The following is a 72,089-nucleotide window of genomic DNA, read 5'->3' as shown; positions in this document are numbered from 1 at the left end:
AAAGCTTAACTCTCTTTTGCAGGGAAGGGTCTCCAGCCGAAAATCAAATTCGTCTGAAGCTATTGCTGGGGACCTTAAACATCTTGTAGGGCGCAAGATCAAATGCCCAAATGGTCTTATTATGTATTTTGTTCCTGAGTCGCTTGCTACTTGCCCTATCAGTCCTAACCTCGATCTAAGCTTTCATAATCCACTTGCTCGTCAAATGTTTATGTTTCACAATTATCTTCGTGAAGCCTATCCCCCTAACTGCACTATTGGGTATGACACCAGCTGCTTTAGAATGGATTATTGATAGTGGATGTACTAATCACATGACTGGGAAGCGAAGTCTTCTCATGGACTCAACTTTACGTCCATCTGACAAGAGTCACATCACATTTGCTGATGCTGGTAAAAGCAAGGTATTGGGTCTAGGTAGAGTTGCAATCTCAAGGGATCAACACATGAATAAAGTGATGCTTGTTGAATCCCTTGGTTTCAACTTAATGTCTGTCTCAATGCTTTGCGATTTAAACATGATTGTGATATTTGGAAAATACCGTTGCCTTGTTCTAATGGAATCTGACAAGTCTTTAGTCTTTGAAGGGTATCGGAAAGATGATTTGTACGTGGTAGATTTCTCAGCAGGACCACAGCTTGCCGTATGTCTTCTGGCAAAAGCTTCTGAATGCTGGCTCTGGCATCGGAGGCTAGGGCATGCTGGCATGATGAACTTACACACTCTTGCAAAGAAGAAGCATGTCATAGGCATCGAGGGCGTCAAGTTCAAGAAGGATCACTTATGCGGTGCCTGTGAAGCAGGAAAGATGACGAGGGCCAAGCATCCCTTGAAGACAATCATGACAACGACTCAACCTTTCGAACTGCTCCACATGGACCTTTTCGGTCCCACTCACTACTCAACTCTTACTACTACTGCTTGTCTCTATGGCTTTGTCATTGTTGATGATTATTCAAGATATACTTGGGTGCATATAATCCTCTACAAGACTGAAGTGCATGATGTCTTCACACGCTTCGCCAATCGAGCCATGAACAACTATGGCGTCAAGATCAAGCACATCAGAAGTGACAATGGCACTGAATTCAAGAACACTGGCCTAGACACTTATCTTGATACCTTGGGCATCACTCATGAATTCTCAGCTCCGTACACGCCGCAGTAGAATGGCATCGTGGAACGCAAGAACAGAACACTTATTGAGATGGCCCAGACGATGCTCGATGAATACAAGACTCCAAGGAAGTTCTAGCCTGAAGCCATTGATACTGCATGCCATATCATCAACCGTGTTTATCTTCACAAGCTTCTGAACAAGACATCCTATGAGCTCCTTACTGGCAAGAAGCCAAATGTCAATTAATTCAGAGTATTTGGTGCCAGGTGCTGGATCAAGGATCCACATCACACTTCAAAATTTGCACCGAAAGCACATGAAGGTTTTATGCTTGGATATGGAAAGGATTCGCACTCCTACAGAGTCTTCAACCTCTTTCACTATAAAGTGGTTGAAACTGTGGATGTGCGGTTCGATGAGACTAACGTCTCGCAAAGAGAGCACCTGCCAAATGTGCTAGATGAAGCACCATCCAGTGAAACCATCAAACTCATGGGAACTGGAGAAATCATACCGTCTGAAGATCAGCCTGAAGAGGAACTCATCATCTCTGCACCTGATCAACCTGAAGACAATGCTCAGCCTGAAAACAATCCTTCTAACGATGACAATGATCAGCAAGAGCAAAATCTTCGTCCTGTTCATCCTCGTGTTGCAAATGAAGTACAGATTGAGAGAATAATTGATATCATCAGTGCACCAGGTCCACTCACTCGTTCAAGGGCAACACAGCTAGCAAATTTTTGTGGGCACTTCACATTCGTCTCAATATCCGAACCCAAGAAAGTTGATGAAGCCTTCATGGAACCTGAATGGATTCAAGCTATGCAAGAAGAGCTTCAATAGTTTGAGTTGAATAATGTATGGGAACTGGTTAAGCGTCCTGATCCTCGTAAGCACAATATAATAGGCACGAAATGGATATCGCAACAAGCAAAATGAGCATGGTCAAGTTGTCAGAAACAAAGCTCGTCTCGTTGCTCAAGGATACACTCAAGTTGAAGGAATTGACTTCGATGAAACATTTGCTCCTGTGGCTAGGCTTGAAGCTATACGCATACTGCTGGCCTATGCAAATCATCATAACATTCTTCTGTATCAAATGGATGTGAAGAGCGCTTTTCTCAATGGCAAGATTGAAGAAGAAGTGTATGTTGCACAACCGCCTGGCTTTGAAAATCCAAAACATCCTGACATGGTCTACAAACTCAACAAGGCACTGTATGGCCTTAAACAAGCCCCTCGAGCTTGGCATGACACACTCAAAGTCTTCCCGAAGAGCAAAGGCTTCAAACCTGGTTCCCTGGATCCCACTCTCTTCACGAAGACATATGATGGTGAATTGTTTCTGTGCCAAATATATGTGGATGACATTATCTTCGGCTACACTAACCAGAAATACAGTGAAGAGTTTGGATATATGATGCAAGAGCAATATCATATGTCCATGATGGGTGAGCTGAAGTTCTTCATTGGCCTGCAAATACGTCAGCAATGCAACGGCATCTTCATATCTCAAGAGAAATACCTCAAAGATTGCCTGAAGAAATTTGGAATGCAAGACTACAAAGGGTACACGACGCCAATGCCAGCCAAACACCATCTGGGTCCCGACGACAATGGTAAAGAGTTTGATCAAAAGGTATAGCGCTCCATGATTGGTTCTTTGCTTTATTTATGTGCATCTAGGCCAGATATCATGCTTAGTGTTTGCATGTGTGCCCGGTTCCAAGCGGCACCAAAGGAATCGCATCACTTAGCTGTGAAGCGGATTCTTAGATATTTGGCTCACACCCCAACACTAGGATTATGGTATCCAAAGGGCTCAGAGTTTGATCTAGTTGGATTCTCGGATGCTGATTATGCTGGTGATAAGGTGGATCGCAAGTCTACATCAGGCACGTGTCATTTTCTGGGACGATCACTTGTATGTTGGTCTTCAAAGAAGCAGAACTGTGTATCTCTCTCCACTGCTGAATCTAAATACATTGCTGCTGGATCTTGCTGCGCTCAGCTTCTATGGATGAAACAAACACTCAAAGACTATGGCATTCATCTGAAGCAAGTGCCACTCTACTGCGACAACGAGAGCTCCATCAAGATTGCCAACAACCCAGTTCAGCACTCGAAGACAAAGCACATTGAATTTCGTCATCACTTTCTCAGAGATCATGTTATGAAGGAAGATATTGATATCATACACGTCAACACTGAAGAGAAATTGGCAGATATCTTCACAAAGCCCTTGGATGAGAAGAGGTTTTGCAAGTTACGGTGTGAGCTAAATATCTTGGAATCCTCAAATGTCCTGTGATCAGGCACACTTCCTAAAACTTGTGCATGTTGATGACTTAGATGTGCAACACACGAAGTAACGTATATGTCCAATCAATGAAGACTTGCATTCTGAGTGTGAATACATTAACGTGGAATTTGACTTCAGAGCGCCACGAAAGTTGTGTGCCGTGTCTGGGTCTAATACTTCCTATATGATGGGTAACGCCACCACAAAATTCTTCCCTAAGAAGTGTTTCTCACATGGCGTTATATTTGCAAAGTCTTCGCTTTCTGTTTGTCTTCAATGTTAACATCTCCGCATGTTTATCTTCAACATACTGATTTGGTTTCTGTCCTCTACAGCATTCACTTATAGCCATGGCTTCTTGCTGAATCTTTTGAACTAAGTGAATGTGATCGGACCCAAACCCCTCTATGCTTCTTTCCTAAGTCTATCTATCCAAATCATATGCATTCTATTGACACTGTCAAAATGTCTTCTCTGCATCCTTGTCAGCGGAAGACACAGAGACAAACATTAATCCGCTTTTAATGCTAAATCCTTTCACCTGAAACTCGGAGAAGTGGGAACGACCACCCGACAATCCAGGCGTGCGTGGGAACGTGGAACAACCTCCGATGTGTTGCATGATAGCCACGTGTCCTTCAGATGTGAACCGCCAGGGGCACCTGTGTAATAACACTGTGTCATCCCTGTCCCTATATATACACGCCTCACCCTAGTCATTATCCTTTCTTCCACTCCCGCACAAACCCTAGCGCCACCGCTAGCCCTCGACAACGCCGGCGATGAAGCGCTTCGCTGCCGCGACCTCACCGACGCCATCTTCACGCCGACCGCGGACATCGTCTTCTCCGCCGTCGACGTAGGTGTCCTCCGTCGCCAAGTTAGGGCACAGAAGATTCGAACTGCTCGGCCTCCTCTCCCACTCCGTCTAGCAGTTCCTTGTGTGGTAAATAAAACCTCCTTTTTATGGTCCCTTTGATCCGATAGATTCATCCTTTTCTACCACAAGCAGTTTCTATTCACACAAGTTGGATCTACTTCATACTACATCTCATATTATGCCTAGTATGTTCACTTATGCTTCATAAAGTAGTTAGATTCCTCACTTGTACTTATTCGTGGATTCGTACAAATCTGGAACCAACTCTCTATCTATGAGTGAATGTCTTCGCACTATGAGGTCAATGTCTTCTAAACTGATTTATCTTCAAAATCTTCTGAGAATGCATATGACCTCTTCCCCTTCCCTCGCACCTTAATGCTGTCACAGGTACATGTCCATGGGAGAATCCCTTGGTTCTCATAGTCTGCATTCATTTGCAGAATTCTTACAGCATCATATAGATTCCCATGAAGCCAGTTCTTGTCTGACCAGTAGACGGAAGACTTTGACAGTTTTGAAGCCTTTCAGTCTAAACTTCATGGCACCAGAAAAATCTGCAAGGAAGGGTGGCAGGCAGCGTCGTGGCAACACCTCAAGAGATTTGCCTCCAGACCTCTATGAGTTGTACAAGACAGATCCGGAGGAGGACTACAATCAATGGAAAACTCGAATCCAATGGATTCGAAGATATTGGGCAGAACAGTGGTTCAAGTACAGGTTCGTGACCCAAGAGTATGCTGAGAAGAATGCCATCAAGCGACCGTGGGGAGACATCCTATAAAAAAATCTTCAACCCAGGTCCAGAGCTGAAGCCATTGAACAGGGCTTCTATCCCTGTATGGTCCGCGGACCTCAGCCTGCAGATGTAGACCCATCGTCACTGCTATGGTGTCGTGATGACAATCTGTTCAAGCGCAACCTTCAGTTTGCCAGGAACCCGGCCAAAGAAAACAAGAAGTCACGGGGCTTAGACTTCAACCCGGGTCCCTCTGCTCCTTGTGCCGATGGCTCACGCGAAGCTGAACCCAATCTTGTTGGGCCCTTCTACAACCTGGAAGGTCTCATCACTCATATTATGGTTCAAGGGGCAGTTGTGGATCAACATGCAGACGATGCTGAATCTGACAAAGCGCCTGTGCCACCGAAGCCAAAGAAGCTGAAGAAGCCTAAAGCTTCAAAGCCTGCCCCTGCACCAAAGGTCTCACGGGCGAAGTCTCTGGCCACTGCACCTCCTGAACACAGTGTGCAGTCTGAAGATCTGTCACACATCTCCAAGCCCTCCAAACTGAAGATGCCCATGCAACCCACCAGCCAAGCACTGACCCCTGCTGCTGTTCTGCGAAATGAGAATGACGCCATTGATCTGTCCAGCGACGACGATCTTGGCGATGACGCTCTTGAGCAGTTGATCAAGAGCAAGCAAGAGGCAGAAATCTTCAATGACCTTCCTCTCTTTGATATTGAAATCATCAACACATTCATTGACGAGTGGTTTGACAGCCCAAATGTTAGCTTTGGTGATCTTCAGCTTCCCGTTGGCCTCAGCGTCGCCTTCCACGGAGCCATTGCTGCTGAGCTGGTTCTAGCTCAGAAGGTTGTTGAGCTGAAGCATAAGATAGATTATGAAAAGGCTCAGTTCAAGAAGCATATGGCCAAGCTCAATGTTGAAGACATTCAGAACTTCCAGACCATGATGCATGAGCTTAAGGAAGCATTCCGAACCAAGCGCGAAGAAGCCAAAGGTTCTCATGAGCGTATGAAGGATCTTGCTGCTAAATGTGTCCAAAGATACAATGAAGCTGAAAAGCGCAAGGCCTTGGGGAGACCAGGCATCGACCCCAGAATGGCGGCCAAGAAGAAGAAGAAGCCAGCTGTGGCAAAACCCGAAGCACCAAGGCAGGAAGTACATCCAATTGTCTTCCCAGCCAGTATGACAGGCTTGAAGCCTAAGGTCCCCGTAGTGGCTTCAGAACTAAAGAAAACAAAGGCAGCTGAAGCTGAAGCCAGAAAGTGCAAAACCAAGGGCACCATTGATGATGCTTCTCCAACTAAGAAATGCAAAACCAAGAAGAGAGATCGGACTGCTCCCACAGAGCCGCTTGAGGTCAAGCCAATCTCAGTGGCTCGTCCTGCGTCTGAAAATCAAGAACGCCAAGTGATAGTTCATGAGCCTGCTTCTCGAGAGGCTCCTGAAGCTGAAGACAATCCAGCTGTTGACCCCACCGCAGCTGAAGACATTGGTCCTCACGACAATGTTGAAGATGATGAAGTCCTTCCTCAGATCGAGCACCAATTGGTATCATCGCCTATGCTCACGCACAGCGAACTCATCAGCATTGATCGTCCTCTGACACCAACTGCTCAGGATGCATCGTGGGCTAATCACCCACAACAACAAGACACCCCCAGTTCTACCCAACCGCAAGCTACCTCACCAGTGCAAGATGACGATGACTTTGAGGCCTAGCACACTCCATCTCCGCAAGCGTCGCCGTCATTACGCAGGCTTCGCAAAGGACCAAGGCCCCAAGTCCCTCCCACTATGCATGTATCTAAGTCTGAAGCCAAAATGGCTGAAGATATTCCGGCTGCATCAGCCGATGAAGAAGAAGAACCAAGAGTTGAAGTAGACAGAGTTTCTACACCCCCGTCCCACCAAGATGTTGTTCTCGAGGAGAACGTGTCCGACCCTCCAGCTCCTAAAGTGGAGGTTACCAATCATGACGCAGCCACCAACATCACCGCTGAAGCCAATGACGTTGTCATGGCTGAAGCAATTCCTGCGCCTGAAGCCACTGCTGAAGCACCTGCAGTGCAAGCACCTGAAGTCAATGTGGCCCCTGAAGCCCATGACGACAATGCCAATGCTCCTGTTCCCCCTCCAAGACCTCATACCATTGAGCTGGCATTTGATCGTGGTCAGCCTGTTATGGTCCGCTGGCCCGTTCTGGTTCCTCCACCTGCTGCGGGTCCACAATTTGAGTATCATGTCGAGCACAGACCTCAAGTCCAAAAGATCAAGCCAAGACTTCCACGATTCCCAGGCACTGCAACTTCACCTGGGGTCTTCAATGTGAATGGCTTCATGGCACATAACACCTTCTTTAATAGCGCCAAGAACCCTTATACCAGACCTCGCATTTCATCAGATCGGTTCTGGAGCTATCAGCAGCGCAGCTACTATTCCTGTGTCCTATACAATCAAGGGCGCATATTTCAACATATGCGCCTTGACTCTGAAGCTATAGCTGGCCTGCCCTGTCTTGAAGAAGCGTTGGATTGCTTCAGAGATGCTGGACTACTGCAGTTTGTCACCGATAAGGAACACTGGAATGAAGAGCTTCTGCTACAGTTCTATGTAACTCTTCACATTCGAGGTTACAACAGGGATCCAAAGACTTGGGTCCTTGAGTGGATAACAAGCAATGTCCATCATGAAGCCAAAGCTCTTGATATCATTGAGCTCACAGGACTGCTCACTCCTGTTGAATACTATGAACCAGGTTGTCAACAACACCAGAATGCCTTAGAAAGCATTTTTCAGCAGCCAAAACCCAACATGAGTTAAATGTTGAGCATGATGAAGCCTCTGCCTCATGACACTGAATACCCATCTGAGTTCTTTGTTGAAGACCTAGAGTACCTGCCGCGCACCATTTACCATATCATCAGGAAGACTCTATGGCCTGTCAAAGGACACTCATCTGCAGCGAAGCTTGAAGGAGCAATGAAGACTTTGGTTTTCTATATCTTCAATGGCATCAGCTTCAATGCTCAAGACTTCTTCATTAGGCAGTTGGCTACATCTGGCTCCGACATTTTTGGGTTGAAGTTCTACGCTCCATGGGTCATGCGTCTTATCAAGCGTCACTCTGCCTTCAACTATCAGCCGTCTGCGCGCAATCATCTTATATTCTTGCCAGAGGTTGATCTGTTAGTTGAAGCTATTTACCCAGAGCCGGCTAAGGATCTCATTTATCTTCACAATGTTGATCACCAAAGCTTCACCCAGCCTATTGAAGGAGTTCCAGCCGTTTCTCGTGTTTATCCTCTTGCTGGCAACACACATGCCCCTCGCGCTCAAACTGACGCCACTGGTAGCACCATTGCGCAAAGGCCTTGAAGGCAATCTCGTGTCCTAAATGACCGAGAGCTTCTCGTCGCGCTACACCAGAAACAGGACAAACATCACGACTGGCTTAAGCGTCAGATGCAAAGCCTCTTGGTGGATGTCAATCGCATTCGCAATCTTGCCACCAAGAATGCCTTTGTTACTCATGAAACCTGTCGGAGGTCTTGTAAGAGTTTGACATTGCTTAGTGCTGAAGCTGATCTGCAGGACGATGGCTTCACCGAAAGATTCAAGTTTGACTCGACTCCTCCAAGGAATGCTCACTTGCGTCAGACTCCCTCACTTGAAGACTCTGACTACTCGTCCTTAGCTGCGACAGTGAATGCCAGAGTCATCGATGACCAAGATGGTGCAACTTCACCTCCTCCAACTTCAGCGCGTGTCGACACTGCACCAAGTTCTTCTGCACCACCGGACCTCAACGACGACCCTTCTGCCTCGCCTGCACCTCATGGGAACGAGTAGGTGCTCTATGTCTTCAAACCTTTTTGGTCCTTACTGACAAAAGGGGGAGAAGCATATGAGTTGATAGTCTTCAAGCAGGTCCATATGGGTGGTTGCTTTGCTTTTTGCTACTTTTGCCAAGTGTTTACAACTCTTGCTTTTCGATACATTTGGTTCTTTGAGTTGTAACACTTAAACTCGATGGGCGTCTGCTACTTATTTGCTATTCTGTGATGCGATGATAAATTCCGCATGTGCGATGATAAATTCCGCACTTAGGTCATTTTGCAGACGTCCATTTTCCATTATGCATGTCATTATCTTCGTTACATCATATCATGCATGATGAATTGTCATCATAGGTTGAAGAGGATCTCCACAAGTACAACCTGCCATGTGCATTTGCATTCCAAGAGCAAAGTACTTATATGCACATCTTCAGGGGGAGCCTTTGCAACTTATGAAGACAATATCCTATCCTTTACAATTTCACATAATTTATTCCCCGTTGAAAACTTCAACCAGTCTGTCATCAATCACCAAAAAGGGGGAGATTGTAAGTGCATCTAGTGCCACCCCTAGTTGGTTTTGGAGTATTGACGACAAACCTGGTTGAGGGACTAATGTGTTTGTGAGAATTGCAGGATAACACAGGTAGAAGTCCCTCATTGATTCGGTTTCCCTACCAGAGATGACCCCTAAAAATGTATGAAGACATTGAAGTCAAAAGTGGTATGTGAAGACATTCACATTGAAGACTATGACAAGAGAAGACATCGCATGAAGACTATGGAGCGCGAAGACTTAGTTGTTTCGTCGTTCTTTTTCTTCTTTGTTGAGTCATAGGAACCACCGTACTATTAAGTGGGGTCCAACAGAACCAATCAGAATGACTAAAGTGATGCTTAACCAAAATCCTATGTCTTCGAGTGAAGACTATGAGAGCAAATCTTATTCAGAGTTGGATAAGTCAGCTTTGCTTGTATCCCAAGTGAAGTTGTCGTGTGTGTTTGAAATCTGACTGTTGGAACACGTGTCGGTTCCTTAGTGACCCAGGGTCATTTCGGACAAATCAGGTCGGGTTGCCTAGTGGCTATAAATAGCCCACCCCCTACAACCATAAACGGTTGGCTGCTCAGAGTTAGTGTACGGCTTTTGTCGTTTGAGAGCAACCCACCTCAAAGCCTTTGAGAGAGAATTCCTTGCGAGGACAAAGCCCTAAACAACCAGAGCCAAAGAGTGTTAGGCATCACTTAAGTCTTCCTGTCTGTGTGATCTGAAGACTTATTACACTTGAGGGCTGTGTATCCTCCAGCCGGTTAGGCGCCATGTTCTGAGCACCCAAAAGTCATTGTGGATTGCCGGTGAACGAAGTCTGTGAAGGTTTGGAAGTATACCTTGAAGACTTACTAGAGTGATTGGGTAAGGACTGGGTGTCCTTAGCTCAAGGGGAATAAGGTGAAGACATGGTCTTCTGAGTTGAATCTCAGCCTCCCTAACCAGACGTACAATTGTCACAGCAACTGGAACTGGTCCAACAAATCATTGTCTTCAACGAGTCACTGGTTCTATCCTTCCCATCTCTTTATTTACAATTGGTCCTTGTGAAGTCATTTCTTGTTTGCATTATCCTTTGTCTTCACTGAGTGATTGCTTGTTCTGATTGGCTTCATACTATCTTCCTACATGATATATACTGCCTAGATGTTACTAGTCGTTGTGCTTTCACTTCATTGAATACTTGACTATGGCTTGCTTAGTGTAGTCTACCTTCCGCTGCATGATAATAGGTTTATTTCTATCATTTGTCTTTGAAACTTCCATGTTTTGAAGAATTCCATAAAAATCGCCTATTCACCCCCCCCCCCTCTAGTCGATCACTAGCACTTTCAACTTGGCTCATGATGCCACTGTTGGGAATGTTGCATGGAAAACAAAAAAATCTACGCACACGCAAAGATCTATCCATGGAGATGCATAGCAATGAGGGGGAGTGTGTGTCTACCGACCCTTGTAGACTGTAAGCGGAAGCATTTGACAATGCGGTTGATGTAGTCGAACTTCTTCTAGCTCTGACCGATCAAGTACCGAACGAATGGCACCTCCGAGTTCTGCACACATTCAGCTCGGTGACGTCCCTCGCCTTCTTGATCCAGCAAGGTGTTGAGGTAGTAGATGAGTTCCATCGGCACGACGACGTGGTGATGGTGATGGTGAAGTGATCCGCGCAGGGCTTCATCTAAGCACTACGAAGATATGACTGTGGGAGTAAACGGTGGAGGGGGCACCACACACGGCTAACAATTGATGTTGTGTGTTCTAGGCGCCCCCTCCCCACATATATATAGGTGGGAGGGGAAGGGGAGCCGCCAGGGTGCGCCCCAAGTAGGCCGAATCCTACTTGGGGTCTTCCCCAATTCGGCCCCCCTTACCATAATTGGCGGAAGAAAAATGGAAGGGGAAAGAAGAGAAGGAAGGGGGGCTGAACCACCTTTTCTCCTTCTCCTATTCAGCCACCTACCATAGGGGGGGCGCGCCACCTATGTGGGTTGGTGTGCTCCCCGCTCATGGCCCATATGGCCCATATATCTGTTGGGAAACGTAGCATGCAATTTCAAAAAAACTCCTAGGCTCACACAAGAACTCTCTAGGAAATTCATAGCAACGAGGAGGAGAGTATGTCTACGTACCCTCTTAGACCGAAAGCATAAGCGTTTGACAACGCGGTTGATGTAGTCGAACTTCTTCTAGCTCCGACCGATCAAGTACCGAACGTACGGCACCTCCGAGTTCTGCACACGTTCAGCGCGATGACGTCCCTCGCCTTCTTGATCCAGCAAGGTGTCGAGGAATTATATGAGTTCCGTCAGCACGACGGCGTGGTGACAGTGATGGTGAAGTGATTCTTGCAGGGCTTTGCCTAAGCACTGCAAAACTATGACCGGGGGTGTAAATTGTGGAGGGGGCGCCACACACGGCTAATGATTGTTGTTGTGTGTTCTAGGCGCCCCCTCCCCACACATATATATAGGTGGGAGGGGAGAAGAGGCAGCCATGGGGCGCCCCATGTAGGATCCGAATCCTACTTGGGGTTTCCCAAGTGGCGCCCCCTTCCTTATTTTACCGGAGAGGAAAAGGGAAGAGGGAAGGGAGGAAGGAAAGGGGGGGCCGAACCCCCTCTTCCTTCTCCCAATCGGCCTCCTGCCATAGGGGGTGCGCCACCCCTTGTGGTCTGGTGTGCTCCCCTCTCATGGCCCATTATCCCCCCGGGGGTTCCGGTAACCCCCCCCCCCCCCCCCCCGTACTCCAATAAATACCCGATACACTCCGGAACACTTCCGGTGTCCGAATACTATAATCCTATATATCAATCTTTACCTCTCGACCATTTCGAGACTCCTCGCCATGCCCGTGATCTCATCCGGGACTCCAAACAACATTCGGTCACCAAATCACATAACTCATATAATACTAAATCGTCATCGAACATTAAGCGTGCGGATCCTATGGGTCCGAGAACTATGTAGACATGACCGAGACACCTCTCCGGTCAATAACCAATAACGGAACCTGGATGCTCATATTGGCTCCTACATATTCTATGAAGATCTTTATCGGTCGAACCGTTATGACAACATACGTAATTCCCTTTGTCCATCAGTATGTTACTTGCCCAAGATTCGATCGTCCGTATCTACATACCTAGTTCAATCTCATTACTGGCAAGTCTCTTTACTTGTTCCATAATACATCACCTCGTGACCAACTCCTTAGTCATTTGCTTGCAAGCTTATGATGTGTATTATCGAGAGGGCCCAGAGATACCTCTCTGATACTCATAGTGACAAATCCTAATCTCGATCTATGCCAACTCAACAAACACCTTCGGAGATACCTGTAGAGCATCTTTATAATCACCCAGTTACGTTGTGAAGTTTGATAGCACACAAGGCATTCCTATGTTATCCGGGAGTTGCATAATCTCATAGTCAAAGGAATATGTATTTGACATGAAGAAAGCAATAGCAATAAAATTGAACGACCATTATGCTAAGCTAACGAATGGGTCTTGTCGATCACATCATTCTCCTAATGATGTGATCCCGTTATCAAATGACAACTGATGTCAATGGTTAGGAAACCTTAACCATCTTTGATCAATGAGCTAGTCTAGTAGCGGCTCACTAGGGACACGGTGTTTGTTTATGTATTCATACATGTATTAAGGTTTCCGATCAATACAATTCTATCATGAATTATAAACCTTTATCATGGATAAGGAAATATAAAATAATAACTTTATTATTGCCTCTAGGGCATATTTCCTTCAGAGTAGATAAAAGTCGGGAGTAACCATTGCCTATCAACTTACCTCTTTAGAAGTGTCACCACCCCAGACATGACGGGTTTCGATTTTGTTTGTTTTGAGAGATAAGTCTAAGACAACCCCGCAGATCTTACATTTCTGCTAGACAAAATCGATTCGTTCCAATTTGTGTTCATCTTGCAGTTCTAAAATTTAGAACTTGTTGAGCAGTGATGCTCTTATTTATAATGGTTGCTCTTGTTACGGGACATGAAAATGGTCTAGATAACAACTTGATTGGAGTTATACATTATTACTAGCTGCAATATTTGCAAATTATGGTTTTCATACTGAATACGGACTTGTTTGTGTGCCTGGAGCGAACCCACAGTTGCATGTTGTCAAACACCAAAGGGAATTGAGGATATTATACCCATGGGGGAAGGGAATCCCTTGTGCTAGTAAAATCCCCAACATGGGTTTGTTATGGTGGGTTGTCCTCCACTTGCAGCGAAACAAATCCTTACGGAGTTTGTTCCCTTAAAACTTGCATCCTGAAACCACAAGTGCTCCCTTCATGGTTTGTGTAATTAATGTCAACATATCTTTTGTTGGACTAATAGTTTTATATAGTATATTTCAGATAAGTTCAACAGTGGCATGGCAAGGACAAGAGGATGTGGAACCCCCTCAAAATGCTAAGGATATGGATTGGCAAAAGTTCAAGACTCTACATTTTTGGTTAAGTGATCAAAGATCACATTGAGTCCCTAGGAAAGCCAATACTATTAAAAGGGATGAGTTTTTATAATGATCTGTTTGCTCAAGTGCTTAGTGATATTGCTCCAAAACCCTCAGTCACTTTCTCTATCCAAGTATGTCCAAAACCCTACATTCCAAGTCGGCCCCACCGAAACATACCTATCCGGACCCACTGAGTTCATCTGGACACTGCCATAGCCAAACCCTGACAAATCGGATCCCCCCCCCCACCGGGATGGCTTGCCAACTCTCTTTAACTTGTTGGAAATATTTCAGTCTTACCGAGTTTTGCAATCGGTCCCACTGAGTTGGCTTGTCAAACTACTTCTGTAACCAATTGCAATTATTTCGGTCTTACCGAGTTATGCAATCGGTGCTACCGAGACGGCTTGCCAACCTTTATGTTGCCTTATTCCTTCACTTAGATTCTACCAAGTTGATGCAATCAGTGCCACCGAAACGAGGCTTCCTTTGCCATTGCACATCGGTCCCTCCGAGATGTTTCCAATCGGTCTCACCGAGATTGCTAACGTTCATATCTTTTACACAGGTCCGTGCCACCGAGATTTCTGATCAGGGCTACCGAGTTGAGTCTAAAGTGTGTAACGATTGGATTTTGTGTGGAGGCTATATATACCCCTCCACCCCCTCATGCTTAGTAAGAGAGCCACCAGAACGTGCCTACACTTCCACTACTCATTTTCTGAGAGAGAACCACCTAGTCATGTGTTGAGATCAAGAGATTCCATTCCTACCACTTGAACCTTGATTTCCAGCCTTCCCCAAGTTGCTTTCCACTCAAATCCTTCTTCCACCATAGCCAAATCTGTGTGAGAGAGTTGAGTGTTGGGGAGACTATCATTTGAAGCACAAGAGCAGGGAGTTCATCATCATCACACCGTCTATTATCTTTTGGAGAGTGGTGTCTCCTAGATTGGTTAGGTGTCGCTTGGGAGCCTCCGACATGATGTGGAGTTGAACCAAGAAGTTTGTAAGGGCAAAGAGATCTCATACTTCATGAAGATCTACCCGAGTGAGGCAAGTACTTCGTGGACGATGTCCATGGTGGGATAGACAAGGTTGCTTCTTCGTGGACCCTTCGTGGACTCGTGCAGCCGTTACCCTTCGTGGGTTGAAGTCTCCATCAACGTGGACATACGATAACACCACCTATCGGAACCATGCCAAAAGTCTCGGCGTCTCCATTGCGTTTGCACACGCCAATTCCCATCCCCTTACATTCTTGCAATTGCATGCTTTACTCTTTCCGCTGCCCATACTCTTGCTATGCATGTGTAGAATGTATTGTATGCCTATTAACATGTGCTAAACTCAACCTTAACTTGAGACTTGTAAAAGTTGCCACTTTTTATTGTTAAGGGTCTAATCACCCCCCCCCCTCTAGACCCCTCTTCTCGATCTTTCACATCCTTGCAGAATAGGGCTGCACATTTTTTCTTGAAGGACTCAGATCTATCATAAAGGTTCACCAGAAATAGAATGCACCCGACCAAAAATTATGAGATCGCCCCTTTAATTCTAGGGTAACGGAGGGATTGTACCATTTGAGCCTTTTTCATGCTTTTCCTGGTGGTCTGAAGAAAGCAGCAATCAGTATGACTTTCCTAATCGTCCCTGTCTTTCAGGAAGAATGTGAAATTCTTTTTCTGAATATAATAAAAAATTATATTGAGGTCTCCGGACAATTGAACGACCATTGTCGCCGTCAGAACAAGTCACCGATGAGCCATTGTCTTCACCGACGGAGTCGGTATGATTTTGTCGACGACAGCTGGCAAGTCATTAATGCAATTTGCTTCAGCAAACAAATAATAGATTCTTTCCTACCTTAGCCAAATCAACGGATCTCTCCCATTAATGCAATTTGCTTTAGGAAATAAATAATAGATTTTCAGGAAACAAATAATCTCTAATCTCTAATCTCTAATTCTCTAATAATAATAATATTAATATTAATATTAATACCTAAAAGAAACGCAATGTTCCATTTCCCGTCTTACGTCGTTGAACCCTTCGTCGAGCCTCCCTCCCGTGCGCTGTTGGTTTTCCCTGCGTACGTTCCACCCCAAACGTGATTCGTTCTTCTTAATTACGTGGTCCCACCCCCATGCGATCCGGCGAAAGAACCAGGAAAACCGTCATACCCACGCACGCAAGCAATGAAAAATCCACGCAAGCCGTGTCTCCTCCTCGCTGTTCAAACCCTAGCCGCCCCTTCCCAGTTGACGCCGCTAGCGAGTAGCGCGTAGCACAGGCACTAGTGCGGCCCTTCCGCGGTCCCCCTTGACCTCGCAATGAAACAGCTCATCGGCATCAACGATGAGTCGGTGCGTCCGGTGTTGATTCCTATGGATGGGTCAAGCAGGACAGGGGGCGGTGGATCCGGGACATAGTCATGAAGTCTCCTTCGATGCGCGCCCAGTATTGTCTCAAGTGCATGGGTCGATCCTGGACAGCGGGCGATGGATCAAGGACGTACATAGCAGCTTTCACCTCCGCAAACGGCTGACTACTCAACCTCCTCTCGGCGGTGGCAGCTGCCAGGTCTGGTTAGCTACCATTTATCTTTAATTCATGCCATGAAAGGCGATCAAGAGGAGCAATCATAAGCAGCGAGGTGTTCCAGGGCTACGAGCGCCAGTACCGCGACTCTGCGTCTGTGAGGTCTTCGCCAAGATCGCCACCCTCTCTTCCCGTGCCTATTTCTATTCATTGTTGTTGGTTTCATCTTACATGGTGTGATCTAAGCAGACAAGATGAAGCAGAGGCTCTCTGAGATCCAGTCCGACGTGCAGGATACTGAATCACTGGTAAATACTAGATTGTGTTTTATGATTTGATCATCCATTCCGCTGCCTTACATACTGTCTTTGGGACACTATAAGAACTAGGCATGTGATTTTGGTAGGTGGATGCTTCATTTTGGATGTAGGTGAATGTGTGATTTCTGGAAGCTCTGTATATTAACTTCATGATCTGCTCTTGATTTCCTTATTGGGGACTAGATTTGAAGATTTGCCAGCTACACCATCTAAAAATCAGGCTGCTGATCCGGGTACATTGCTACTCGGTCTTGTGTTCAATTGAAGTTTTCTAAGATCAACTCTTCTGAAACTTCAAAACGAGTAGTCCTCGTATTTTGAGGTTGCTACTTGCACATTGTTCATCTTTCTGTCATTTTTGTTCCATTATTTTGCACTCTATCTGCCAATTTGATTGCATGGTATAGGGTGCCATGGTGGCGTGGGCGCCGCACGGGGTAGGAGCAGTGCCCTGCACAGGCCAGCCCATGCCGGCAGCTAGCATCGCGCCAACGCCTCCATGAACGCCGCCATGACGCGTTGCATGGTGTCGCTGTCGGGTGTGACCCCCAACATCGCGATGTGTGCTCAAGCATTTCGTTGTGGCTTCAAGCTGCCTGGTGGCCACCGTGGCATCGTGGCTAAACAAGAGGTTGGTGATGAAGAGCCTGCGCTCGTCCAGGCGGATATGGCGGAGCATCCATGGCGATGTGGACGTGGTTGCAGCCGTGGCCGGATGGAGAAGCCTTAGGTCCTGGTAGATTATCTACTAATGGCATAATCCTCCAGAGCTACAATAGCCAGAAAGATGCCTTGCCATGGGGAAGCCTCGCTACTGGAAGCGCCATCAGTGATCTGATTTGAAGAGTCCAACAAGAGGTCAATGGAATTCTCATCTCCAATATGTTCGCATTCTAACATGTCCTTGTTGATTCAGCTGTTACATTGTGTCACAGTTCACTTGTTTTTCACCTTTTTCGTACTACTATGCACTGGAATGTCCATGTTTGCTAATTTACAGATTGAATTGTTCTGATAAAATATGCTAATATATGTCACTTCTTTCTGAAAGGTATCCGGAACTCTTAACTGCATTGCTCCGGTGATAACTTTTTCTTATTGTTGCCATTTTGTGTTCCGGTCAAGATTTTCTTCTTTCACGGACATTAGAAGTCTAGAACTGGGATAAAAATAAGTAAAGTTTGGAATAAGCTAGAATCTTAATAATCTCCAATATCTGCTCCACATGTGTGGAATCAATCATCCAGATATATATACTCGGATTGATGCAGCCATGCCCAATAAGAATCTTCATGTAAATAAATCGAAGGATTCTCTACTGATGAATAGGAAGCTGCACCAGACATCATATGGTCTTTTCATTTTCGTGGTAAGACTGGACTGACCTCAATACTTAAGTATCTCGGAACCATGCTTTTCCTGCGTAGTTTTCAACATGCTATTACATGGTCTATTAAGTGTGTGTGAAGATTCTTGAATTTACCCTGACATTATGGAACCTTTGTGCTGAAATAATTAAATATGTTAATCTATAATGATAGCAATGAAGACACGCAGTTCCGTTATCAGTACAGTGCAGATGGTCATGTGGCCATTATGGCCTATCTTCAGTATTGTGGTTAACATTGACATGATTAATGTAATCTTCGAAATGACATGTTCCATTTTCCCTATGTATTTTTTTGTTCAGATGCCCTACTACTGTTTTGTTGACTGCGGGCAATCTATTTTGTATGGTATGATTTTGTTTGTTGGAGAGATACTAGCTGCCCCTTTTCCACTTGTTAGTAAGTTTTGTAGCAGACTTATTAATTGATATTATAGACGTTGTAAGGTAGACGTGGTATTTTCAGTTAGACTGGTTTCTTGTATTTTATCCACTGTTATAGGAGTTTGTTACCTTTGTTTTTTGATCGAAAATTAAAATGTGCATGCATTGTCGAAGTTTGTGAAGTGGAATTAATAACCTTCTGGTTATTGATCAATATATATATCTTGGATGTCCCATAGCAACGCATGTCCCATAGCAACGCAAGGGCATTCAGCTATCCTTGAAAAACAAGAACTGTCAAACCGCTCAAGAACCTGCTAGGTCAAGCCTCTCTCTCCGTTGTTTGGCACAACCTACCCCCTCTCCCCCGAATACCGCGACAGGGAAGATCCGGTCCATCGAGAGAGACCGATGCTGTCGACCATTGATGTCGCATGGGAGATCTGCGATAGTGGAAACATGCTCCCCTTCGCGCCAACGGCACCTCGAGGTCACTGACACGGGTGACCCAGCGATTCGCCGCTGCCATCCCAAGCTACTTTGCCAACGTCGTGGGCGTGGGCTACTGGCCTTCCAGGTACTCGACCGCCGGGCTTATCGAATTGGGCCGCCACGGTGCTGCTGGCCGCCGCCGGTCTCACTATAGATGCATCATGTGCCGCCGGCCATGCCAGCATCGCCGCCTACATTTCCCAAATCGGTTACCCGTACGGTCCATGCATACCCGGAGACGTTGGTGCGTTCACACTTCTCATGGATCTTTGTATTAGCATGATAGTGTTGGGATCTCGAAATTTTGCTGTAGGTGAAGAAGGGATTCCTATCTCGAAATTCTGCTGTAGGTGAAGCGCCTCTTGTAGGCCATGGAGATGACCAGGCATGCATTGGGAGGCGGGCGACGTAAAGCACTGGAAAGGAGTATTGTATTATGTATGGTCCTCCTTCGCTTTTTGGAAGGTTGTATAGTCATTTTTATACATAAGATATAATTTCAGGTTCTGCATACATATTGGTTTGAGATGTTTTCATTTTTTATCATTTCAATGAATAATGCAATCTGGATTTGTTTTATCATGCCAATTTGAGGCATTCTGTATGGGCTGGTTGGAGGAATATTATTTTTTGACGTACTATGTGTGAACATGTTGAAGGGGCATGACCATCAACGAGCTTGTGGCAGAAGTTTGAATGTGAGTAGCTCCTATCTTTTGTGTACTTATTTTCAGTCTATCAATCAAAGGGTAGAATGATTACACGTGCAGTTATTTTGGTGTGAGCTTTGACAAGGGATGCCGATTGTTATGTTGAAGAGGCTAAAATCTTCCTCAGTAAGTGATGTGCATTATGCATCTGATAAAAAAAGAGGCTTTAGGGAGTTGATTGTGCCCATGAGAGGTGGTCCTGATATTAGGCTTGCTATAACATGTCATATTTAACACGTAATGTTCTTTACCAACCAAATGTTCACGTTTTAGATTATAAAGAATGATGACCTCAAAGACAAAGAGCTCCAAGAACTCGGTTCTGAAACTTTTGGTTAGTCTGAGTAATGAAATGTGACCCTACTGGAAGATCTACCTCATTTCAGTTCTTCTCTTTTCCATTTAATTGTCTATTTCATTCCAAGCTAATTGTCTTACATACCTATATCTTTCAATGCAACACTACACGAGGACTATGGTCTATGGGATATCAAGCTCCTTCAAATAATCTGCACCAGTTCTTCTGGAGAATAATGTGTATGCATGGTCTACAATGGAGTTTACAAGATAGATTCACTTACTCAAAGATTCATCCTAACATTTTCCATAAGGATTATGTATGTTATACCAACTCTCAGTAATCTCTACTACTAATGTCTTAGTTGGTAGTCTCGCCTCACTCCACCTCATCCCACCACTCCTATCTTTTGCCCACCTTTGACATCATCACATCATAGCATTGGGCTGGCCCATTAACGTGTATGTGAACGCAATCCTCCCATCATCTGCCCTCCTCGCGATAATCCCGACGTCCTCGCGCTGCCGTCCTCTTCTCCCTGATCTCCTCTACCAGCGTGCCTTCCTTGCGATCCTCCCGACGTGTCCTCGTGTCGCTGTCCTCTTCTCCCCAAACTCCTCTACCAGTGGGACTCCTCTATGACCCAGGCGGAGCAAACATTGTACGCAGGTTTTTTTGGCTTTCACTGGTTCGTTCTCTACCCCTCCTCCATGACTCCCTCACCATCGATTTTTTCGACGTCTAAATGCAATCCCTCCATGGGGAAGTATGGTGTGAAGGAGAGAGGCCGTGATGGCGAAGTTAAGGTGGGCATCATCCCGTTTTAAAGGAGAGGACTCTAGCGAGAAATGTCTCACTACGGCGAAAACACAGCGGAAGGGGAGGGTCCGACAGGAAAACATAAGGGTGTGTCATGGGGTGGAGTTTTTATGTTTGGTATGCGTGTTGGAGATAACAGGGTTCATAGTTTAGACATTTTTCTCTCCAGTATGGTCTGGATTTGTGGGAGCCTGGACTGTCGCATTATTACATTTTCCATACAGTGTATCTGAAAGGATCGATATGGTTGACTAGAGGGGGGTGAATAGGCAACTACCAATTTTTAGCTTTTCTTTACCAAATTAAAATTTGCATCAAAGTAGGTTGTCTAGATGTGCAACTAGGTGAGCAACCTATATGATGCAATAACAACAAGCATACAAGCAAGCAAGGGTAGAAACAATAAAGAGCTTGCACAAGTAAAGGTAAGAGATAACCAAGAGTGGATCCAGTGGAGACGAGGATGTGTTACCGAAGTTCCTTCCTTTTGAGGGGAAGTACGTCTCCGTTGGAGCGGTGTGGAGGCACAATGCTCCCCAAGAAGCCACTAGGGCCACCGTATTCTCCTCACACCCTCACACAATGCGAGATGTCGTGATTCCACTATTGGTGCCCTTGAAGGCGGCGACCGAACCTTTACAAACAAGGTTGGGGCAATCTCCACAACTTAATCGGAGGCTCCCAACAAGACCACGAAGCTTCACCACAATGGAATATGGCTCCGAGGTGACCTCAACCGTCTAGGGTGATCAAACACCCAAGAGTAACAAGATCTGCTAGGGATGAGTGGGGGAATCGAAAATCCCTTGGTGAAAGTGTAGATCGGGGCCTTCTCAACCACTCCCGAGCAAATCAACAAATTTGATTGGCTAGAGAGATAGATCGGGCGGAAATGAAGCTTGGAGTATTTAATGGAGCTTGAGCAATAAATGGAGCTTGGGGGAGGAAGAGGTAGGTGAGAAGGAGGAAGGGGACTCCCTTTTATAGTGGGGGCAACAATCCCGTTGCCCCCCACCAACCAGCCCCGCACAGGGCGGTACTACCACTGAGAGGGGGCGGTACTACCGCCAGGCGACGGTACTGCCGCGCCAACCAGCGGTACTGCCACGCTGAGGAGACTCAGTAGGGAACGGACCCAAATGCGGTACTACCGCGGTGGTAGGGCGGTACTACCGCTCCTGGAACGGTACTACCACCACTACAACCGTGACTAGTGCCGCAAAACCCGACACGAGAAAAAGACCTCTTGAATTGAGGCGGTAGGAGCCAGACTACCCAGCGGTACTACGGCAGAGGGGTCTAGGGCGGTAGTACCGTTGTGGAGCAGTACTGCCGCTTGTGACCCTTCGGCCGTAGTATCGCAGGCAGTGCGGTACTACCGCTGGGGCGCGAGAGAGAGGGAGAAGGGATCTCTCAAGGAAGCTGAGGACCAGGCGGAGGTGCCAGGCCCCCAGCGGTACTACTGCTGTGGAGCCACGGCGGTACTACCGCTGCAAAGCGGTACTGCCGCTTGTGGCTTCTCAGCGGTACTACCGCTGGGTGCGCGGTACTGCCGCTTAGACCTAGACAGAACAAGGAAGAGAGGAGAGATCTCTTCAATGGACAGGAAAAGCTCGAAGGGTGAGAAGGTGATGTGTACGTGATGATTCCACCCAAGCAAAACCCCAGCGGACCCCCTCTTGATAGTACGGTGCCCTCTACGCAACTAGTCCACCGAGAAAGAAACGAAAGAGCTACACCGTCTTGAAATACACTCCGAGGGGAAGAACGCGTCTCGTGCCAGGGGAGAATCTGTGAATTAAACAAAGCACAAGATTAGTCCGCAAACATGTTGTCATCAATCACCAAAACTACCTTGAGAGAGATATGCCGTAACAATCTCCCCCTTTTTGGTGGATTGATGACAACAAGGGATTTGCGCAAGGAAAAGAATTAAAACGAATAAAACTAAGAACTACAAAATATAGACGGGCTCCCCCAAAATGTGTGCACCAAGATAAGGCACGACACACACATTCGGATCAACACTCCCCCTATATTTTATAGTCCAACAACACTAAGCACAATATATATGAGAGAAGAGAATAAACAGGACAAGCATGCATCTCATAATAACCTATAGTACTCTGAAGTGACATAAGTAATAAGATAGCGATAGGGAGCATATGTCTCACACCATATGTCTAGAACTGAGGACTCACACCAAACCAAACCAAAAGAAACACACAAGAAACCACAAGACGACTCAAAGCACGACACAAGAAGCAAATCCCTACACTCTCTCCCCCTTTGGCAGCGAGACACCAAAAAGGGCAAAGAGGGACACTACGACTCCAGGTGATGGGAGAGGAAGGTCTCGAACATCACATCTCTGCATCTTCATCGTGGGTCGAAAACTGCTCAGCATCAGAGTCGGTCCAGTGGCAATTCTGATGAATCCAGTCCTCCTCTTCAGTGATCTGACCCTCAGACCCACTGGCAACTGTTGCTCCCATCTGACGCATGAGCTCCTTGTGGTGCGTCCTAGCATGCTTCTCCGCCACATGAGTCATGTACTGAACATGGGACTCCATGCAGAAAAGCTTCTTCATCTTGCGCTTAAGCTTCTGTGCCCATGACGGTTCTGCACTAGAGGGGCCAAAGTTCTCCTCAGGAGCATCAGTAGCATCCTCACCCTCGGTCTCCATGGCAGCGGCAGCAGCAGACGGACCCCCTGTGGCAGCAGTAGCAGATGGACCCCCTGTGTGAGGTGCTGTCCAGTTGTCCTTTTTCCTCAGACGCTTGATCTCATGAGAAACCAAGTCTCCAGTCTCTAGCAGCACTCTGGGATAAGTCTGTGCCCAGGCCCTCTCAATGAGCCGCATAATGAATGGACCATAGATAGGACACTTGCGCTCAGACACGGCAGAAAGAAGTTCAGACCACATGACATGAGAGATATCCAGGCTCTCTCCAGTGCTTGCTTCCTTCTCATGCTGACAGAAAAGGAGCATGTCCACGAGGTAAGGGTGGACCATATCCAGATTCCCAATCCGAGGGAAGGGAGTCTCACGGAATATGCGATGAAGAATGTCCAGATACGGAGATAGCTCATAGGTCTTCTTCTGAGTGACTGGGTGAACCTTCATAGTGTAGTAGGGCCAAAGGGCTTGCTTGTGGGTGGATGGAGCATTGCGGTGAGGACGGAAACCGACAGGAGTCTCAAGCCCGGTATCCACCACATCAAGTAACTCCATGAAAGCCTTCCACTTGACAGAAAGCAGCTTGCCATTGGTCATCCATGTCAGAGTCCTGTCGACATCCGTCCCAAGGTGGACGGTGGCATAGAATTGAGCCACCAAATCCGCATCGAAATCCTTATTGAATTGCATGATCCTGAGAATGTTTAGCTGAGTGCACATCTGAAGAGCTTCGCCAAAGTACTCCGGATCCTTCTCCATAGCATCAGTGTCAATGGAGCAAACATCAACAAAAAGATTCTTCTTGGCCTTGATCACATCAAAGTAGATGGCAAACTGAAAACGGTTCCAGAACGGGTGGTTGACCAAAGTGGGTTCTTGGCCCACCGCATAGGGGTTGCGGCGACGCTTCTCCCAAAACTCCTTGTTGGTCATCTCAGTCACAGTCTTCCCTTTTGGCTTGTTGGCGGCTCGCTTCGATTGCTGAGGAGGTGGAGGAACACTTGCAGAAGCACTTGCTGGAGGCGGTTGGGTGCTCGAGGAACCACCGGCAGGCTCTGAGGTGCGGTAGCGTTTTGATGTGGCATGCCCGGGGTTGATACGGCGACCTTGCTGCTCGGAACGGTCATCACCTGGAGCCAAACACAAGAACAACGCGAAACAACCAGAAAGAACGAGCATAAGTCAACAAACTCAACAAAAGGATCAATGTAAGGCAGGAAAATATGGAAATTGGCATTCAGCGGTAGTACCGTGACCTGCCCGCGGTAGTACCGCTCTAGGTCAAGCGGTAGTACCGCTCCAAGAGGAGCGGTAGTACTGCTTGAGGCGGAGAAACAGCAGTTTCATATAGCACGAGGCGGTGAAACAGCGGGTTCTTACTACCGCAGTCAGATCCGGCACTACCGGCCTACCAAATTCAAAAATAATCCTACCAAACTCTAATCTAGATAGTCTAGTTGCCTTCTCCAACCAACTCAAGCCTAGATTTCGCCAAAAATCTAGAGATGCAACCACCATTGCCCCTAAGAAACAAGAACTAAAAGGAGACAAAACGAAAGAAAGAACGGGGGCAATACCGGCATCCATGGCAAGAGGACGGGGTGGGGATCGACTCCACCAAAGGAAATGGAGAGGGACGCCCCGGAGACGGAGATCCGCCGGAGCCCTCCTACGGTGAGAGGAGGCTGGAGAGAGGAAGAGACAAGAGGGGAGAAGTGAATGGGTATGGGGGAGAAGAAACCTCCCCCTGCCCCGACTTAACCCCCTGGTCCCGTCCCTCAGCGGTAGTACCGCGCTGGGGGGCGGTAGTACCGCTTATAAGCGGTAGTACCGCGCACCACTAGCGGTAGTACCGCCCAGCACGCCACGGCAACTAAACAGACACGGCTTTAGCTCGACGAAACGACAAAAAACGGCAAACACACCAGCAAATGACCAAGACACACCTCTTCACAAGAGGGCGGTGGCCGAGGCCACCTATATTTGAGTCAAAAGGTATGGCACCGCGAAGATTTTAACCTTGGGCCCATGACCAAAACTCGTCTTTTAAGCACAAGTGCCATCAACAATGGCTAAAGTGAAAGACTTGATCAATTTATGCATAATGGGGGGAGGGAGAGTTCATTGAGAGAACAACACTCCCCCTATGTCCATGCCTACACCTAAACTAGACAACAAGTTGAGCGTGATAGGGTGTGCGCGGGTTCAAGCAACATTGCTCGAATCAATGATATTTAGCTCATGCCTTAACTCGCGAAATCTTGCTTCATCCAAGGGCTTCGTGAAGATATCTGCAAGGTTGTCATGAGTGTTGACATAGTTGAGCTCGATCTCTCCTCGCCTAATGTGATCCCGGATGAAGTGATACCGAATCTCAATATGCTTCGTCTTGAAGTGTTGCACTGGGTTGAGAGAAATCTTGATGGCACTTTCATTGTCACACCAAAGAGGCACTTTGTCACAAGTGACACCATAATCCTTTAAAGTTTGCCTCATCCATAGAAGTTGTGCACAACAACTACCGGCGGCAACATACTCCGCCTCAGTGGACGAGAGAGACACACAACTTTGCTTTTTGGAAGACCAACTTACCAAAGAGCAACCAAGGAATTGGCACCCTCCGGAAGTGGACTTCCTATCCACTTTGTCTCCCGCCCAATCGGAATCCGAGTACCCTACAAGCTTGAAGTTTGATCCTCTTGGGTACCATAAGCCAAAGTTTGGGGTATGAGCCAAATATCGAAAGATTCGTTTGACCGCCACATAGTGACATTCCTTAGGTGCGGCTTGAAACCGTGCACAAATTCCCACACTCAACATGATGTCCGGTCTAGATGCACAAAGGTAAAGCAAGGAACCAATCATGGAACGATATACCTTTTGATCCACCACTTTACCATTGGGATCTAAGTCAAGTTGGCACTTGGTGGGCATTGGAGTGGAGGCCGGCTTGACGTCACTTAGCTTGAATCTCTTGAGCATGTCTTGGGTGTATTTGGATTGATTGATGAAGGTTCCTTCTCTTCTTTGCTTCACTTCGAACCCTAGAAAGAACTTCAACTCTCCCATGGAGGACATCTCGAACTTTGAGGTCATGAGAGCGGCAAATTCCTCATTGAAAGCTTTGTTAGGAGAACCAAAGATAATATCATCAACATATAATTGGCACACAAACAACTCCCCTTTGACCTTCTTAGTAAAAAGAGTGGGGTCGATTAGCCCAACTTCAAAACCACGGTCTTGTAACAACTCGGTAAGGTGGTCATACCACGCACGTGGGGCTTGTTTAAGGCCATAGAGTGCCTTATCGAGTTGATACACATGATCGGGAAAGTAGGGATCCTCGAACCCGGGGGGTTGCTTGACGTAAACCAATTCATTAATGGGACCATTAAGAAAATCACTCTTCACATCCATTTTTTGTAACTTAAAGTTATGATGAGAAGCATATGCAATCAACATTCGAATGGATTCAAGACGAGCAGTGGGAGCAAAGGTTTCACCGTAGTCGATACCCTCGACTTGGGAGTAGCCTTGTGCTACCAAACGAGCCTTGTTGCGAATGATAATCCCATGGGCATCTTGCTTGTTCTTGAATATCCACTTGGTTCCAATGACATTATGGTTCCCCGTTGGCCTTGGCACCAATCTCCACACTTTGTTGCGCTCGAAGTTGTTGAGTTCTTCGTGCATGGCATTGAGCCAATCCGGATCTTCTAGCGCCTCATAGACCTTGTGGGGTTCCACACAAGAGACAAACGCGTGATGCTCACAATAATTTGCTAATTGTCTACGAGTGCTTACCCCCTTTCTTAAGCTTCCAAGCACATTCGTCATGAGATGATCCTTGGTGGAGAGCTTGGAAGCAACCTTGGTGGCATGACGCTCTAATTCCTCCTCGGTGGTGAGTTGAGGAGCGGTTACTTGATCATCTTGAGCGCCGTCATGAACTTGTTCTTGATCTTGAACTTGCTCGGGGGAGAGAACTTGACCTTGGGCATCACTTGGTGTGTCAACACCGTCTTGAGTATGATCTTGCCCTTGGTCTTGTTCATGAGGTTGAGGGCCTTCACTTTGTTCTTCGAAAGCTTGTGGGCCTTGGGTTGGTGATGGCTCCACTTGAGTGGAGCATTGTCCTTCTCCTTCGGCCACAAGGGGTTCCTCAATGGGTAGGATGAAACCAACACCCATTCTTCTTATGGCTTGAGGAGGAATTTCATCACCTACATCACAAGTGCCACTTTGCTCCACTTGGGAGCCGTTATTCTCATCAAACTCCACGTTACATGTCTCCTCAATAAGTCCCGTGGATTTATTGAGGACACGGTAAGCATGAGAGTTTGTAGCATAACCAACAAATATGCCCTCATAAGCTCTAGCCTCAAATTTAGACAACCGAACACCTTTCTTGAGAATGAAACACTTACACCCGAATACCCGGAAGTACTTGAGGTTGGGCTTGTTACCGGTGAGTATCTCATATGGGGTCTTGTTCAAGCCCTTACGGAGGTAGAGCCGATTGGATGCATGACACACGGTGTTGATGGCTTCGGCCCAAAAGTTGTATGGAGACTTGAACTCCGCCATCATGGTCCTTGCCGCATCCATCAACGTCCGGTTCTTCCTCTCCGCAACACCGTTTTGTTGAGGGGTGTATGGTGCGGAATATTGATGCTTGATTCCCTCATCACTAAGAAATTCATCCAAGGTGTAGTTCTTGAACTCGGTGCCGTTGTCACTTCTTATTGTCAAGATCTTTGCATTGTGTTGGCGTTGTGCTTCATTTGCGAAGTCAATGATAGTTTGTTGGGTCTCGCTCTTCCTTTTGAAGAAATACACCCACGTGTACCTTGAGTAGTCATCAACAATCACCAAGAAATACTTCCTACCTCCAAGACTATCGAAGGATGGGGGCCCAAAAAGATCCATGTGAAGGAGCTCCAAGGGCCTCTTTGAATAAATGATAGTCGTGGGAGGGTGAGCCTTCTCATGTAGCTTTCCTTCGATACAGGCACTGCAAGCACGATCTTTAACAAAACTAACATTCGTTAGTCCACGGACATGGTCCCCCTTGAGAAGACTTTGCAAAGATCTCATATTGACATGGGCTAAACGGCGATGCCAAAGCCATCCCACATCAACTTTAGCCATTAGGCATGTCGCGGTCTTAGTGGGTCACTCCGAAAAGTTAATCACATATAGACCATTCTCGACATGCCCAAAAAAGCTACTTTAAGAGTCTTGCTCCACAAAAGGGCCACGGTATCGATATCAAAGAAAGTGGCAAAGCCCATGATTGCAAGTTGACGAACGGAAAGTAAATTGTATGCAAGGGACTCAACAAGTATGACCTTCTCGATCGTGAGATCATGAGAGATGACCACCTTGCCAAGTCCCAATACCTTAGAGGATGAGGCGTCACCCCACTCGACATTGGTGGGCATAGATGGAACTTTGTGCACGTCCACCACCAAGTCCTTGCTTCCGGTCATATGATTTGTAGCTCCACTATCGAGCAACCATGATCCACCACCGGAAGCAAACACCTACAAGAGATCAATGCTTGGTTTTAGGTACCCATTTTGTAATGGGTCCTTTGATGTTAGTAACAAGGGTCTTAGGAACCCAAATAGACCATTCAATATACTCATGAAGAGAACCAACAAACTTGGCATAAACATGCCCATCACTAGCACGGCATAACACATAAGAAGGATTAAAATCGCCGGCTTTGTTGGGAGGGGTGACATTTCCCTTCTTGACATTGTTCTTCTTCTTCTCCTCGGGGGCACTTTCTCCCTCCCTCACAAAGGTTTGCATGAGGGGAGGAGGTCGTTTGGTCTTGTCATTCTTCTTCTTGTTCTTGGAGTCGGGCACATACCCAACCCCTTCCTTGGCCACACCTCCCTTTTGGTTGATCAAGAGATCGTTGAGGTTCTTCTTGCCTTGTATGCAAGTCGCAAGACCTCTCTCAAGTTGCTCCTTCAACTTAGCATTTTCCTCAACAAGATGTATATGCTCACAACACGGGTTAGTAGCATTTGCATTATGAATTAAAACCATATGAGGAAAAGTTGCTTTCTCCTCAGTTAGCTTCACTTGGAGTTGATCATGAGACTCCTTGAGACTAGCGTGAATACCCTTCAAGGCCTTGTGGGCCTTGTCAAGTATATCAAACTCCTCTTTGAGTCTAGCAAGATCAACCCCGAGTTTGGCCTTCTCGGAATTTAGCACACGAGAAACAATGAGGGCATGATCATAATCTTTCTTTAACTTAGCATGATCAATGTTGTGTGACTCCTCAAGAGCCAAATGAAGACCACGCTCTTCCTCAAGAGCATTGGAAAGATCCGAAATCTCATCGGCATAGTCACGACTATGCCCTTCCATCTTAGAGATGGTGTCTTCGTGAGCCTCGATCATGTCATTGGCCTCACCCAGTTGTTCCAAGAGAGCAACAAAGTGCTTCTTGGATTTTCCCTTGAGTTTGCCCATAAAGGCCTCAAACTCGTTAGCCTCCACATTAGCTCCCTCAAGTTCATTAATGCTATCCGTTTGGGAAGGATGATTAATGATGGTAGTTTTGATGTTGAAGGTTACCTTGTTGATGGCTTTAGCCATGAGGCACTTGGCGGTGGTGCTCTCGTTGGGTGAGTCGAAGAGAGACACCTGTGACGTTGTTGCAATGGCAACGGAGGCCATGGCAACCGACTCATCATCGTCATCATCCTCATTGTACTCTTCTTGCACAACCAAAGCCTTGGGAGGAGTCTTCTTGGTGAAGTTGTTCTTGTTGGGGAACGACTTGACCTTGTCCTTTCGGATGAGTTTGCCACCATTGTCTTCCCTCTTCTCATACGGGCATTCCGCAATGAAATGACTCACGTTGCCGCAGTTGTAGCAAGTCCTTACACGTTGCTTGCCCCTTGTGCCACTCGAGTTGTTTTTGCTAAAGTTGGGCATCGAGTTTTTCTTGCTCCAAAATTGCCTTGAAGCAAGTGCCATGTGTTCATGATATGCATACTTCGTATCTTCGGGGTTGCTCTCCTCTTCTTCCTCTTCTTCTTCTTCCACGGTGAGCTTGGCCTTCAAAGCAAGGTTAGGCTTCTTTGCCCGTTGAGAACGGAGCACCGCATTGTCGGTGGTCTTGTCCAAAATGTTCATGGCCACAAACTCATCCAACACTTTGCTTGAGGTCAAAATGTGGAAGTCCGGTCTTTGACGAATGACGGAGGACATGGCCTTGTGGTAGGGCATCATTGCCTTGAGGAATTTGCGCTTGATCCAATTGTCATCCGTGTCCTTGCTCCCGTGATCTCGTAGTGAGACCGCGAGTTTGGTTACTCTCCGATAAAGCTCACGAGGTTCTTCATCTTCCTTCATTGCAAACTCATCGGCCTCATCTTGTACCACTTCATAGTTGGAGCGTTGAATGCTTGCGCTTCCTCAGTAGAGAGACACGACACAATGCCATGCATCTTTGGCCAAGGCGAAGGGACGAAGATGAGGTAGGTCTTCGGGTGGAATTGCATCTTGAATGATGAAGAGAGCATTCTCATTGAATTGATTGTCCGCGGCTTCTCGAGGAGTGAAGTTGCTTGGATCATGTGGATAGAAACCTTCTTCAATGATTCTCCAAAGGTTAGTGTTCACATGATTTAAATGACGTTTAAAGCGGTAAACCCAAGAATCAAAATCGTCATTTTTCACAATCTTAGGGGGAGGACCGGCATGATTCAAATGAGTGGAAGGAACCGGTCCACCATAAACAAGTGGTGGTTCCACATGGGCAAAGATGCCGGTGCCATTCTTGCCACTAGAAGAAGGAGCCTTTTCACTACTAGCTTCCCCCTTGTCGGGGATAGCATCCGACACCTTGTTGGCGGAATCACCCACTTTCAACGGTGCAGTGGATAGTTTAAGCCCCTCAAGAAATTTAGTAAACATGCTTTCAACTTCGGTCGTCATGGAGGTTTTCAATGTCTCCAAGGCCACATTGAACTCCTCACGAGAGACCGAAGTTCCCCCATCTCCCGTAGACGAAATCGGATTCACACCAGAGTGTTCCTCCACACCGTCTACGGTATCAACCATACTCTTTGGACGGTAAAGTCCTTAATAAAGAGACGAGGCTCTGATACCAATTGAAAGGATCGATATGGTTGACTAGAGGTGGGTGAATAGGCAACTACCAATTTTTAGCTTTTCTTTACCAAATTAAACTTTGCATCAAAGTAGGTTGTCTAGATGTGCAACTAGGTGAGCAACCTATATGATGCAATAACAACAAGCATACAAGCAAGCAAGGGTAGAAACAATAAAGAGCTTGCACAAGTAAAGGTAAGAGATAACCAAGAGTGGATCCGGTGGAGACGAGGATGTGTTACCGAAATTCCTTCCTTTTGAGGGGGAGTACGTCTCCGTTGGAGCGGTGTGGAGGCACAATGCTCCCCAAGAAGCCACTAGGGCCACCGTATTCTCCTCACGCCCTCACACAATGCGAGATGTCGTGATTCCACTATTGGTGCCCTTGAAGGCGGCGACCGAACCTTTACAAACAAGGTTGGGGCAATCTCCACAACTTAATCGGAGGCTCCCAACAAGACCACGAAACTTCACCACAATGGAATATGGCTCCGAGGTGACCTCAACCGTCTAGGGTGCTCAAACACCCAAGAGTAGCAAGATCCGCTAGGGATGAGTGGGGGAATCGAAAATCCCTTGGTGGAAGTGTAGATCGGGGCCTTCTCAACCACTCCCGAGCAAATCAACAAATTTGATTGGCTAGAGAGATAGATCGGGCGGAAATGAAGCTTGGAGTATTTAATGGAGCTTGAGCAATAAATGGAGCTTGGGGAAGGAAGAGGTAGGTGAGAAGGAGGAAGGGGACTCCCTTTTATAGTGGGGGCAACAATCCCGTTGCCCCCCCACCAACCAGCCCCGCACAGGGCGGTACTACCGCTGAGAGGGGGTGGTACTACCGCCAGGCGACGGTACTGCCGCGCTGAGGAGACTCGGTAGGGAACGGACCCAAATGCGGTACTACCGCGGTGGTAGGGCGGTACTACCGCTCCTGGAACGGTACTACCGCCACTACAACCGTGACTAGTGCCGCAAAACTCGACACGAGAAAAAGACCTCTCGAATCGAGGCGGTAGGAGCCAGACTACCCAGCGGTACTACGGCAGAGGGGTCAAGGGCGGTAGTACCGCTGTGGAGCGGTACTGCCGCTTGTGACCCTTCGGCCATAGTACCGCAGGCAGTGCGGTACTACCGCTGGGGCGCGAGAGAGAGGGAGAAGGGATCTCTCAAGGAAGCTGAGGACCAGGCGGAGGTGCCAGGCCCCCAGCGGTACTACTGCTGTGGAGCCACGGCGGTACTACCGCTGCAAAGCGGTACTGCCGCTTGTGGCTTCTCAGCGGTACTACCGCTGGGTGCGCGGTACTGCCGCTTAGACCTAGACAGAACAAGGAAGAGAGGAGATATCTCTTCAATGGACAGGAAAAGCTCAGAGGGTGAGAAGCTGATGTGTACATGATGATTCCACCCAAGCAAAACCCCAGCGGACCCCCTCTTGATAGTACGGTGCCCTCTACGCAGCTAGTCCACCGAGAAAGAAACGAAAGAGCTACACTGTCTTGAAATACACTCCGAGGGGAAGAACGCGTCTCGTGCCAGGGGAGAATCTGTGAATTAAACAAAGCACAAGATTAGTCCACAAACATGTTGTTATCAATCACCAAAACTACCTTGAGAGAGATATACCGTAACAGTATCATACATACAGTGAAAACAAATCCCCTTTATTATATACAGTATAGCCCTTCAATATGGCCATGTTTATGCTACACTAGATCGCGGGAATCTGCCGTCGACCTTGAGGTTGGTGTATGAGAGAGAAATAAGTTTCAATATCAATAATTTGTCTGATTCATTTATATACAGTATAGCCCGTAGCAACGCACGGGCGTTTTACTAGTAATCCTTAATTAACGCATCTTCTGTCAAACTGCTGAGGCTTCACACAACGATCGACCAACAACTCAAATTAACATTGTGTAGTTTTTTTCCCTGATTTTACCGGTTTTTATAACCTTCTAAAAGGTTTAGGTTTGGTTTTTAATTTCATGTTTCTTTCACCTTTTGCTTCTAGTTTTATTTTATATACTTTTTCAAAAAAATGTCAAGAAATTAAAAAAATTATTACTATAGATTTTTTAAATGGATTGAGATACAACCATATTTATTTATTTTAAAACAAATCGTGTTTTCAAAAAGTGTTCCATCTTGGAAAAATGTTTGACTACTTCAGAAATTATCCATAGTTTTCCAAAAAAAACTATTTTTTTAATACTAGCAAAAGAGCCCGTGCATTGCAACAGGAGAAAAAATATATCACACACCCATAACCCAATAACCATGACTTAAGACTCACGATGGATGGAAAAAGAGAGGGCCCTATGATGTACAAACAATTCGGTGGAACGGTAGTTTATTTTTCACTTTAATGGGTGGTGGGATGGGTAATTTACTTCAATTTTAACGGTTGTTTCGACGACAGACGAAAAATTCAGGGAAACAATTAACGAAGAGTTTATTTCACTTACGTATGACGGGGTGGGTAATTTATTTGAACTTTAGGGGCAGTTTCGACGACGGACAAAAAAAAAGAACAATTAACGAAGAGTTTTTTTCACTTCCAGGTGGCATGGTGGGTAATTTATTTCAACTTTATGGGCAGCTTAGGGGTAATTTATTTGAACTTTAGGGATAGTTTCAAGATGGATAAAAAACAAAGAAACAATTAACGAAGAGTTTTTTAACTTACGGGTGGCATGGTGGGTAATTTACTTCAACTTTATAGGCAACTTAGGGGTAAATGGACAAACCAAAAAAATCAGATAAACACACCTCTCTTCATTATTAGGTATAGAATTGTTTGCATTTTCATAAAATTTTCATGAATTTCCGAAAAGTTTGTGTTTTATTTTTTTCATTATTTTGAAAAATTGATCACACTTATAAAAATCATACTATTCGAAAAATATATTTTCCTTAAAATAAAATTGTTTAGTATTAAAAAAATTGCAAAAAGAATTCACTGCTTCAAAAAGTGTAGTCCAACATGCTATTTAAGAAATGACAGAAAACGGTGTGCTACAGTAACCCACAACACTACTTTGTGATGATGCAGTGTCCCCGAGTTTCAATATATCGCATGATTGGTCGGCCCGTTCACTCGTGCGTTGTGCATTTGGGGTTCTATTTCACACAAAATGCATAGTATAGGATCTTCTTCGGAGGGGCTATGTATCGCCTACTGAGAAAACAAAGGAGGTTTCGCCTCATGGGCTCCCTCCCAAGGCAATTATTGGCCCAGACCTGTTAGCACCATGCAAGTTAGTTCTTTTTTATTTCTCAAAAAAACGTTAGTTATTTTTTTACAATTTTAAAAGAAATATTCTAAAACACATTTCTTCCAAAAATTTAAACTTAAATATTAAAAAAAGAATTAGAACTTTTTTAATGAAGTGTAAATGTTTTATTAGGGTAGATTAGAAAACATGTTGATAGCATTTTGAAAAATGTTCACACATTTAAAAAAAATCATGTGACATTTAAAAAAATTGTACCATATAAGAATATTTTCATGTATCTTTAAAAAATTGTACCATTCAAAAAATGTACTCTGTCTGTATCGAAATACATGTCGCTAGAGTAGCTGAAGTTCAGCTGCTCCAGCGACATGTATTTCGGTACAGCGGGAGTATGTAACAATTTAAAAATGATCACACGTTTCAGAAACATGCTCATGACATTTAAAAGAATGTTATATAAAAGATTAAAAAAATGTTCCGCACATTTTTTTCAAGAATAGTATCACTGAAAACATGTTTCAACGGTCATTCGATTTTTTTCACACATATTCAAAACATGTACTACCTTCGTTCATAAATATTTCTCTTTCTAGTGATTTTAACATGTGACTACATACGGAGCAAAATGAGTGAATCTACACTTTAAAGTATGTCTATATACATCCACATATGGTAGTCCATTTGAAATCTAAAAAGACAAAAAATTTCGGAACGGAGGGAGTACTTTAAAGAATAAATTAATTATGTGTTTAAAATTTTTTAATGTGTATAAAATGCTCTAGATGTATACGAAAAATATACAATGTGTTTGAAAAAATTGTGATCAAAACATTTATTTCAAAATGTTTATCATGTATTTGAAAAGTATTAAACATGTATAAATATATTCCTAATGCATACAAAAAATTAAAATTTGTATGAAAAAAAGTATTTATGTGTTGATTTTTTTGTAATAAATAAATAAATCGCCGAAAACAAAAGAAAGAAACAAGGAAACCGAAAAAACAAGTAAAAGAGTGAAAAACAAAAACAAAAAAAACTGATGCAAATAATGAAAATAGGTATGAAAGCATAAAAGAGAAGAAAAAAACTCGACTGAGAGGCATTACAGTATTGGGCCGGCCACTCCCTCGTGTCGAGAGGTGAAACCGAGTTATGTCCCGACACGGGTGATACATAGTCCTAACGCTCACTGTAAGCATGGACGACCGAAGTCCATATGTTGCAACAGGCCGTCGAACTGTGGAAGTGCACAGGGCGGTGGCGCATGGGCCAACACTAGCCAAGCGAGCATCCGTGCTCTCGGGACGGTCATCGGAACCTGTGGAGTTGGGCCGCGCGTTCTGCATAGTGTCTTGACGTGCATCTATTTGTCGCATATATCCCTAAAAAAATCTTTTTCATATATGCGCACTCGTAGGCTAAACCCAATTTTTTGGTCAAAATAACATAACTATAAAGTGGTTTATTAGATACTAGTAAAAATGCCCGTGCGTTGCACCGGGTGAAATATTAAAAATAACTTGCTCCTCATGAATTATGAAACACGTTTCTTTAATCCATTTTTTGCAAAAACGTCAAAAATATGGTTACATCAAATATTTCTTTTTGACCATGAAATTTGGACATATACCCTAATAATGTTTGTCATGACCTATTTCATCTCCACACTTTCATTTCACCCGATGAGAGAATAGTTGTGTATGAAATAGTCTTTCAATCAACTTTATTTTCTATTATTCAGAAAAATGAATATTTCTTTATTTTGAGGTGTTTTTTTAAATCAAGGATATTTTTTAGAATGGTATCATTTTTATGGTGACGAACATTTTTTGGAATATTATGTTTCATTTGTCAATTATTTTGCACTGTTTTTTGGGCTTGGCCCATTGAAAGACTTGACCGACACGCACTTCCCGTTCCCCATTCTTCTTCTCCTCTGTTAGGACAATGTCGGCGCAGCCTCCCTCCCTTGTCCCCGTCATTTTCCGAGGACGAGGGCAGAAAGAATAGCGCTTCTACCGGCTGCACCGTCGTGTCCTCCGCCCGCGCCGCCATATCAATGGGAACTTGGGCGGCTCCCTCTTCCTCTGTTCCCTCCCACCCATCTAGAGTAAGAAAGACGACCATGGTGAGCTTGCCATGGAATTTAAGCGGCTCCACTGTTCACATCATGTCAGGCAATGTCATTGTCAATTGGGGGAAATCCATATATGAGAACATCAGACATCTCATCTTTCCCCACATACCACATAAACCAGAGCTTCAAACTTGGATTACCGCAAATATTTTCAAACTCAATAGACGGCATAGAGATGGTACCAAGAAAATACTATAGACAAAGGATTTCGGCAACAGAGCAGTCAGGTGACCACCTTAGAAAGTGCCTGACTAATGACATTTTTTCCACAACTAAAACCACCAAATCGCACCATGTTCCTCCAAAAACTGAGGGGAGCATGCATCACACACGCTGGAGCCATTTCAAATTAGATAAGACTGGGATTTAATGGCGTTGGAAGGAAATGAAAAATCAACATCTGCAAAAATGTTTGGTTATGTAAGAGAAGAAACCATGATAAATAAAAACATGCGTTTTATTGTGGAAATTGAAGTTCGGATAATTTATAGACAAACCTGTCCTGTAAGAAGAGGTGTGTCCTCACCGAGCTTTGATGCACCAGGTCTTCGTGTACGCACATGCCATATCTGCAGCTCAATAACTTCAAAACATTAAGCTAGTAATTTAGTCCTCAAAAAAGTTATACCAAATAACTTCCTTACTTGAAGCATAGTTAATTACTTCTTGATGCCCTGAAATTTCAGCTCTAGAAATGTATTGAAGGGCGACATGGTGGTTCATCAAATTATTCTCAAAGACAATCTGTTCGAGTCAGAAAACATTAGAATGTGAACACAGGTTAATAATGAGAATCTGACTTGTTATTTTGAAATTCTAAAAGCTCACACTTCGAATATCTTAATCAAGTGGGTGCCCATGCAGCAAGGTGCACAAAATCAGCTCTTGTGGCCTTTGTTCTATCTTTGTATGACAAAAAATAATACTGAATGGTACCTTCAGAAAACCAGAAAATTATGCAATGTTGTACTATGTGGTCAAGAGTGATATCCATGCCTGGTGATTATTTTCTGGGCATTATGTCCCATAATGTATACTTGAGTGTGGTTTTCAGATGACAAACAATACAACCACAGTTTCATAATAGAGAGATGTGTCATAGTTCAGATGCATCAATTTTTCTTGGCACTAAAATTATTAGAGCTTGGGTAGAAAAAATAGTATCACACCAGTGCGAAAGATCTTGCTGACTAACTGTTGTAGGAATAAAAAAGATACATGTGCAAATTCATTCAACAAACAACAACTTCTATGTTTGCCTACTTCTCAACAAAATTTCATAGCCACGGCTAAAACTAAGACTAACAACCACACCAACCCACCAAATCTGTTGGGAGATTAGATAAGTTATGCAAGAAGAAAAACAATACCAGGATTTATTTTACCTGGTTGAAGACTTGAAGCATGCAAGAAAGGACCCGATGCATTTTCTTCAAGCAATTAATCAAACATTTGATGCATTCTCCGCACACGCCTCCCGCCTCGCTGCCGCCGCCTGATGTAGCGCTCGAGCGCAACGCCGCCTCCCCGCCATGGCCGCCGCCCCCTGCAAGCCTGCACTGCCGTGGTCTATGGCTTCAACGCAGGCGCCCCCTGCAAAAAACACGAAACCTTATCTCTGATTAGCCGAGTAAGGAAGGATTGTTTTGGGAAAAAACGAAACGTTTTTCGAGATAACCACTTAAAAAGGGATTGCCGGTTTAATTACCAGAAAACATAAGGAATGAACATATAGTATCATTAAATACCATGCGATCACATGTGATGGAGAGGATGCAACTTATCGCATCCATGCTATCATTAAATGGAATGATACACAAGTATGCAATTAAGATGCAGAAAATAGGATGCAACCTTCAAACCACCAAGAGAGGATCTTGTGTACCATTCTCTGTTCTCTTAAAGATTAATGACCAGCGAATGCGATTAGATATGATGGATGAGTGAACATGCCACCCTCATGTCAGATAACTAACGTAATTACCTCTGGATGCGCACCGTGGTTCCACGGGCCAAAACCATTTCCACAGAAATTAGGCATTGGGGGCGGCGGATGATGATGCATCTGGTTTGGACTCGCCATCGGCGGCAACCTCTGAAAGTCCCCACCATGCTGGTGCTTAAGCAAGGAGGACCCCCGCATTATCTCTGGTAGCAGAAGTACAACAGCAAATACCAGAAGCCAACATCAGCACGAAAAGGTGCTCCATGAAAAACTTGCTGTCACCGAAGAATCATATGAATCAAGCAACATACTACATGCTTTCAAGACCTATGAGACACACACGCGCTAACACAGGAAAAGGCCAGCGCCTTGAGGCCAAAACAGAGTCAAGCAGAGCAAGTTTGCATCAACAAGAGAGAAACATAAGAAATCAGGCCACGACAAATCAGCAAGGACAAATTCTAATCTAGGCCAATAATGGTAGATGGGGCGGCGGCGGCGAGGGAGCGAATCGAGGCTCTCACCATGGCCCAACTGCTTCTAATCTAGGTCAAGAAAGAATATATGCACGTTCGAGACCATGCATCTCAACATCTCATAAAGCACCAATCATACACAGATCCAAATGGTACTAATACTCCATGTGTGTTAGTATATCAGATCTGGCAGTGCCCCAGCATTCAGTTGCAATGAATCAAAAACTTGCCAATTCTCACAAGAAGAGTGAAAAAGGAGGAGGAACCAAATTTTTAGATTGTTCATCCATCCATGGCCTACATATATGAACTGAATCGAAGGCCTATGTATAAGTTGAGCATCTTCTGACCACCCTGACCTGAATCTACTAGTCTATAGAGGTGGGCGAGCAGCAAGAAAGCAGAGCACGCGGCGGCCACCGTCACAGCCGTCGTCCTGCCCGGCTCGCCACTGCCGCCGCAAGGAACCCTGTGTCCTGAGGGAACCCCGTCCTCGTTGCCGCCGGCGGCTGCTACTCCCACGGGAAGGGCCCGGTCGCCTGCAGCCGCTGCGGGCAGAAGGGGAACTGCGTGGGCGACGTCGTCGGTAGCGGCGTCCCCGGGACAGGGCAGGGTGGCACACACCGCGTGCCCGTGCACAGGCACGCCGTGCCGTTGCCATCAGCCAGCACGGCCGGCCGACAGGAGCACCCACACGGCCGCGACCAGCAGGACCGCCGGCCGCGCAAACGGCATCCTTCCTCGATCGCTCTCTCGCCGGTCGCCGCTTCTTCATCGGAATCTTGTTTTTCTGCGCCGCTGATGTGGGTGGGTGAGGCCGCTCTAGCTCCCTGTTAAACGTCACCGCTCGGTTCCCAGCCCGCACGGCGGCGCAGGACTCCCGCACCGGCGGCATCCCCAAGGGGCCTCCAAGCCGATGCGCAATCCGGCACGGGGGAGGGCCTGGCCCCAAGGAGCGAGGAGCCGACGAATCCGCCGGTCAGGAGCTGGGCGGCGCCCTCCATCATCGCCGCCGTCTAGGGAGTGACGCGCTCTCGTTTGACGCGGTGTCGGGCGGACGGCGCGGGGCAGGAGACAGCGGGATGGAGGTCAAGATGGGATCGAGGAGGCAAGGTCGTGCGGGGCGCTGTTTTTTTCTTTTGTGTCCTTTGTACCAGTTTGGGGCTGACTTATGACGGGAGTGCGGGCTGAATTCCTAGAAACAGAGGGACTTTTATGTAAAAATACTCATGACGTACGACCAGAAGCAATAGGTGCTTTATTAGTAGGTAAAGACTTGTGCAAAGGCGCGCTATTAGCCGTTCATGAGCGTCCTATAGGATCTCTCCGAGAAAAGATCACAAAGGGAGTCAAACAAACTTTTTTTTGTAAAGACATCCAAAAGGCATCTTACATCTGATTAGTGGATAGATAACTAGACACACAACGACCATTAAAGCATCAAATCGCATTGAAAATTATATTAGCCTTCTTCTTCCTCCGATCGTATGTCGCCCGTCGGAAACTGAAAATTGCACTGAACCAACAGGAAAGGAAAGAGACACATGCAAACGCCCTGGTTGCATCAGTCTTTAAAAACCGCAATAGTCAGTAACCCCTTGTGACGATATCTACAGATCACTGAAGCAACATCGGTTGGAGCATCAGCCAACACAATACAGGTTTGCAGTCCAGAGGGTTGGGGAAACCGGGCCATGCCGCAGAACAACACGACTGAAGATGTCAAAGTCTCCACACAAATAGTATGCCAATATCTCTCCTTGAAAGGCACACCAACTACCAAGATCTGAAGGGAGCCAACAGATCATAGGACGCAAACTCTCATAGGCCTTCATCAGTGTTAGATAGGACGTCGTCGAGGTAGAGAGAGACCGAAGAGACCTTATTTCAAAACGCCATCACTGCCACCACCTCACCGGTGTCGCCGAGGGAATGAAAACCTAAGAAATATAAAACGATACGGCCGGGTCCTCACTCCGCTTGCCGCCAACCAGGCCGCCAGACGGATGAAGAAGAGGAGTGCCGAGGTGATGACGTTTATTGAAGCTTTGGTGACAGCTAGGGTTGGGAAGAGATGTGTTTGGGAATGCAAATTAAACCAAGCAACATTGCGGTATAAGGGCATCTGCAACGCCGACCTTCAAACACCCACATACGTCTAGAACTAGTTGTCCAAGCGCAGTTTTCCATCCAACATGGACCCGTATTTTTCTGTGACGGTCCACTTGTCTGAATCCCGCAAACTGGACGCAAGCCACGCGAGATTCGCGAGCATTCGAACCTCCGCCACGTACGCATTTGACACCCGCAGCTCACTCAATACCCTTCCCGGACCACTTTTCTTCCACACCGCCCATGCCTCCCCCTTGCTCTGCATCCGCACCATCCTTGTTTGACGCCCTCGCTACACCTCCCTAATTGCCGCATAGGCATTGCCGAATGTCCGCAGTTTCCACTGATGGTGCCCCGACTATGGAGCTTCTCAGCATGTCAACTACCGACCAGGTAGGCTAGGCTGAGGACTCCCTTGTTGGTTCCGTCCTAGGCCACTTTGGGCGGCCCATGGTGATGTAACATCCCAATTTTCCTAATTTGGATGTTACTAAATTATTCATATGTATCTCATATTTTCTATGCACTATTTGCATTTTATGAATATTCAAGTCATTATGCAACTGAAGGCAAATTATTGGAGTGGGGATAACATGACTTCTCCCCTGTTAAATGAAAAGTTCATAATGTCCATAATATTATTTGTAGTTCACCTTATATATTTTGGGAATTATAGAAACTCCAAATGGCTTTAGATGAGTATTATAATGCTCTTTGTGTGGCCTTTTGCATAAAAGAAGTTTCCAAAATTGTATTCGGGATGGAACCAGTATTCATGTACTGTATATTAGTAGTGTTATTTTTCTGTATGCTTATGGTAATTTTAGGATTTATCTAGCATTTTATTTAGCCAAATACCTATCTTATACAGTACTTTAGATAGCAGCTTTTACTGTACATCTGGTCGCATGCAACCCAACTGTTGTGTTTTAACATTTGGCCCGTGACCTGTTTAACCTTTCCGAAGCGGTACCCCGCTCGAGCCATTAGATCCTCTTTAGATTGAATGGTTAGCAGCCGCTTCGCTTCTCTATCTCATTGAGAGTGGGCCCCGTGGCACTGTTCATCTCCTTTCTCCAGTCGAGCATAGCTGCACCACGCCGCACGCACAACCGAGCGCGAGCCTGAGTCGAACTCAAGAGCCCAAGCCACCCCATGCACCCCTGGGGCACCGCACGCGAGCAAAATTCCAAGGAAAACCTTATCCCACCCTCCTCGACCTTTCCCGCCTCTCCACGCTTCAGTTAGGGTGAAACCGATCTCGCAGAGGAGCTCAGGTCGCCGCTGTCTTTGTCGGTCAGTTCCGTCATCATAAGTAAGAGATCGATATCCCGTTTTGCTCCCCTTGATGCCCCTCTTGATGCCGCATCTATTTGACACTTTCCCGTGAACTGCAATGCACTAGAATGACCACCTGAAGGTTCACCAAAGCATGCCGAAGTCACACGAACCACCAGCACCACCCCGAGGAGCCTCCCAATCGCCGTTAACACCACCATCATCACCTCCATCGTACGTCACATCCACCGGTAATCTCTACTTCGCCAGAGGACCAACGGAGGAGTGCCTCCGCCTAGTGGCGGAGCCGACATTTCAAATTTGGGTGTACATAGCTCCAATTTTATTTTATTTTCAAATCACCAATTATAGTCTCTCCTATTGCCCGACTCCTCTTGATATATACATATTTTATACTAAAATTTTATATTTACCATACTACCGTGTTAAGCATTATAATTTATGATATGGAGTCACCATCACCTCATGTTCATCGTCGGCACGCCTTATCTGGAGTCCGTTAGGGGCTTCAAAGAGGGCAAATCATCGTCATCATCATCAACAATTCTTATTCATCAAGAACCTCATGATGCTCACTACAGGGAGTGGGTAATTTCATCATAGGCATATTGGAGGTAGATAGAGATGGATGAGATTCGTCATGTAATTGAGTCAATTTGTTATGGCTTGATTAGTATTCACTATGTTCTAAGATTAATGTTTCTATGACTTTGTTATTCTTAATGATTGTCACTATGGCCCGAGTGCCATGATTTTATACTTGAATATATTATGTTTTCATGAATATATTATGTTTTCATGAATATATTTGAGTATTCCGCGTTAAATTAAACTGGATTGAATCTATAGAGCTATATGCACGGAAACATTCACCAAGTTTTGTACGCATGTATAACACATGGTTACATGATGCATAAAAAATTATCAACATGAAGCAACATGTAAATCTATTTTAAGTAAATACCCCTCCGTCCGGAAATACTTGTCGGAGAAATGAATGTATCTAGACGTATTTTAATTATAAATACATTCACTTTTATTCATTTTCCGACAAGTATTTGTGGACGGAGGGAGTAGAATAAATCTGTACAATAAATGTACACTGGTCATAATTCACAAAAACGTATAGAAAGACATATCATAAACACTAACCACGTAATCTTGGATAACAATCAACTACAAAACAAGGGGTACAAGTAGGTAATAATATTCTATGCAAAGTAACTACAATGTAGTGGTTCCCAAAGAACATGACAATCCATTTAACATCTAGCATAACGAAAGTTATGCGAAACACATGGAATAATACTATACTAGGCTTGGCATGAATAAATTAGTCGACCATGATAAATATTTAGATAACTCTAAATATTTGTAATGGTTAAACGATAAATAACTATATGCCACAACCACAGATTAACCTTAGGCTTCGTTTAGCTTATAGCAACTCTAAAACAACATCGACTCCACTCTAAAGTCTAATGTCTACTGTAACATATCATGCTAATGAAAACTAGTATAAACAAACTAGATAACACATACTAATTTAGATAAACAATAACTTACAACATGGCATTGCTTCAAATAAACAGAGCACATATGCAACACGGCCGAGAACGAATATGTAAAACATATCTAAGATATATCTATGTTAAACAACATTAAAGTGATCTCACACATGAAGTATTCCGCGTCAAATTAAACTGGATCGAACCTATATAACTATATGCATGGAAACATTCACCAAGTTTTGTACGCATGCATAACACATGGTTACATGATGCATAAAAAATTATCGACATGAAGCAACATGTAAATTTATTTTAAGTAAATAGAATAAATCCTTACAATAAATAGGTCATAATTCACAAAAACGTATAGAGAGACATATCATATGACTAGGTACCGCACCCAAGAAAAAATATCAACGTGAAACATGTTCAACAATTTTTAAATAACTATAATCGGTGAAACAAATAAATCTAACAAGTCCTACGTCGCACCAAAATTATAAGACGAATAGCATACACTCACAGGCATATCAGAACATAATAAAATAACATACTAACAACAAAATTTGACCAATCAACTACTACACATGGTAGCAATACACAAGAACTACTACAAAGATGTATCTCACTACTACATGATGCACAGAATTATCTACACAAAATCATATAGAACTATATTAAAAACTATTGTTAAAATTAACAAGAAAGACTAGATAAAACCTAAACTAAAATCCATTGACCCATCATGCAAGATAATTCCAACAACGGCTTTTTATGACCATAGAGAATATTCCTTCTGTTGGTCATGAAGGCATACGATGAATAGAAACTAAAGAAACAAGCGATGACATTGGATGATGTCTGGTTCATGACCATGGCGGCAGCGGCGCAACCAGCAAGAGAAATAGGCCGAACCAAGATGTCTAGAGAGTATGTTGAATATTATTTAGTGTACGTGCAAATGGAATTGGACAGGAGCTCACCGAGCTTGTTGGAACAGTGCGATGAACTCGATGAACGGTGTTGAAGGACATGTCGAATTCTTCACGTGTGATCGACGGATAGCGTTCTCTCTTCTCTGAATGGATTCATGGCATGGAGAAGAACCTTCAGGCGCAAGGGCACGGATGGAGATGGCCCGCGTCACCGGAATCAAGCACCGGCGTCCATGGACAATAACAGTTCAAGAAGAAAATGTGAGAGAACCGGAAAGGAAGAGGGCAGGGGTTGGGGTGAGAATGGAAGAGGAGGTAAAGGGGCTTCTAATGGTCCCCTCGGTTTTTGTGAAGAGGTAATATCAATGGCAATCATATAACTTGCATATGATGTTCAGCTTGATGTTAAAAGTTGTAAACTACGTTGCGGTCACATAACTTTCCTACGCGTGCAGATACGGTCACTTCTTTCATACTAGTAAGCGTGCACGTGCAACGCACGTATCATAATTTAACTCTTATAAAAACATTTATTTTAAATATAGTTTCTCTTTTAGCAAGTTATTTTTACTGAAGCATTTAAATGTGTTATATACCAAACAACATGATCGCACATGTAACATACAATCCGCAGGATCTGTGTTGTTTGCATCATTTTTCAAGTCTCAAATTCTTAAATTATCATAATTCAAGTCCACTGAAATGGCAGCTAGTTTTGTTCTACAATCTGGTGTATGAGCCGATAAAGTAGTAACCAGACTTAGTTTCGAAATAGTGGTACAACGTAGGATAAGTATAATGATACGCGGCGGAAAATACCTGTGTAGGAGTGTCAGAAAAAATATCTCATGTGAAGTACTTCACAAAATTTAACATCCATAGACCACAAGATGATCTGCATGATTACAAAACTTAAACATATTCAATAAAAAATATCAACATTTATAGAGATTCATATAATAAATTTTAAAATCATCAAACAAAAATGAGTGTAACCAGCCCTGATGATTTTTAGAAGATAAAAAAGATGGCAGGCATGCAGGCGAATCAGATAAAAAAGAATGGGTCTTTTTAGAAGATAAAAAAATTGATTTGGACAAGCCGCACAGTCACAATCTCTCTCTGGTCACTGCATAATTTTATTTTAAAAAATGTTAGTTATCCTCCCCACCGCCCCCTCAGTCCCTCACATTTCTGTCCCCATTCCCCATTCTCCCATGGTGGCCACACCCCTCACTCCACAGCCGGCCCTCTTCATCACCAACGCCGGCGCTCCCTGGTCTGGCCGCCGCTCACCTTGGTCACCAACATCGGTGCTTCCTGGTCAGGCCGCGGCTCCCCTTCGCAGCCGCTTCTCTTCCTCCCCTTCATGTCGAATCGGTCGCCGAAGTGGCCGAGGAGGCCCTCGAGCTCGGCATGCTCGCGCCAGCCCTAGGCGCCGGCGGAGGTGGACGCGGAGGTGTGGCACTCGCACGCGCCTGCTCTACCCTGCACCTTCTCCGAATCCGTTCGTCGAAGTTCTCAAGAAGGCGCTCGAGGTCGGCATGCTCGCCGGCGACACTGGGCCCCTCCCTCTTCCTGATGCCGTCTCCGTTGCCGTTGCCGCCATGAGCCTCTCCACCCTCTCCCATGCGGTCATCCGGGTCCAGGTATGTCCCTCTCTCCAAACCCGACACCTGCTCCACCTATTGAGAAATCACCATGAATGTTCCCAAGACTCTGAATAATTGTTTTGTTATAGGGCTTTGTTAGAAAAGCTGATTTAACTGAGTATTATTCTGCTCTAGATTGATGCACCTTCTGGTTGTGAGTGGATCCAAGAGTTAACATGATACAATACCTTTTCAAAATATGATAAGATTATCTTCATGAAAGAAAGGAAGTTGGAGAATTATTATTGAAGAGGAATTCAGTGCCATGTGTTCCTCAAGAGCTAAAATGGAACAAGAAGCACAAAATTGGCAATTCTTTTTGTAATACTATGAAGCTCGTCATGGTGGTTACCATGAATGAGTGTCTGGTTTAATCTTTAGAAAGTGAGTTTTCTGTTACAATGTTCCCTTTCAGGACTGTTATATGAGAAATCATCCGCTTTGTTGGTGGCTATGCTGATGATAAGGCCCTTAATGGTTCCGATTTCCCGAGGGAGGAGAAGGAGGTGCCGAATGGGGATGGGAGCAAAAAGTATAATTCGAAGAGTATGTCTTGATTCTGAGTTGCATTGCACAGTATTTTTATTGCTCTAAGAAATCCATGGAGTTGTCTATGGAACATTCCTTCATGTGATAGGCATATTTATTTACAAAATCAAACTGCGTAGTTCCAACAAACAGACATTCAAATGCACCATTTTACACTCTGGAAGTAGGAAGTGCAACTTCTTGTGCTTAGAATGGATCAGGTGTACTTCAGACGATGTTTTCAGTTTTAAATAATTATGCACATCTCAATCATCATGTGTGCAAAATGTGGGTTTATACAGATCTATACAATTCATTGTAACATCCTGGAGCTGAAACTAATTATGATTAATTTGTAGTTCGCTAAGCTAAATTCAACATTTCAGGTGTTTTGCGACAACTCAAGTCACCTTCGTAAATTCTGGAAGCCAACTTTTCTGACACCAGTCCGAGGAGATAGAGTGCATGATTCAGTCAGTTACAAAATTGTAGTACCCAAAACACTAACCATTTTCCACATAGAAAACCATTAATTACCGTTCCCTCTCCATTTTCCTCTTCTGCTCCTTACGGTCTACATCTATGGTACATTCTAGTTAGTTTAGCATCTCACCAGTTATCTGAATAATACATAAGCATCCAGTAGAAGGGCATTTTTACCTTGGTACATGACATCTCATCAGTTATCTGAATAATAAATAAGCTTGCAGTACAAGGGCACTTTTACCTTGGGACATGGCCAGGGGTGTATATGGTACATTTAGCTCGTCATTAAGCAGTGCTGTTGAAGCCAGTTTCTTCTCACGGGCTTCACGGCATCTTTTAAGAATATCATCTCTATCGCGTGCAGAATACTCTTTTTTCCTCTGCCTCTTCAATTATTCAGGGTCTGTATAAATACATACCGCAAGTTAGCGCATAAGCAACAGCAAAAACAGTAGCGCAAAGTAGGAACTGGTTGATGATAGTTACCCAATGATTGGTTGTTGCTTATATCCTGAAATGGTGTGCGCGCCCCGCACTATTGGGAGATGACATACCTTCGCCTTCATGTGAATATTCATGCCATTAAATTTTGAGAAGCATGGAAATTGTGGAAATTAATCATGAACACCACCATCAGATGCAAACATAGTGCACTGTCCGTTGTATTGATATTGTGTTTCAGCAGAGTTCTACTTAGACATTAATAACAACTTTGAATGGTAGATCCCCTTACTGGACCACATTCAGTTGTTGGCCCTGCTGTTTGATGTCCATGGTGATGCTGATGATGATCTTGGCAAGGGTAATGCTTTGATTCCATAAACCTGTTGCTTTGTTAGCTAGAGAATTAATTTCTCAAGAGGACCTTTGTGATTTAGTGCACTTATGATATTTTCTAGCTGGGGCTGTTTTCCTTCATGGATTTTCTCTGTCCACTACATCATGAATCTAGTAATATAAAAGTAATATCTATTTCTGATTAGGTAATGACCAACTGCTATCTTGCTTCTTACTCATGTATCTTCAGATTTTATGTATCCGCCTGGGGTCTTGGTATGTCCTTGAGCACGCATCAGGTATGCATGTATCTGTTGGTATCTTATTGCACTTTGTAGTTTCAGGTATATGTATGTGCATGTGTACTGGCCATAGGCCCGAGCTGAAACTAATTATGATTAATTTGCTCGTTCTGTGATGTGCGCTTACATTAAGCTAAATCCAATATTTCAGGTTAATTTATGTTAATGTAAGCATGCACGTGCAACGCACGTCTCAAACAAAATGAGTTGATATAATATAATATTAAAATATATTTTCAAAAGAGTGACATATTTTGTGAATCTATTTTTTATGTTAGTGAGTTTTTATTACCGAGCCAACTGTCTTATGCCAACGATATGAGCGCGCGTGTAACACATGATCCAGAAACATGTCTTCACATAATATGCACGATGACATAATAATTGTATTATAATTTGTTACAAAAAGATATTTTAGAGTCAATAACTATGCATCTCTTGAAGGTCCATCTTTTCAAGCAATGAAGGTCCATCTATTGATGCGATCTATGATGCTTCGTTCAATTGATGGGATATTGTCTTGAGCTTCATTCTCTTCATACTTTAAAATATGCACCAAAAATTGTTTTCTCAGTTCAAAATCATCCTACATATGCATTATGCAACATTGTTATAACAAAATAATGCGCAATGTGTATACAAATAAGCATGGTGTAAATACTAACCTGGGGTATGGGAAAATATAGCTGTCCATCGCACAATGAGTGCATGAAATTAAACACCAAATAACCCGACAAGGCACTGCATTTATAAAATATTACATTGTCTATTGAATAAATCAATTAATATTGTAATGCATTGAAAAGATTCATACCCATGTGAGTTTGTTGGAACAACAGGAACTTTCCATTCCCATTTAGAGATGTCGTCTTTGAATGCAGGGTTTGCAACTTGGAGCGCACGGTTTAGGTTGTTGACCACAGTTTTAAGTACATTTTTTCTCAAAATAGGTATTGGTATCGGATCCATAATTGAGACAACTTTTTTATTTTGATCGAAAACAAACAATAGAAATATCCCACAAATATCCCAAGGCAATAAAATCTGCAACGATGCGTACATTTAAAAATTTAAAACATTAGTTAAGACATGACAAACCATTGTTACAAATTAAAATTTTAAAACTTACTGTATGACACTGTGAAATATGATACTCATTACTGTCTGGCCAGCTATCAAACATCCATTTCAACATAGCAATGTCCATATTTCCACGATGACGTGAGTCTCGTGCATAGTAGGACATGAACTAAAATAAGAAAAACAAAATATTAGTTCCATGAGGCAAAATGTAATACATGATTATAATGACTTACACAAAAATTTAGATCCATGTAGTGACATGGAATGTATCTGAAAAGCTGGACTTCGTGGCGCGCTAGTATCCGTACAGCCATATTGAAGCAATCAACATCCATGCATTCATCATTATTTAATATGTTTTTTATTTGTCTCAAATTCAAACTAATGGGATAAGGATCAGAGCTTTTCACCCATTCGCTTCTGTAAAATTGAAACTATGTAAACTATAATAAAATCATACTAATTTATTAAAATACAAAATGAACTAAAAATATATGGCTTACTCTAGTAGAGCGACATCATCAACCATACCGATGAACAAACAAAGTTCATCCATTAAGTCATCATTTGTTGGAGTGAGAGAGGGCGAAAGGATAAATGATTGCGACTCCTGCTCAACTTCTGACGATGTATTCGATGGTTTGAGGTTCTCGGGGGGTGTTTCCAAAATCATACAATCCGTGGGATCTGTGTTGTCTTCGTCATCTTCAATGTCTCGATTTCTTATATTATCATCATTCAATTCTGAGTCCACTAAAATGACAGCTAGTTTTGTTCTAAAATCTGTGATATGATCCTATTAAAACAGAACTCATAGTTAAATAGTGATACACCATAGAATGTAAGTATAATGATACACATCGAAAAATACCTGTGTAGGAGAGTCAGACAAAATTTCTCCTGTGAAGTACTCCATAAAATTTACCATCCACAAACCACACGATGACCTGTATGATTACAAAACTTAATATATTCAATAGTTTCTTTTATCAATTTTATAGATATTTATATAAGAAGACTTTTAAATCATCAAATGATCATGACTGTAACAAAGAAGTGATGATAAAGAAAATCCTGCGCTCACTCATAATCCCTCTCTGGAATGCATGAAAAATAATGTAAGAAGTTAATATAGTTTGGTTAAACGTGCTTAATAGTGGAGATTAGTGAAGTAGTAGTATTAAATACAAAAACTCAGTTAGTGAACCTTCTACTGCCCCCTCACTCCCTCCTCCACAGGCACACGCCGATTCCCCATTCTTCCCTCCCTCCCTCTATCCTCCTTCACTGGCACACGCCAGATTCCCCATCCACAGCCGGCGATCTGTGGTGGCCGCCCCTCCCCTTCGTCACCACTGCCAGCCGCCGCGGAGGCCCTGATGCGCCCCGCCCTTTCCCTTCGTCAGCACCGCCGGCGGCCGCGGAGGCCCGCGATGTGCCCCGCCCCTCCCCTTCGTCACCGCTGCCGGCGGGCGCGGAGGCCCGCGATGTGCCCCGCCCCTCACATTCGTCCGCACCGCCGGCGGCCGCGGAGGCACGCGATGTGCCCCGCCCCTCCCCTTCGTCACCGCTGCCGGCGGGCGCGGAGGCCCGCGATGTGCCCCGCCTCTCCCCTTCGTCACCGCTGCCGGCGGGCGCGGAGGCCCGCGATGTGCCCAGCCCCTCCCCTTCGTCACCGCTGCCGGCGGGCGCGGAGGCCCGCGATGTGCCCCACCTCTCCCCTTCATCACTGCTGCCAGCGGGCGCGCAGTTCCTTGATCTGCCCCGGCCCTTCGTCACCACTGTCGGCGAGCGCGCAGGCCCTTGAACTGCCCCGCCCCTTCGTCACCACTGTCGGCGGGCGTGCAGGCCCTTGATCTGCCCCGCCCCTTCTTCATATAAGGTCGCCGAGGTGCTCGAGGAGGCGCTCAAGCTCGTCATGCGCGCCGGTGACGCCGGGGCCCTCCCTCCTCCTGACGCACTTGCCGTCACCGCGATGAGCGTCTCCACCTTCTCCCGCGCGCCAGGAACTTCCCTTCCCCACTTCTCGGGACGCCAACAAGGTCCGGTTTCAAATCTTATCCCCTCGATCCAGATGCTTTGCTCTCTGATAACAACTTCAATTGGCTGTTCGATTCGGTCCGGAGCAGGAGCTCGCTATCTGCAGTTCCTTCCTTCCATGGATGACCACGAAGAGCTCTGCGTGCTGTGCTGCTGCTCGGGACCCTCCCTTCTCATCGCTCGTCAAATCGGTGCATAGCCTCATTTTATTCTGCAGTCTGTATCCTTTGAGCTTGTATACTTTTATTCTTATTGTGGAAAAATTTGTTTTGTGATGCAACTAATGGGGACACACAAAAAACACATAATGTCGATTGCTTTGAGTTAGAAGGTATACCCATCTGTCTGCAGTCTCTTCTTAATACACTCTTCCCTTGGCCATGCACTGATGTTTAAGTCTTTACACTTATCAGATTTTAGTTCCATTTGAAGCTTAGCATATTGGAATACATTTTCCAGTCCTTTCAGCTGTTGCATGAATAAATGACAAAGTATTAGCATCACAATCGAAGAATAACAGAAAATTGTCTTATCAAAAGAAGGTGCAGTGGGACTAATAACTAACCATAGCAGTGAGGTCGTTGCGGTTCATTCCTGGGCCTACCGAGTCGAGCACCTGGATACATCGCTTCCCGGTATTTATAACTGCTAGGTACCAATGAAACTCTTCAATGTTAACTGGAACGAATATCTGAAAATAGGTTTTTTGTTAGTTTAGGTCCCATGTATACAAACATTTGTCCTCTATTGAATTTATAGTAATATGTACGGAACTGAGACTCACCATATCATGTTCCAAATAAGTTTTAGCTCTCTGTAATACCCATTTTGGTGCGTCATCCCGTATAGAGCTAAATTCCTTTATCATCTTAGAGATGCATGCATTCTCTAAGAACACACTTCCACCTGACCTCATCTGTAGATGTTGCTTAGCACTTATGCAATGTATGTATGCGTCTATGATCTACAATATCAAGTGCACACCTTGGTTAGGAGATAACAGGAACTCATGTTAATAACATCCTCTTATCATAAAGCTACATATACTTACTTCGTCGCCAACAAATTCTCCTTCGGTTAAAAGGCGTAGTAATTGTAATTTTTTGAGATATGAGTCGTTGATGCTCACTAAATTTCTTTTATCGCTTGGTTCAGTCATGATATTTTCAATCACGGACCAATCATCGCCGGTGCAAGCATAATCTATCATGATGTAAGTCAAAACATTCATTAACAACAAAGAAAATAAATGTAGCAAAAGCAAGGCATAGAAGGACTTGTACGTGCCTTCTGGAGCCACCACATAGTCTGGTGCTTTCTTGGGTTTGTTATGTAGTCGGATAGGCTTCACTGTTTGTGGCCTTTTCATGCCGGACGTTTGTGCTAAATCTTCGTCCTCATCTGCCACCATTTGTTCACTTGTTTCATCAAAGGATAATTCCTGAAAGCCACAATACAAAGAATAATTGGTATGCAGGATATAACATAATTAGATTTAGAACTATTGGGACATAGTTGAAAAAGAAAAGATGCCTCTGTCACTTCGGAGACTTCGGAATCACTGGACTACGTGCTCTGCTTTTTCTCCACTTCTTCTGTGTTGGCTATTTCATTTGATTCTACCAGAGTGTCCCATATAGTTTCCGCCCCTTCGGTGCCCAATGTTTGTGCTAATTCCTCATCCTGAGCTAGCCCCATTCGTTCACTTGTTTTATCGAAGGTTAATTCCTGAGAGCAACATTACAAAGAATATTTTGTATGCAGGATATAATATAATTAGAATTCAAACTATTTGAGACATAGTTGGGCAGAAAATATGCGTCTATCACCTCGGAATCAGTGCCCCGCATGCTTTTCTTTTTCTCCACTTCTCCTTTGTCGGCTATTTCATTTGATTCTGCCAGCTTGTCCCCTATAGTTTCTGCCTCTTCGGTGTTGAATGTTTGTGCTAATTTATCATCTTGAGGTGGCTGCATTTGTTCACTTGTTTCCTTGAAGTTTAATTCCTGAGAGCAAATATTACAAAGAATAATTCCTATGCAGGATATAATATAATTAGAATTAGAACTATTTGGGATAGTTGAAAAGAAAGCATGCCTTTATCACTTCGCAATCAGTGGTCTGCATGCTATTATTTTTCTCTATTTCGTCTTTGTCGTCTATTCCATTTGGTTCTTCCTCGCTTACTAACTGAAACACACAATAATATAATATTATGTAGACATGATATTATTATACTACAAATTACATATTGTTTTGTCCCGGCAGAATAAAAATAATAGTGTCATGTGAAAATAAAAACCGCCTTTTTCGACTTGGGGTTTCGCATGCTTGTCTTAGGGTATGACCTCATCAATCTGCATATTTTCTGTATCATCGATGATGGTTTGTTCTTCTATTGCCTTTGTTGAGTCGGTGTTCATATCCTCGTATTTTGTGGTATGCTCATTCTTGGCTCCCCCGTCGATGTTTTCCTGAAAACTGAAGCACATATTATTGTCACGCGGTTAACATTAGGCCCCTAAGTTCTGTTACCTTGAAAAACAATCTTATATGTTGGGACGGAGGGAATACATCACAACTGGGTGCACATATTTTGACATGTTTACTTTAACTTAGTGGCATCAGGACATTCTTTCCAACAAAATTTCAGTATATGTTTCTTTGTCTAATTGTTCATTCAATCAACTTTTTCATATTCACTTGCGTGAATATTCTCTCAAGTAATCAGGTGGATGTTGCCCAAAGAATTTCTACAGTCACACAAAGCATCTTGGCAATTTTGTGGGGTCACACAGGGCATGTTGATTCACTTTGTTGGATCCCCTCTAGTGACTATGTTGCCTTGTAGATGTGAAATCGTGAATAGGATGTAATTACAGAGAGATATCATTACCGTGATGATAGCAGATTGATCTGCACAGGCCACCGGGGATTGTGACCCAGACATGGAGGACGATGGTAGTTCACGGACAGATGCTGGAGAGACTTGCGGTGTAGGAGGCCTGCGCGGTGGAGTGGTGTGAGATGCGGCAGTCCTTTGCGAGAGATGATGAAGGAAAGGTGGAAGGGAACCCTACGATGCAAAACCCATTGCTTCTTTCTGCTCCTGATCGAGAGATATATTGTTGTAGGCAATATGGAAGGTGGAAATCACGGGAAGTATACTTCCATAGCGTGAGGATTGGGATATGGAAGGTGGAAATCACGGGAAGTATACTTCCATAGCGTGAGGATTGGGAATCATGAGCGTTATCTTAGGACCCACACTTTCCTTTAATTTATCTGAGGCCCAATGCTTTTCCTTTTTTGCTTTGATTTATCTCAGGCCCAATGCTTTTCTTTTTCTTTATTTATTCACCACGCATACAGAATTAATGGAGTTATTTTCGTAATACATTTTAATACAAAAATATTGGTTTCAGCTCATCGGAACGTATCTTTGATTTTTTGTGTGTTTTCTCTTACCTTTTTATATACAGATACAGAAGGTTTAGTTCAGTGGCTGTGCTGGACAGGAGGGGCCAGGGAAGTGCTTTAAGTTGTTCCAAGAGATGTGAGCCTGATAAAACGATGACATAGCAGATTTCCACTGTGGTGAGTTTCGTACTTAAGTTTTATTATTATATTATTGCTGATCACGTGTAAAATAAAATTTTGCAATGAGAAGATACATGCTAGTTATTTCAGCCAGCTTAAATTTTTCTGGTAAAACAAACTTTTGTCCTGGACGTATGTTCAATATAGTAGTAATAATGCTTGACATTATCAAGAAGCAAGTCCTGTACAATATATTATTAACAGCAATGATGTGTGTTCTTCAGAATTATATGCATCAACAGTTGCATACCCAAATCAGTTACATTAAAACATAACCCATTCGGTTAATTATCAGAACATGGAAATCTGATGGCCCAAAAGTGGAGCACAATCTTAGTTGATGCTGAACTATAGGCTAAACAGCAAGTGAATAGCAAAAGCTAATAACTATGATAGATTGTTGATGTTATTAGGACTGTATCATTTTAACTTTGGGTGCCTCTCTTCATGTGCTGACTCCTTTCTTTATCCTCTTTCTCACGGAGTACCTCGACACTCAATTTGTCCTCTGCCTCTTCCTGGCATGAATGTCTGTTCAACCTTTTTTCTATGCAGTGTTTCTCACCTGACAAACTTGAAAACCTGAAATATTGCAATACATCATCACATTAGCACATTATACTCATAGAAAAATATTGTGCATGGAAGCTCAAAAACAACACAGTAGCATACATTTTGCTCTTATCATCTGAAAAAAGGTGTAGGCACTATCATTATGTATGCCTACTCCATCTGATTATTACATATCATGTGCGTACCCCATCTGGTCATTACATACATATCAGGGGGGTCAGATGGAGAAGCAGAGCTCTCACCTTTTGCTCGATCGAACAAGATACCCTTGTGTTCATCCACCTTACCTCCTCTTCTGCTGCTTATTCTCCTTCGCTAAACCTGCAAATAAAAACAAATAATGTTAGATCCACAAGTAGTTACAGATACAATAACAAGGTGCAAATAAATGCCGGAATAGCGCACCTGCCTCATCTCCCCAAAACATCTCTATAGACAATGTTCTTGGTGCTTTTCCCAGATTTATCAACCTCGTTGTTTGGCTTGGCCAAAATCCGCGTCGTCTCTCTGGACACTCCCCTTGACAATGCAACATATAGCTGACCATGTGAGAATACTGGCTCGGGAAGGTAAATACTGACATTTGGGATAGTCTGACCCTGCGCCTTGTTAATTGTCATCGCAAAACTCAGGCGAATGGGGAACTGTTTCCTCTTAAGTTTGAAAGGAAGTGAGATGTCCTCCGAGGGCGACATAGGGATCCTAGGTATGAAGACCCTCTTTCCAGCATGCTGACCACCAACAATCTCTGCGTTGATTGCATTATCCTGGAAGGCTCTAATCATAAGTCGCGTCCCATTGCATAGGCCATTATGAGGGTCGAGGTTCCGGAGCAGAATGACTGGGCAGTTAACCTTTAATCTCAACACATGCGGGGGCAAGCCATTTGGTGTGATCGAGTTTAGAAAATCAATCGTGTAATTATTCTGCAAGTCATCCTCGATGGAGTCGAAGCTATGGTATAACTTTTCTGAGCCTGGAAACCTGGAGATCATCTTGTCATTCAGGTCATCGAAATGATCGTTCTTGGTGGAAAGAATAGCACGTGTGCTCATATACTCTCTCGATCTAGCATTGGCATGCAACGATGGGAAGACATTGTCGATGAGTGTGTTAATAGCTTTCTCATCCTCGGTATAGCCGATCACAATGTCGTCAGGGAGACGCACATAGTCGTCGCCAATTGTCTCTTCTGTTCCATTGCCGATCCCTAGGAGGTATTCAGAGAACCAAGGATCAGCCTGTGCTCGCATATTGCGCGTGAGGCGTATCTTTCGGGTCTTCTCCCACAGATAGGATCTTAGAAGTGTAGCATCCGTGATCTGTGCTCTTGTCCCACGTGTCACAACGGGGAGGACCTGCCTGAAATCCCCACCAAAGACGACAACCTTTCCCCCAAATGGCAAAGAACAGTCCATTATGTCCTACAGGGATCTATCAAGCATCTCAACTGCTTGACGTTTTGTCATAGCGACCTCGTCCCAAATTATCAAGGAGGCTTGTTTAAGCAACTCCGCTGTACCACTCTGCTTTGTGAAACTACACATGCTGTTGTCAGTGAGCTTGATTGGAATTTTGAACCTGGAGTGCGCAGTCCGTCCTCCGGGCATTATCGACGCCGCTATACCTGATGTAGCAGTTGCAATCGCTATCTGGCCCATCGAACGCACCTTTGCAAGCAATGCCTTGTACAAGTATGTCTTGCCGGTGCCTCCTGGACCATCAACAAAGAATATCTGGCTTTTGTGTTTCATCACATGATCCATTATTTCATTGAAACCAGCCAGTTGCTCATTGTTCAAACTGCTAAATAAATCTAGGTGTTCTTTGTCCACGCTGATTTGCCTCTCCTCTGTTACCTCTTTGTACTCACCGTCAGAAGAACCATCATGCTCAAACAAATCCGAAAGTCCATAGCTTGTAATATCTTTTCCCATGGATTGCAACATATCCCTGATATCTCTGAGGACCATCTGCTCAAGTGTTGCCTCATTGGATTGATTACGACGGTAATCCTCAGACATTGATGCCAGGTGTTTGTCCCACAGCTGCCGGATTTCTGTTGCCTCGCAAAACACCAGTATAGATGCAAATAACCGTCTTAGGGCAGAAGACATCTGAAATGTGGCTGCCTCCGTCATGCAATCATCAAGAGTCCTGTCGTGCTCAATGAGGCCTAAGTGCTCACATGCCTCCCGGAAGGAACTGCATGGCTTGCCATTTACTGTTTTTAAATCATCGAATGAAGTGGCACCTCGGACATGACTTAGGAGCACACGCAAGTAGTACCTCTCTCCTTCAGCAGGGTGTGCATGCACAAGTCTTCCAATCTGTGATCTCTTATTTCTTCTATTCTGCCACTTCTTATTTCCAGGTATCCATCTATAATGTTTTGGAAACTCTCTGTACAACCATTTTCGCGCAGTTGGAAACTTCCGGTTCATCTCAAAGTATTCTGTAAGCATGGACTTTGAAGAAGATGGTCGAGCTACAACATCTGTAAGATTCTCACATGCTTTAAATGCAACTGTATACATATTTGGCAAATGAAGCTGGAGTTGTAGCACAGATGGACTGACACCAAACATTTTAAAACCAAAAATCCTGTAAATAGCCTCTGGAGGAGATACATATCGTGCATCCCTATATTGTCGGATTTCATTGATGATTCCACCATCATTGATGATATCCTGCTCGAATGCAAAGGATGTACGATCATGACCTTTGTAGATGTACTTGAACAAGTACTTGACTGCCTTGATGCTCGAGCATGCTTCCACATTAATGTGGCAGTTGTATCGCATAAGTAGTGAAGGGTTGTAAGGGACCACCCACCTATTGTCCAAATCCGCTCCTCTGATCCTAATTCGACGCCCATCGTCCCTCCGCCTATAGATGGGATATGAGTCTTTCCCTTGTTGTGTGGCATCACAAAAATCTCGCGGGTAATGAAACCGACACTGACCATCAATCATGCAAGGGCAACTTTTTTTCAACTCGCCACATGGTCCATGCAGCATGTGTTTGACGACCAGTTCATGTAGAACGGGGTGTTTCTCTTTGTCCGGTATCTCTGCACATATCACTCGATCATAGTCATCTGGTGTCGATAACTTGCTTTTTGCTTTCATGATTAGAAGTATATGCTCATGCGGGAGACCTCGCTTCTGGAACTCAGTTACATGTACATACGCTGCTACTTCTCCGAAATGCTTACCCTTAGTTAGTAAGGCCATCATATCTCGCTGTTTAGCCTTGTATACTCTTGCCACCAGGTCTGGACGGTCCTGCGGCAGTTGTCCAGGCAACAACTTATCGGTTATCTCCTCCCAATATGGGTTGCACGTCATCGTGATAAAATAATCCGGTTTACGCCACCGCTGCACTATTGCCATAGCATCCAAGAACCTCCGTTGCATGTCGCGATCACCACCAGGAAATGTACGTGGAAGCACAATTCTTTTGCCAATTCGATCTCCACGTGACTCGCCGACAACGACAGTGTCAACAAGACCCTATAATAGCATAGAACGTTATAGAAATTCATGGAACGTCCATAATGTCATTGCATTATGATGTATTAAAAAAACACAAGAACAATACCTGGTAGAGGTCAGCGCGTATAACCTTTTGATTTTCCGGCTTTGAGTACCAATCAAGCCGCATAGTTTCAATCTTGATATACATGTCAACAGCCCACTGTTGGAAAAGGCGATGACCGAACAAGATGATGTTAAAAAGCTTCCTCCTGACTTGCAGCTTGAAGCAGTAGTACTCCCTTGCACTAACAAATTTTCTGGATTGTTTTGCATTGACCTCATTGTCACCAAATTTGTCATCTGGGTTATCCTCATTGTCATCTACAAGTTTGAGATCAATATAAATATGGTGGGTGGACTTGTAATCATCAACAATATTCATAATGATCGACAACATAATAATTGAAGAATAAGTGATTAATACCCGAAGGTAAATCAGTGCCATGGGCGTCATGCGGTGTAAAATTCCCATCTTGTTCTATTTCTCTAATGAAGTTCCCATCTGATATATATGACAGATGTATATGAAAACACAAGTTTTGCGCATCATTGTGGAAAAAAGAAAGTATATAAATTAATAGTTCACATCATACCTGTATATAATTCAGGGGCTTGGTTTCCTTGTGGTGCATGATTAACGGCTTCATGCAATGCCAAATTATCATCTTCTTTTCTTTCTTTAATCAAGTCTTCAACTGATACATAAAAACTGTCATCATCATTCACAAATAGCTTGTATATAAAATAAAAGTGAACATCATACCTATATGTTCGACAGAGGCTTGGTTTCCTTGCAATGCAGGAGTATGTACTGAATTTTGGTTTGTGTCATCTGGTGGCCGAATATATGGCATGCAACGATTCCAGCCAGTCTCTCCACGTGGGAAAAACAGTGGATATGACAATGGGTCGTAGCACCCATAGTATGCTCTAATATACAGTGGCCGGTTTCCTGTTTTTCCATGCACAACAACACTCCTGTCAAAGCAATTTTGTGGGTCACTCCCTTCAACCCATATGGCTGCCACTTGGGAAGTCATTGGGGCATTGTACCTTCGCTGATCTAACTTGATATCCGTGTTTAGTGAGATTCTATACTCATGAAGATTCGGAACAGACCCTAGGCTCTTCAAAACTTGCGCATAAGGGTTATGTTGTAGTATTCTCAGAATCTTCCGTATGAGGTCTATATTAAGATCTGGAGACCTATTAGCCCTGTGTAACAAGTTTTGATCTGTATCATAAATATAGAGTTGCAAATGCCGAGGGCCATTATCAGCCGGCACCAGATTGTCAAGAGCGTGGTACAGCCCACCACATGCACGGAATGTATATATGCCAGTTCCTGCCGCGGTGCTTACTCGACGATCAAGGGTGACGCCTAGACTTGTGAATGAGAAGTGCGAGTTGAAATACCGTATATGTTCTCTGAAGTACTTAGCGTCATCATCATCTTGACTTGTAAACAACTGTTTCAACTCTTCTGGAACATCTGGAGTAAACAAATCGACTTTTCCTTTTCTGCAACAAAATGCTGGCCCCTCGAATGGAAACCGCAATGCCCCACAGTGGCGACAGTCCGCAACCTTTCTTAGGACATGGTGCCTTGTAGGTAGGTTTCAGTATATGAAGTCATCGGTATTTGCTACGGGTACTGCTCGGGTAGGATGGTGTCCAATTTGGTATGATTCAAAAGCAACATCTAGCACAGGACAACACATGTATTTTATCAGTAAATACCCATAACATGTGCATTTTAGATTGCTAAATTAGAAAATACGCAATGCACATACCCTGATCCATAAAAATTCTAGCTTCTTCATCAGGCTCATGGTATGCAGCTTCTCCATTATGCAATGGCTCCAAGCAGTCTAGTAGGGAATATATTGGTCATACAGAAATGACTCAAATTTATGTATGATGACATTTATGTGTGTATGATAGTATATTATACAATATACCTTGTAAATTGTCTAGTTCAACAACAGGTTCAAAAATCCCATATGGATCATCTTTCTGGTCATTGCACACTATGAAAAATCATAAGATTAGTAGAGCATAAGCATGCTGGATCTTCAAAATCCCATATCATTAGTAGTGTTATTAGTACCTAGTGGATCCAGTTGCGCAGGCCGGATCGTATCATATTCTGGCGTATTTTGAAGTTGGTTGGATCCGCTAAAAGGTTGTATACCTGAAGAAACAATCGAAAATCAGGGAGTTTTTATCAAATATACACTTTGGGCACCCCAATCATAACTATACGGACGAACTAACCAGCATGCTCAGTTGTGCAATCTGGCTCACGTATTATGCTCATTTGTGGTACCTGAACTCCAGAAATTTGGGTGGGAGGTCCTGCATGTACAATTAATTTTTGCACAGAAGATGATTACAATCAGAATGGTGGCTGGACCGGAAGGCAAAGCCAGTTAAATATACCTCGTGCAATATCTCTGAGGAGGCTTTGCATTTTATGTACTTGAGGCCTAACAATAGTTCCTTTTGAGCTTCCTGCTATTAGTTGTCTCTAATACGCATCATTCCCGTGCAACCAATTGGATTCATCATCGCAGGTTAAATAATTTTCCTTGTCGTGAGGGATTTGTTCATGAGACGAAATTTGTATATTTGACAAGCCTGTCATAAAATTGCAGCACCACATGAGTACCCATTTGTTTTGGCATATTCGATGAGGTGTGAACATGCAATCAATATTTCATGGTACACCCGAACCTGTCAATTTATGTAGCTGGGTGACACCGGATTGTCCTGTAGGTGGTATTTGTGACACAGTGTTATCATCGTTGAGGCCAGTAGTAATCTTTCTCTTTTCACGGGATAGGCGTTGTCGTTTTAATATCTCATCCCTATTTTGTGCATACCGCTCCCTGTCCCTTTGCCTCCTCAACTCCTTAGGGTCTGCATATATGTGTAATAAAGTTAATTAGTATGAACACATAGGGCTATATATAATTTGTTGATCAGCATTACCGATGTACATGGGCACCGGTGTATCTATTTCATTTTCTTGTTCATTGACATCGCCATCCACACCGGTCATTTCTATATCACTATAGGCTTGATGTTGTCTCTCAAAGACACCATCCATGTTCTGTGAATACTGTTTCCCAACCAGTTGGCTCTGCAGTTCGTTAGGGTCCATATCTATGACATATTGTTGTTAGTTTGGTACATGCATGTCATAAGTTTTGTGACCAATACAGAAGAATGCATTGTAAGGGAAATTCTACCTCGGGCCAACTGCTCGGGTGTATGAGGTACATTTTGATCGACATTAAGCAGTGTTGTTGAAGCCTGTTTCTTCTCACGGGCCTCACGCCGTCTTTGAAGGATATCATCTTTATTGCGTGCATAGTACTCTCTGTTCCTCTGCCTCTTCAATTCTTTGGGGTCTGCATAAATACATATCGCAAGTTAGGATATAAGTACATACCGCAAGTTAGGATATAAGCACCAACAAATACAGTATGGCACTTTAGGAAAAGGCTGACGATAATTACCCAATAGTCGGTTGTTACTTAGATCCTGAAATGGGGTGCGCACTCCCGCACTCTTGGGAGATGACATACCCTTGGCCTACATATGAATATTGTTATCATAAAAAATTGGGAAGTTGATAATGTGCTTCATCAAAGCTGTATTTACGTTATTAATAGGAAATTGTAATGACAGGTCCCCTTGTAGGACCACTCTCAGTGGTTGGCCCTCCTGTTCAGTTCCACGGTGACAGAAGGCAGAAGATGATATTGGCCCTGCTGTTGAGCCGCAAACATAGAATGTTGCTTTGGCAGGTACAGAATTTGTGAGTTATTGGTGTGGAAATTAACTTCTATTCTTTATCATGACGTATCTACTTGGGACAATGAAGTTATATTTTTTATCCCCACAGCTAGATGTAATCTAAATTATGAATGGCTATTTTAGTTCACACCAGGTCTAGGACATAGGATGCATGTATCAGTTAGGCTGGAAATCGCTACAGATGTGTAGTATTGTGATGTGCACATGTGTATATTTTAGAACTATATATATTCTGAAAATTACAATTCCGAGTATTGCTACAACGGGTCAAAGGAAGAAGCAGGCCACGGAAGAAGTTTAGACTAAGGTGGAGAGAAGAATTTTACAGCTGCGTATATCCGGCTAGCTGCGACGGGCAGGGCGGGCTGTACCAGTGGGGATCTCCCGACAGGATGCCACGCTGCGAGGGCAGGGTCCTGGGCGTTCCGTGGCGTCGCTGCCCTGACGACCTTGCTGGGCGTTCCGTGGCGTCGCTGCCCTGGCGACCTCGGGGAAGGATGCTCGGCAACAATGGCGATGACGTTGGCGATGGTGCGACGATGCGATGACGAATTAATTTTGTTTCCTTATTTTACCAGGAGAACAGCGTGGTGCGATGGTGCGATCACGAATTAATTTTGTTTCCTTATTTACCAGGAGAACAACATGATTGTAGGGGGTGGATGGGGGGTGCTGGAGGTGGAGCACGGTCAGTCAAGGGTATTTCCTAAGTCCACACCGTACAGGCAGCAAATGAATGATGGCTGTTAGATTTAGATGTGCGGGTATAATTGTGTGGTGCTGATTGTTCCATGCGTTTTGTGGGACAAATTGCCGGGTGTACTTAGCGAAGTTCTTGTTTGCTTGTTTATTAGTAGTAGAGATTCAGCCATATCTTGTGCTCACGTGTCGTGTCAACATGAATACGGCCCACAGGTCAGTGGCTGTGAGTGGTGAGGCGTTGGGTGAGCCATGCATTATCTTTCTTTTGCAAAAAACATCCTTGATTTTTATTTAGTTACGCACATGTAGGCACATAGTATCTTTCAAGAAAGACGAATAAAAAATAGCGCCAAGGGACTAGAATGTCCTGCGAACTAAAAGATAACTGCACTAGCCACTCGACCAAGAATAAATTGACATCAAACTCACAAACAAATTTTTCTTTAATACAATGTTCGCTCAACCCAACAAAGGAATAAACAAAAACGAAAAACATGTTCGTGTTATTCCCCACAGGAATAAAATGATGCAAGAAAACAACTTATATTTTGTTGTTTGTGACGTTTCAAAAATGTTCATACGTTGTAAACAAAAGTACGTGATATTTTAAAAAACTAAACATTGTAAAAAATATTTGTGTAATTAAAAAAAGTAAGTTGCATTTTAAAAATGTTCACGCATTTCAAAAAAATATTATGTGAGGAAATGTCCGTGTGTATGTTGTAATTAATCTTGTTCTATTAAAGGAAACTACGCGGGTAATAGAAATTTATGCACATTATTACGGGGAAAGTGGAATCATTATGTTTGAGCGGTCAATTTTTTTCAAATATAAAATTATTCAAATTTTAAAATTCTCTTGGACAAATTAGCTGACTATATTTTCATTTATCTAGATTTCAACTTTAAAATTATTTGAATTCGAAGAAAACCCGCTAATTTGCCTGAGAGAAATTCACGTACATTTATTCTGCACTATATCTTCTTTTGTCTAGATTTTTAAATTTTTAATTATTCAAATTCAGACAAAATAGTTCATTTGTCCCAAAAAATTACGTACAAGCATTCTGACCTATATTTTCCTTTATCTAGATTTTAAAACTTAAAATTATTTGAATTCGAACAAAATTTCTGTCTATTTGTCCAAAAAATTGCGTGCATTCATTCTGCACTAGATTTTCTTAAGTTAAAATTATTCGAATTTAAACAAAAATTTAGTTGATTTGTCTAAAAAAATTATGTACATTCATTCTGCACTATATTTCTTCTATCTAGATTTTTCAAATTTAATAATATGCGAATTCAAAATAAATAGTGATTTGTCCGAAAAGTTTATCTAGAATATAAGTTATTTTCTTACATGAAAAAAGAAGAAAGAAGAATACAGAAGACAAATTGTGTATATCCCTTTAATTGCACATGCGGCGAGCTAGCCAGGAGGTCATAGGTTTGAACGGGGCTATCCCTTTTTTGCACAACTTTTCCCGTTTTAATTTCTACTTTCTTCGTACTGTCCATATTATATGCAACTAACTGTGCGTACTAATCGCCAAACATCAGGTTGGTCCAGCCCAGCATGTGCCCGCATTTTCAATTTCATTTGAGAATTGTCCGTGTAGATAAAATGCAAGGGTTCAGAAGAAATTTGGTTTTAATTTTATTTGAGAATTTTCTGCATAAATAAATAAAATGCAAGGGTTCAAAAAAAAAGTGACAATGGGCCCCCACAACGTTAGCACTCCACGTGTGCGTTGGATATGGCCCGACACGATAGAAAACACCGTATATGAATGAGAGGACAAGTTAGATGACCAGAAACACGTATTTTACGAGTTTATGTACCAAACTAAACGCTGCGTGCAAGTTCTATGACTCCCGGTGTATTTACCTCTTTTTGTAAATGGATGAGTTTTATGGGAATTAGAAGAGGGCAGCAATGAAAGTACGCATTGACTGTTTCTCTTCTGCAGGTTGATAACGTACATAGAAGAGCAGGAGAAGAGGAGTTCGCTGATTGGTTGAGAAGACGGGCTAGTTTATTTATCTATAGATTTGGAAACCGTAGCAATCAAAGGGAATTAAGATGAGGAGTTTCCATATGGCTGTACATTTTCTCTTGTGTTTCCTGTGATGAGTTGTGAAAATGTATATACATTTTCATACATTTTTATATTAATAATGTACGTGTGATGCACGTTTATATTAGATAGGATATTAGTTGCACGTTATATTATGTAAGATATATCTGTTGCATGTTTAAGATATCAATTACTTTTTCACGGGAATAGTAGGATATTAATTACATGACAGATTTCAAGGGGATAACATTGAGTCAAAACATGTTTATAACCAATGGCAGTGGTGGGTAATTAGAGCGTTAAACGTGTTTGGTGCTCAACATTGGAGCGATTTGAACCGCTAGATGGCATGATTTGACGGTGGAGATGGTTTGGATCTGTCCATTTGGGTCTTTTTATATTGGTATAGATTAAAATTATTCGAATTTAAACAAAAATTTAGTTGATTTGTCTAAAAAATTATGTACATTCATTCTGCACTATATTTCTTCTATCTAGATTTTTCAAATTTAATAATATGCGAATTCAAAAAAAATTAGTGATTTGTTCGAAAAGTTTATCTAGAATATAAGTTATTTTCTTACATGAAAAAGAAAGAAAGAAGAATACAGAAGACAAATTGTGTATATCTCTTTAATTGCACATGCGGCGAGCTAGCCCGGAGGTCATAGGTTTGAACGGGGCTATCCCTTTTTTGCACAGTTTTTCCCGTTTTAATTTCTACTTTCTTCGTAATGTCCATATTATATGCAACTAACTGTGCATACTAATCGCCAAGCATCAGGTTGGTCCAGTAGTTCGAAGCCCAGCATGTGCCCGCATTTTCAATTTCATTTGAGAATTGTCCGTGTAGATAAAATGCAAGGGTTCAGAAGAAATTTGGTTTTAATTTTATTTGAGATTTTTCTGCATAAATAAATAAAATGCAAGGGTTCAAAAAAAAGTGACAATGGGCCCCACAACGTTAGCACTCCACCTGTGCGTTGAATACGGCCCGACACCATAGAAAACACTGTATATGAATGAGAGGACAAGTTAGATGACTAGAAACACGTATTTTACGAGTTTATGCACCAAACTAAACGCTGCGTGCAAGTTCTATGACTCCCGGTGTATTTACCTCTTTTGTAAATGGATGAGTTATATGAGAATTAGAAGAGGGCAGCAATGAAAGTACGCATTGACTGTTTCTCTTCTGCAGGTTGATAACGTACATACTACCTCTTTCTCAGTTTACAGGCGTGCGCGTGCCCCTAGGTCGTTAATTTGACCAACTTAATACAAGTCATATATTACAAAAAATATACCAATATAAACTTCAGATGCTCTATTTTCAAACCGTATATTTTTGTGTTATATAGTTTATATTAAGGTGATAAAATTGGCAACCTAGGTATACGCGTAGGACTTATAAACTGAAACGGAGATAGTATAAGAGGAGGAGGAGAGGAGTTCGCTGATTGGTTGAGAAGATGGGCTAGTTTATTTATCTATAGATTTCGAAACCGTAGCAATCAAAGGGAATTAAGAGGAGGAGTTTCCATATGGCTGTACATTTTCTCTTGTGTTTTCTGTGATGAGTTGTGAAAATGTATGTAGATTTTCATAACTAGTAATAATGTACGTGCGATGCATGTTTATATTAGGTAGGTTATTAGTTGCACGTTATATTAGGTAAGATATATCTGTTGCACGTTGATATTTGGTAAGATATCAATTACTTTTTCGTGGGAATAGTAGGATATTAATTACATGGCAGATTTCAAGGAGATAGCGTTGAGTCAAAACATGTTTATAACCAATGGCAGTGGTGGGTAATTAGAGCGTTAAACATGTTTGGTGCTCAACATTGGAGCTATTTGAACCGCTAGATAGCATGATTTGACGGTGGAGATAGTTTGGATCTGTCCATTTGAATCTTTTTATATTGGTATAGATATAGATTAAGAGGAGGAGAAAAACACAACTTAAGCTTTTGCTAACCAAATAAAGCGAACAAAATTATGAAAACACAACGCCCCTTTCCTAGCAAACCTGTTTTTTTAATCCTTCTCCCCATGGGCTTCTATCCACTTGAAAACACAACTTAAGTTGGATGGAAGCCCATGAAAACACATAAGTTGGATGGAAGCCCATGAAAACACAACTTAAGCTTTTGCTAACCAAATAAAACTAACAAAATTTTCTTGCCCTGTTTTTTGGATTAAAAAAACATTCTGAGAATCGGGATGTTACAGATCTACCCCCTTAAAAAGAAATCGCGCCCCCGAGATTCAGACTGACTAAAGAGAATGGGTTTAGGTTAGGTTCGTCTTTGACACAGTTCTTCTCAGAAATTTGTGGAATCACGGTTGATTCTGTACTTGATGATAGGTGAAGCTGGGTCTTGATTGGAGATACTTCTCTTTTTGACATACGTTCGAGCTTGATCAAGACTTGTGAACAGCCCTTCGGTCTTGCTGATGGCAATTTGATAGCTTCTCTAAGTGGTTGAACTTTCTTCAATCTTGCCTTTCTTCTTTAGGTGAAGCTTTGGTGTGGCTAGCTCATTGATCCATCTTCAGGTTGAACTTATAGTAGCTGCAGTGAAAATCTTCGTATTCTTTGAAAATGAAGGTCTTCAAATCCTCCTATTCTTTGCAAATGAAGGTCTTCAAATCTTCGGTCCCAACACGAATCAACGTCTACTACCCCCCTTAAAAGAGGTTTTCCATAAGGTTCACTTTCATAATCGATCTCCAAGCAGGCTGTTGCAACTTTGTTCATCTCAAGCAGACCTCCAGGGTTTATAGAGAAGAGGGAAAGAGCATAAGAGGAGTAAAAGAATCCTACACAAGGCGACAATTCCCTTGAACATAAATAAACACCAAGATAGCCATGGAGCTATCCAAATAAAAATCAGAAGCAACTCATTTTGGCAAACAGGGTTTAAGTATGACTAAGTAAAAAACGCCGGAAGAAAAATATGCAGACGATACTCACAAAAAAAATTGTGTCTACAAGCTACGAATCCTATCACTACAAGGGTGTTAATCAACTTAATCCTATATGGCGGGTCACAAAAAAACTTTGGGAAAATCTTTGATGTTGACTATTGAAGCATGACTAGCGGTTGTTGACTCCTTGAGTTGTCGAGGTGCCTTCTCTTGGAAAAAATGTTGCTACTCGGAGCTTTAGGGTTAAAGTTATGTTCGAATTCTGGCACGTCTTGTGAAGCTTATGACTTTTTGAAACAATGGGCGGGAAAAAGGGTTCCATGCCAAAAATAAGAAGGTAGAGAAGTAGAGTTTAAACTTTTGAATAAGATAAGATAGGGAGAGAAATAGTGATGACGACATACTTTTTCGCCGCTTGGAGTTAAACCTCGAGTCCGGATGTACTATTTCCTTCCCTTGTAAACCGACTCTGTACCCCTCTGGTGTATATATAAACTAGAGGGTTTAGTCCGTAGGGATCATCAGAATTCATACAGGCTAGACGTCTAGGGTTTAGCCATTATGATCTCGAGGTAGATCAACTCTTGTAACCCATATACTTATCAAATACAATCAAGCAGGACGTAGGGTTTTACCTCATTAAGAGGGCCTGAACCTGGGTAAACATCGTGTTCCCTGTGTCCCTTGTTACCTTCGATCCTTAGACGCACAGTTCGGGACCCCCTACCCGAGATCGGCCGGTTTTGACACCAAGATTGGTGCTTTCATTGAGAGTTCCTTTGTGTTGTCGACAGAAGGATCAATGGCTCATCTTGTCATTAATGAAGATATAACTTCTGGAGGGGCCCTAACTCCGGGACATGTCCTCCAGCTCGGTGGTTTTACCATGGACGCCCGCTCGGCCATCGAGCCAACAACGGCCCCCGCCATCGCCAGACATCATCTCCACATCAGCCTCGAACACTCCGAAAAGATGGATCTGGTAGATGTCTCGTCCCTAAACGAGCTGCTAGATCGCATCGCCGCCCTGGGAGTCGCAACAGACTATGATCAGATTGGGCTTAAACCCGACCAGAGGGAAATCGAGTCCCCGCCGGTCACCCATCTGGTAGCGGTCGTTGAGGAACGAGCCGAGAATGATTCTTCCCCCAAGTTAAAAACCAGCTATGTTCGGATCTTCGAGCCCTGCGAGCCGGATACCCATCCCCGGGAAGAGATTGTATGTCCTCCGAACACAAGATCAGGCATTGAGCCTGAAAGTCCTTAGGACCTTCCCGATCTTAAACCGGTGAACTTGGAGACTCTTCAAGCACAAAACTCAATTGTGGATCGGGACATGGATTTTAGCCCGCCCACCCACCACAATCAATATCCCCCAAGTAATCCAGATCCTCCAGACATATATGACCTGATGTATGTACGATAGCAACCTCAGGAAACGGTCCATCACTTCTGGGCCAGGTTCCTCCTTGTTAAAAACAAGATTAAAGATTGTTGCGACAACGACGTGGTTTTAGTTTTTTGTCGCAACTGTACGGACGAGGGAATTCTCAATGCCCTCAACCGTCGTCGCATACTGCACTTTGCAGATTTGGCACACATAGTACAGAAGTACTGCGCAATGGAAAGCACCTGGAAAGCCCAGACAGCCCGGTGGGAACTGTCGGTGTCAAAACCGGCGGATGTTTACGTCTAAGGTTGATGGTAATAGGAGACAGGGAACATGATGCTTACCCAGGTTCGGGCCCTCTCTATGGAGGTAGTACCCTACTTCCTGCTTGATTGATCTTAATGAATATGAGTATTACAAGAGTTGGTCTACCTCGAGATCGTAATGGCTAAAACCCTAGAAGTCTAGCCTATGTTATTATGATTGTCTCTGCCTCTACGGACTAAACCCTCTGGTTTATATAGACACAGGAGGGGACTAGGGTTATACAAAGTCAGTTACAGAGAAAGGAATCTTCATATCCGAACGCCAAACTTGCCATCCACGCCAAGGAAAGTCCCATCCGGACACGAGTGAGTCTTCGGTCTTGTATCTTCATAGCCCATCAGTCCGGCCCATGTCCAACAGGCCGAACGCCCGAGGACCCCTTAGTCCAGGACTCCCTCAGTAGCCCCTGAACTAGGCTTCAATGACGAGGTGTCCGATGCGCAGTTTGTCTTCAACATTCCAAGACAGGTTCCTCCTTCGAATACTCCAACACAGTTTTCGAACACAACTAACGTGTCCGGATCTGCAAAACAAGTACCACACACCACCACGGAGAGTATAACATTTCACGAGTCCAATCTGCTGACAACTTTTTGGTAGTGTGATATCACATCCCTGCCCGGTTATTATTTCGAACCATTTTTCGGCATGCCGCTCCGTATTTCGAGATGCGGTTTTATTGGCGCGTCTTGTCAAAGCAGAGATCGTGTCCCCTTATTGCGGGATTCTCATCAACTCGAGTATGGGTAATCCAACTGTGCCGCCTGCACGGCCCCTGGGGAATCGGCAAGTTTTACGGTGAGTGGGGAGGCGCTTGATATTCACTGCCTTTATAAGGAGATAAGGATTCACCTCTTTCACCCACGCCTTCTCTCTTTCCGCCTACCC

At 43.8% G+C, this 72,089-nt stretch overlaps 3 protein-coding genes, 1 long non-coding RNA gene and 1 pseudogene across 5 annotated transcripts; 1 reads left to right on the top strand and 4 right to left on the bottom strand.

The window, feature by feature from the left end:
* Positions 1-37,230: 37,230 nt before the first annotated feature.
* LOC147976755 (uncharacterized) lies at positions 37,231-40,624 on the bottom strand. 2 transcript variants are annotated; one of them, XR_015602172.1, is made up of 6 exons: positions 39,866-40,624; positions 39,070-39,233; positions 38,471-38,678; positions 37,730-37,829; positions 37,583-37,668; positions 37,231-37,485 (listed from the first exon to the last, which is right to left on the bottom strand). It is a non-coding gene; the product is annotated as an uncharacterized LOC147976755 (long non-coding RNA). The 2 variants fall into 2 exon arrangements; XR_015602173.1 differs by having other exon boundaries at positions 37,583-37,654.
* Positions 40,625-46,580: 5,956 nt separating this feature from the next.
* Positions 46,581-47,195, top strand: LOC147976754 (uncharacterized). Its single transcript, XM_087520961.1, has 2 exons — positions 46,581-47,012; positions 47,151-47,195. Exons 1-2 carry the CDS (start codon positions 46,581-46,583, stop codon positions 47,193-47,195), a joined length of 477 nt encoding a protein of 158 aa, XP_087377087.1.
* A 2,126-nt stretch (positions 47,196-49,321) lies between these two features.
* LOC147976753 (uncharacterized) lies at positions 49,322-56,818 on the bottom strand. The gene is made up of 19 exons (XM_087520960.1): positions 56,797-56,818; positions 56,692-56,725; positions 56,320-56,413; positions 54,580-54,705; positions 54,338-54,421; positions 54,061-54,237; positions 53,855-53,959; positions 53,519-53,672; positions 53,283-53,434; positions 53,016-53,195; positions 52,797-52,922; positions 52,569-52,699; positions 51,063-51,138; positions 50,695-50,987; positions 50,425-50,611; positions 50,238-50,357; positions 49,923-50,152; positions 49,774-49,849; positions 49,322-49,694 (listed from the first exon to the last, which is right to left on the bottom strand). The coding sequence occupies exons 1-19, from the start codon at positions 56,816-56,818 to the stop codon at positions 49,563-49,565; spliced, it is 2,499 nt and encodes an 832-aa protein (XP_087377086.1). The 3' UTR covers positions 49,322-49,562.
* On the bottom strand, positions 56,815-58,521 carry LOC147976752 (uncharacterized; annotated as a pseudogene).
* A 371-nt stretch (positions 58,522-58,892) lies between these two features.
* On the bottom strand, positions 58,893-60,998 carry LOC147976751 (uncharacterized). Its single transcript, XM_087520959.1, has 7 exons — positions 60,707-60,998; positions 60,537-60,638; positions 60,368-60,445; positions 60,008-60,264; positions 59,622-59,919; positions 59,035-59,177; positions 58,893-58,931 (listed from the first exon to the last, which is right to left on the bottom strand). Exons 1-7 carry the CDS (start codon positions 60,981-60,983, stop codon positions 58,893-58,895), a joined length of 1,194 nt encoding a protein of 397 aa, XP_087377085.1. The 5' UTR covers positions 60,984-60,998.
* Between the last annotated feature and the right edge of the window lie 11,091 nt (positions 60,999-72,089).

This window comes from Triticum urartu, chromosome 4A (genome assembly GCF_056163025.1).
Source record: "Triticum urartu cultivar PI428250 chromosome 4A, HENAU_Tu73, whole genome shotgun sequence".
In the NCBI taxonomy this organism is placed as follows: domain Eukaryota; kingdom Viridiplantae; phylum Streptophyta; class Magnoliopsida; order Poales; family Poaceae; genus Triticum; species Triticum urartu.
Note: the sequence above shows the minus strand (reverse complement) of the source record. Positions and strands in the feature narration are given on the sequence as shown.

Bases quoted from the DNA above. Each gene is read 5' to 3' on its own strand.
- LOC147976754 (XM_087520961.1), top strand. From the start codon at position 46,581: ATGGTGGCCACACCCCTCACTCCACAGCCGGCCCTCTTCATCACCAAC. The intron at 47,013-47,150 runs GTATGTCCCTCT...ATTCTGCTCTAG, and splicing joins ATGCGGTCATCCGGGTCCAG to ATTGATGCACCTTCTGGTTG.
- LOC147976753 (XM_087520960.1), bottom strand. From the start codon at position 56,818: ATGAGGCAGGTGCGCTATTCCG. The intron at 53,673-53,854 runs GTAGAATCAAAT...TGTGGCTTTCAG, and splicing joins AAACTATATGGGACACTCTG to GAATTATCCTTTGATGAAAC. The intron at 50,612-50,694 runs GTAAGCCATATA...TCAATTTTACAG, and splicing joins GATGATGTCGCTCTACTAGA to AAGCGAATGGGTGAAAAGCT.
- LOC147976751 (XM_087520959.1), bottom strand. From the start codon at position 60,983: ATGACTTCCCAAGTGGCAGCCATATGGGTTGAAGGGAGTGACCCACAA. The intron at 60,639-60,706 runs GTATGATGTTCA...TTTATGTATCAG, and splicing joins AGCCTCTGTCGAACATATAG to TTGAAGACTTGATTAAAGAA. The intron at 58,932-59,034 runs GTATCTCCTCCA...ATATGTATACAG, and splicing joins AATATAGGGATGCACGATAT to TTGCATTTAAAGCATGTGAG.